Source organism: Hirsutella rhossiliensis (assembly GCF_020360975.1).
Source record: "Hirsutella rhossiliensis strain HR02 chromosome Unknown scaffold00013, whole genome shotgun sequence".
NCBI lineage: Eukaryota > Fungi > Ascomycota > Sordariomycetes > Hypocreales > Ophiocordycipitaceae > Hirsutella > Hirsutella rhossiliensis.
The window spans coordinates 1-72,089 of NW_025408679.1; the positions used below are offsets into that span (position 1 = coordinate 1).

Below are 72,089 nucleotides of genomic sequence, written 5' to 3' on the forward strand. Positions count from 1 at the left end.
AATGCCACATCATCTTGAAGGCAATCAATGATAGCCCATTTTGCTGGAATAATACTACATTTCAAGCACATATTAAGCTCGGCAACCCATATTCTGGATATATAATATAATAATTATACCGCTGTACAGCCCCAGCAAGCTGATTCGAAAACGCGTTCAGATCCTCAACATCTCAATACTGCGCGAACAATTGAAGTGACACGAATCGAGTCAGCTCGCGATTTGGAGGCTGTTAGGGACTTATCTACCCTCGAGCCCAATATGACTGCTACTTGTTTGTCCATACAAATTAGCCGATCAGGAAGTACCCGAAAAATCTGCATGATAAGGATATATTGTGCCAACTAGCCGCGTTCAGACGCGTTATTTCCGCTCAGTTGACCACCTGTTAATTCTACTGCTGTCGGAAGACAGGGTCGTCAGCCCATCCACCTTTTGCCTGCGTGGCGCAACGGTCTTCGCGACAACTGCCACGACATTATTTTACCACGACCTCGCCTAATTCCTGCTTCGATATTCCGACAGCGGCTTCGGATCAGCCCCCGAATCAACGCCCTGACCGACGACCTATCCTACCCGTTCAACCCCGACTCCTTGACACTTTATTGTGGTTTATTTGGTGTCGTTCCGACTACCTGTGTCGCGTCCATTCTCGAGCCTTTCAGCCAAGATCAGGTAAAACTTCATTACCTCCAATCTACCCTCCTTATTTAATTACCTTACGAGTGGATAGCTAATTATAACATGATACGTAGTATGCCCCTGCTGAAACAAAAACATCCGCAGCGAATTTCTTTGCTCAAGGACCCGGCGTAAATTGCCAACGCAGAATTATGCCCGCATCGAACGTCCTCAATTCAACCTCGGAACTGCGCGCGCGCGCTGATTCTAGCGCAACTCCGGCTCCTTCCTCTCCTCTTCCAACTGGCGAAGATACAATTGTCTGCGCGCCCCGGGTCATCCTGACTGTAGTCAGATGATGACATGCCCGACGCGGATACACCAGAGCCGCCATTGAACAGTAGTCATATGACGCTCGCAGAGAAAGCCGGACTTATCAAGAAGTGGGCCGACAACAAACAAAAGCATGTTCGCAAGAAGAGAGACAAGAACAGCCACGTCTATTGGTATATGCAGAGGAAGCTATAGACAGAAGCTTTTACTCAGAGGATAAGGATGGGCCGAAGATCTTCCAAGAGTTCCGGTGGACTTGTATAGAGTGCCTTCAAAATCCCAATACTCTTCGGAAGAGATTCCAGGTCCTCGAATCGAACCGAGGGGTTACTCTGGCATGGGAGACCATTTAAAAATCCACGGTATTACGAAGGAATCTCACCACGCTCGAATTAATGGATACGGCCGCGCCATTGGTGGAGGAGATTATACAGAGGCAGACGCATGGAGCGGTCGACCTAGGCAGAGCAAGACTCACGGCAAAGGAGTCTATCCGCCGGTGGTTTGTAAAACACCGACAACCCTTCTCTGTTGTCGAGACTCCTGCTTTTCAAGAGATGTTCTTGGCTCACAACACAACATGTGTGTACAGGAGTCGTATAACGTTACGCAATCATATATATACAGACTTTGTCGAACGCAGGAGAAGCTGAAGATTGAGCTTGAGTACAATTGTGCCACCATCTCGTTCACCCTTGATATCTGGAGCACCGAATCGGGTGCCCATTTTCGCCATTATTGCGCACTGGATTACACCGGAGTTTGAGGAGAGGAGAAGTTATTGAGTTTATTGAGCTCAAAAGATCTCACACTGGCAAACAATTAGCTGAGATAGTTGAGAGGACGCTTGAGGAGCTCAGGCTCAAGCCTAAGCTTCTCGCCATTACGGGAGACAACGCCGGCAATAACGGCACGCTCTGTCAGTCTTTGTACGATTCTCTCAAGACCAAATTCGACGACAAGGTGAGCCCAATAGGGAGGCCCCGCATGCGCTTTCACGGCAGGAAGAGTTGGATCCGCTGTCTAGCTCATATTACCTCGCTCATTTGTGAGGGCGTCTTGCAAGATCTCAAAGCAGGCACAGCGAAGGAAGCCAAGAAGATGTTTGACAAGTGACGAAGAGAATAAAAGCAACAACTACACCATTCCGGGAGACTCTAGTCAGTGGATTGCCAAATCCGCCTCCTCAATCTCTGGATGTTGAGATCCGGGTCTAGGGAGCAAGACTTCAAAAGCATGCCGCGCACGCACTACCGGAAGCCAACCTACGATGTCGACACTCGCTGGAATTCGGCCTACGACATGATTGACCAATTCCTCGAGCTTGAGGCAGAGTATACTGAGTTCGTTGATACTCACCCGCAAGTCAAGTGCCTCCTGCCCTTATCAGAAGAGATTGTCGCTCTCTATCAACTGTGGAAGGTTCTGAAGCCGTTTAAAGACCACACTCTGAAAGTCTCCGAAGTTATGCCGCCGATCTCACAAAGTCTCGATATCTATTGGGATTTGGAAGCTCTCCTTGATGATGTAGTCGAAGGAGTTGGCGACTTTACAGACCTTGATATGTCCATTCGAGACGCCTCTCGAAGGGCAAAGCAAAACACGTTACTTATATAAGAAGCTTGACGATCAAATGATGCTATTCGCAGCTCACATCCTGGATCCGCGTTATAAAACTCACCAATTGGAAATGATGATACCGGATCACTCTGAGATTATGGCTAAAGTCAAGAAGTATTTCAAAACGGAGTGGCCGGAGCTAGCAGCATTGAATGCCACAAACTCAACTATGAGCCAATCCAGGCCAGCTGAGCGTCTCCTCAAGTCTCCATTGCGCAATGGAGAGCCATCCAAATGAAGAAGGCGAGGAGGCGGAGACGGGCGCGGCGATCCCTATTTCGGAGCTTGAACGGTGGCTTGCAGCTCCTCGAATAGAGTTCGACGAGTCTATTGCAAAGTCTCCAGACTTCCTACTGAAGTGGTGGAAAGAACACAAGGTCGAGTGGCCACTTTTGGCTGCGGCGGCGCGTGATCTTCTCTGTCTCTGGCTCTGAAGTTGACGTGGAACGCCTCTTCAGCGGTTGTAGAGACGAATTCGGTATCCGCCGTCACGCCTTGAAGGCAGATACGGTGCGAGTAACACGGGAGTGCTTATACTCAGGAAGATAAGATCGATCAGGCGTTGATCAAGGCGGCCATGGAGTATGACATCCTGCCCTTTGCCAATAGTATTATTTGGAGACCAGACCACATTCCGGGCAAGCTGGAAGATGGTATGTATGGATATACCTCATTATATATGTAGGTATATGCTAATCTGTGTTCAGGCGAGAATCCTCCTCAACCTCTTCCTCCCACTGAGGCCCTCACTCCCTACCCCAAACCTCCTGCATCCCAAGCCGATAAGTCTGCGATATCAACCCCTGTCTAGATACAATGGAGGCTTCGGAGGATTGGGGCTCTAAGAGTGTACGTGTACAGTGGCGGATCTGAACGCGTTGTACCGACGTATTTTGAGGATTCGGCAGAGCTTTGAAAGTGCTTATTTTCAGTCGATTTGCCTAGGACAGGCGGATCAGTATTTATGTAAGTTAATTTTTGTAGTATTCGGGATTATCGACTTCTTAGAAGGCTATAACTTAAAACTACCATGCCCCACCCCCCTTTCGGTAACACCCACCTTTCGGTAGCGCAATTGAAAAATTCTCCACCAAAAGTCTACCATTTGAACTACATGAAATATGATCAGAACTTAACATTATAAACACAAAAATTATATCATTCCGTAGAGAAATGGACGCTCTTATATGTACCGGCGCTTTTTACCATTCGCCCGGATCTGGTGGTGACTGGAAGGGCTTCTGCCACCTTGACTTCGATCACTGAAGCTGTCTCCACCTCTGAGACCGCCTCCTCCTCTGTGTCAGAATTCAGCACAACGGCTATCTCTTGGCTTTTAATTTGGGAATGGCTTCCTCAGCCACCAAAGCTTCACTGAGAGTCATGAACCGTCTGTCGGGTTCGGAATTGCTCTCCTCTTCTTGCCTCTCTGCAGCCGGGCCACTTCTTCCTCTAGCTTCGCGATTCTGTTGCTGTGCTCGGCAAGCGTCTGTTCTTGGGCTTCAAAGCCTCTAGCTATCACGGCGTATCGTCTCCGGGTGCCAGGAGTCTTGTTCTTTCCGAAATCGCGAATCTGGTGGCTGTTTCTTGGCGTATCATCAGAACCCAAAATGGCGCGGACTTTGGAGACGTCTCTACAATGTCCGCGAATTTCTGGATGCCGCAATGCCTTGGATCGTGAGATCGCCATTCCCAGTGACCCTCCAGCCGGACAATATATTCTTTGCCGTCATTCCAACCTCGCGCGCTTTAGCATATGCCCGTATAAAATTGACCTTATGAACAGGCGCAGAATCGGTCAAACAGGTCAATTTCTGAAGTTCTTTCCGGTAAGCTGCCTTGGAGGCATTGAATACACCGTTATCTAACGGCTGGAGGCCATGAGAGCAGTGGGCAGGAAGGTAACAGCAATAAACGTTGTTCAAAAAGCATGTGGCCATCCATGCATCCTGGTCCCGGTTAACGGTAATTCCTACAGAGGTGGATAAAGAAACGCACCGTTGCATGACTTCCATGTCCATCTAATATGATCAGTCTAGCATCTGAGGCATCGGCTGGTCGCGTCTGGGGCAAATAGACCCTCCTGCCACTCAATAGCGATATGGTTGTCCGTCCATCCGTTGGGCGACGTTATAATGCCAGTCGGCTATTTTGCCGAATTCCGTCAAGAACCACTGTTTCTGAAGTTCTTTGCCCTTAAAGATAATGCCAGGGTAAGGACACGGCCGTCCGCGGTGATAGCTTCAATAAATGAGGTCCAGTTGCGGGACTGTGGCCCTTTCAGAAGGGCCTTCCGTTTTGGTCTGCACCCAACCACAAGACTATCCAAACCTGGCAAAAAGAGTCTGGTTAGTAAAAGTAATGAAAGACAAGCCAAATACTCACCAAAGCCAGACATAATACCGCCTTCGTCAACATTCACGGTATTTTCTGGTTTAATCCATCCATACTCCTTTCCTGATATCGAAGAACCAGTGAACCGCACGAGGCGTAAAAGCATTAAATCGGTTAGCTTCCTGACGTCTCCCACGCTTGTTCTTGATGTCCGGATGGCGATTGATGAATTTAGAGACCCAGCGCCCCACTGTCCGCTCGTTGTTCAGTTGTTTACAAGAGCCTCCACACATGCGCGGATCTGACTGTGAGGGAGCATAGCCGAGAGACTCTTGGCGGAGGATCCAAGAAACCAAGCGAGCTTCCTGAGACTTACTCAAGAGTTGACGAGGCTGGATCTGATCAGCCAGGGCTACCTGGCCTTTGAGTCTGTCGGAAATAGACTGCTGAGGTATGTCATACTTTTGCGCGGTACTGCGACAAGCCGTTTTTGTGACATCAATTATCGCATTAGCTATAATATCCTCCGTATAAATACTCCGAGGCCGCTTTAAGGTCATTTTGGTCATGTGGTGGAGGAATAACGAGAAGAATCATCGTCAGGAGGCGGAAGGAGATTAGGGGGTTGGATGGTAATTTCGCGTGCAAGGTACGCACAGGCCACAGACCCCTGTACAAACATTCAACCATCGAAAAGTAGAATCTCAATCCTCTATCTACTCCAAGTGACGGCTTGTGAATATCTTCAAAGCTGGCTGGAATCGGTGTAAGTGAAATTGATGGGTTTTGGTGGGGATATTTCCTAATGCGCTACCGAAAGGTGGGTGTTACCGAAAGGGGGGTGGGGCATGGTATATACTACTTATTGGCGTTTTTGAGGCATCTTTGCAATCGCTCAGGTACACACCAAATTCACTTCGTTTAGGGGATCCCTTCAAACCATTCATGAATGGCCTGAATTGGCCCAAACCCAACTTGAATCGCGAAAATTGGAGCTTGAAGATTTTGAATCAAGATCCAAAAAATTCAATTCATTTGATTCATCCTTCATTCAAAATCTTCAAAATCTTCACCTTCGTCTATCACCCCTAGCGACATGCTGGACAACATTCCAAAAGAACTTGCAAACGCCAATGCAGAAGCGCGTCGGAACGTCGGACGACATTGCTCAAATAGATGCGTGGTTGGCAAGTGAAGAGAGTCGTTGGGTTACAGGGCAGGTCGTATCAGCAAGCGGCGGATTTGCAATGTACTGAATTAACCTCGATTGCGGACGACGATCTGGAGGTTTGAAAATCCCGGTCACATGCATAAGACACATTCTCCGCCACCGCCTTATCCTCGGCCTCGGTGCAACGCAACCCCAGTGCGCACTTTACACATGAAATCACTTGGGGTTGCTGGCCGACACAGAGCGAGAGGACGCGCTCTTCCCACCCTCGAGAAGTCTCATGAGCCACTATCCCGCAAGCCGACAAGTTCTCGTCCGAGCCTTGTATTTCTGCTTCACATCTCAACTACGAATCTGGTGCATTCTCGCCGCGAAAAACGCCGAATACAGAAGACGTGCCACAAGCTCAAGGCTAAAAGTCAGCCAAGGACATCCCCAGAAGAGTGTTGATTGCCCTCACTTGCCGTGACAGTGCATTAGCACTTAGCTGAAAGTGGCGCGGCGCGACTCGTCGGCATCCCATCAACATGAAGACATTCCAGGGTTTTGGCCCATTCGACATCACCATACTGATAATATCACTCAGCACCGCCATTCTCTACGGCTTGCGGATTCGCACCCCGTCGGACTCCTTGCGCACGACTCTCAAGGCGACGTCAACGGCTTCGTTATCCCTGCTCTGCGCTCTAAACGGGAAGTCATGGCTGCTCGTGGCAGCTCTAGCCTTCGGCGCGGTTGGGGATGCATTCCTTGCTTGGCCCGGCGAAGCGGCCTTTCTCCGCGGCCTAGGCAGCTTTCTGATAGCCCACCTGTTCTACGTTCGACTGTTCGCAGGTTTCGGCGATGGCAAGGAGTTGGTGCTGGCTGAGGGTTGGCGACAGCTTCTCGGCGTTGTCATGCTGGCACTGGCACCAATAATGGGCTTTGTGCTGGTACCGAGAGTCGGACCTTCTCTACGTTTGCCAATTGCTGTATACTCGGCGGTCTCGCTTTGCGTGATATTTGCGGCGCTTACTATTGCCCACCAGCATACGGTCACTGGCGCCACCCTGTTTGCCCTGTCCGACTGCTTGCTCGGGGCAGAGGAGTTTCTGCTTCCTGCAGACTCGAAGCATCACGTTTGGATGCAGTATGCGGTTTGGATCTTATACTATGGCGGTCAGCTGCTCATCGTTTCCGGGCTCATGGATGGTAGCTAGCTAGTTCAAGTCCAAGACTCCTCATCGAGAGTGTCAGCCTTGTGCAGCGTTCGGTTTTGACAATTAATGACCTGTAGAGACGTCTGACGTGCCTTTGGTGTTGAGAGGCAGTTATTCTCCCCGCAGTAGAGATAACAGCGGTTGCAGTTCGTACCTCAAATTTTCGGTCAAGGTTCCATGCGAAAGAAGCCCTTGCCCTCAACTGCCCCTGCTTGTACGCACACACTGTATTCCATTATTCTCTACAAAGTGAGAATTGTCATAATTTTTTTGGTCAGTCTGAATTCTCGTCTTGAATCACGACCCTTGTACGTGCGCGGCTCGGCTCGAGGATGGTGTGTGTCTCTGAACATATTTTTTCTCCAAGAAGTTCTCCGACGCTCATCTCGGTAAGCACAGGCCAGCGCATTGGTCCACGACCACGGAATAACAAGACAAGATATCGTTGACCAGAACGAAATGTCGAAAATGAGTAATAAAAATAAGGTGCTGTATGACGGCATGCAGCGAGACGGCCGCAGTAACGGCCTTGACCGCAACCTCATGGCACAATTGGCGTTTGATGTGCGACCGTCGGTGAGCGCGAAACCTAGTGTGGCTACATTAATGTTAACCAAGCTGGCTTCGTTTTGCTGGAAGCCTGTCTGCCGCGCCCAGCACGTTGCAACGGGCTGAAAGATTACTGGCCCAACCTGGATCGGCCGACGGTAGGCGATACTTTGCCTTGAAGCGAAAACATATGTTGGTTGCCAGCTGCACCGAGTCTGAGGGCGGCCATCTCCACCTCGGTCCCGCCATCACGAATGTCGGGAGAACGCCATGTGTTGGAGCCTCATGTGTCCATGTCAGGGCAATGAAACACGAGCTGATCTCTGCATCTTCGGCCGCGCTCAGAAACTGCCTGGCATGTCCAGATCCCTTCCGCCTGCGGCCTTGAGACTTAAACAGGGGACTCGGACCAGCCAGTAGCAAGCAGCAGGTATAACTGCCCTCCGCCCCGTTCCGTCCTCGACCATCCCGCCGAATTCGGAACAAAGCGCCGCTCCTGCTTCCGCCTCCGCCCCTACAGGACTAACAGAATAAACTTTGCAATCGGGCTCCGCTGTTTCCAGAGTCCGACAGGTATGTTACGTTTGTGCAAGGTAAGCTGCAAGATGAGAGTACCACAGCGTCAGCCGGCGGGGCAAAAAACAGGGTGAGACATCCCTCGGATCTCAAGCAGCTCTGCGCGTCGATCAGGGCCCAATGTCTTGAAGAGCCATTAATGCCTCAACGTGCTCCAGATGGTCAAAGCGACTGTCCGAAAGCGACATGCATATCTAATCACCCATGCACATACATCCACTCGGTGACAACATGTGTCCCGGCCATTGGCTTTTCTCTCCCTCGCGCCGTGTAAGTGACGACATTGGTGGGCCCGTGAGTCTTCGCTCCGCCGCCGTGTGCTCCGAACGTAGTAGCAGCTCAGCTTGATGCCAGCTCGAACGCACACGTCCGTAAACTACCCGAGTACCTACCGACACGTGTACTGCTTGCCTGTGTGCCGCTCCTTGTCTAGCGGCATTTTTCACGAGCTGAAGAAGCCGGATCTCGGAAGCTTATCTTTCCCCCTCCCCCGCTCTCCTCGCCGTCTGCTTCCTCTCGTCCCTACATTGCCTCCATTCCAAATCGTCTCTTCGCTCGAAGTGACTCTTCCTCCTCCTCCGCAGAACAGCATTCGTCGCAGTCGCCATCATGCCTCAGCTAGCTCCCAAGGCCACTCGTCTCACCGACCTCCTCAGCCTCAAGGGCAAGGTCGTCGTCGTCACCGGCGCATCCGGCCCCCGCGGCATGGGCATTGAAGCTGCCCGTGGGTGCGCCGAGATGGGAGCTGCCGTTGCCATTACCTACGCGTCACGCAAGGAGGGCGCCGAGAAGAATGTTCAGGAGCTCGTCAAGGAATACGGCGTCAAGGCTAAGGCCTACAAGTGCAATGTCGCCGACTTTAACGACGTCGAGCGTTTCGTCAACGAGGTCATCAAGGAATTTGGCCAGATTGACGCCTTCATCGCCAAGTACGTTGTTCATCTAGCCCCGTGCGCAGGCTTCACATTGGAAGACCCTAGATTGCTGACAACCTCTCCAGTGCTGGTGCAACGGCCGATGCAGGCGTCATTGACGGGTCCCACGAGGCCTGGGACAAGGTCATCCAGGTGGACTTGAACTCGGTGGCCTACAGCGCCAAGGTCGTCGGCGCCCACTTCAAGAAGCGTGGCACCGGCTCCTTCATCATCACCGCCTCCATGTCGGGCCATATCGCCAACTATCCCCAAGAACAGACCTCGTACAACGTGGCCAAGGCTGGCTGCATCCACTTGGCCCGCTCGCTCGCCAACGAGTGGCGCGACTTTGCCCGTGTCAACAGCATCTCGCCGGGATACATCGACACGGGCCTATCCGACTTCATCGACCCCAAGACTCAGGAACTTTGGAGGAGCATGATCCCCATGGGTCGCAATGGGACCGCCGTTGAGCTCAAGGGAGCCTACGTTTACCTCGCCTCGGACGCCAGTACCTATACAACCGGTAATGACATAGTCATCGACGGTGGCTACACTTGTCGGTAGACTAGGGGCTCTTGGGATTTCCTCTTTGAGTCTTGGCTAAAAGAAGTAATGGAATTTGTTCAAAGTTCCGATTTGTGGCCAGTTCTCACTTTGATACCATACCATGAATGCTCCATCTTGTTGACGCTTGGCCTGAAGTATCAAGACGATACAGCGCAAATAGTACACTGGGAGCTCCGTAAGCCATCAATCGCTTTCCCTAGGGCACTGTCTCGAGTTTCCTCGAAGGAGGGGGTGGAGAGGGGGTTGAGTTGCTCATCTCGACTCGGTCTGTTGCAACCGGCATGCGTCTCCAGGAGGCACGCGTCTCCCACCATGTGTATAGCAACGCACTCTGTTTTATAGCCCCAGAGTGTGGAGCCACGCCGTCATTTCAACCCATTGTATGGTTACTCTCGGGTAGTTTGAACAGGCCCGTGACGAGCTTGCGGATTACGACGTCCTTGGGGGCGTTGCTGTCTGCGCTGGACATGACAAGGGAGAAGTCGACGGGCTGCTCAACTATACCATGCTCGAGACGAGTTCTATGCTTTGTTGTTCACGGCGTTCACTCGCCGAGCAAAGCACAGGATGCTCTAGATTTTGTCCACGTCTCAACTCTCAAGCCGATGGTGAGGAATGATTGCCCGGCACGTGATCGCATAATAAAGCCTCTTAACTGCATCCAGCATCCAAGGCGGGGTCGTCTATGACATAATTGCGGTCCTCATATATTACCCCACTCTGAACCCCTCCAAACGCTGTCTGCCATCAAACTTTGCACAATACGCGTCACAATTCCAGTCCACCAGCAAACCCTCTGATCTCGAATCCCTCGGCCGAATACACAAGGCTCATCATGGGTGTCTCCAAGACTGTCATCAAGGAGGGCAACGGCCCCGTGCCGACCGTCGGCCAGAACGTCACCATCGAGTACACTGGCTGGCTGAAGGACGAGTCCAAGCCCGACAAGAAGGGATCACAGTACGCCGCCATCATCAGGACGTTGCAGATCTGTCGCTGACCTGCTCGCTCTCCCTCTCTCTTCAGGTTTGACTCCTCAGTCGGACGCGGCGACTTTGTCGTCCCGATTGGCACAGGCAAGGTCATCAAGGGTACAGTTCAGCACCAGCCATTACTCGACCAATTGCTGACATCGATTGTAATTCCAGGCTGGGACGAGGGCGTCACGCAGATGAAGCTCGGCGAAAAGGCGACTCTCGACATCACCGCCGACTATGGCTATGGCGCTCGGTGCGTGCTGGCGACCCCTGATAAGAGCGGCGCATCATGGCTGACAAGCTGTACCACAGAGGCTTCCCTGGAGCTATCCCGCCCAACTCGAGCTTGATCTTGTAAGCTGTTATTTTTCCCCGTTGACCATCAACACTTGCTGATTTCTTTGCCTGCAACAGCGACGTCGAGCTGAAGAAGATTGGTTGATCTCCAATGTAAAGTGGAGGATCCCAAGGGTCTCTAGTGTACTACGGTAAAACACACTTTCAAAGCCTTTCCACCACCTAGAGTCTATAAGCATATAAATTACGACCTCTTTGCATAAAGCCCGGCGAAATCCGCCATTGGTAGTCGACGCGTGAGAAGCAACAGCTAAACGGCGACAAGAGGTCTTAAGGTACTATGACTGAAGGCGTTTACGAGATTTGAGTCTCAGAGTCCACTTTTTTCGCATTCGAGTCTGTCTCCAGTTAGACGGTGGCTTTATAATATTTGTCTGTTCTCGCGTAAGCCTTGCCTCCTGATCCATCGCTCCATCCCCATCCATCCATAATACTTTATCCTGTCATCTACACTTGCGCCATGGTACCGAGAAATAAACGCCATCGACCCTTCGAGCCTTATCACCGATATACACGCGAAATGCTGGCATTCGTACCTGTGGCTTGTTGGGATACCAAGGGTCTCGGTTGGTCCATTGACTTGGCTCTTTGTATAGTTGATCGTTCATTATTGCGGGCCAGAGCGGAAAAGCGCAATCTACCCTTGTTACCTCGCCGTGCCATGGCTTGTTAGCGATTCGACTTGATATCCAAGCATGTCCCTACGAACGATCCAAAATAGACGTATTCTAAATGGGGTTTTGACAGTAAGCGCCTAGAGTCCCGCCCTGGGTTCAATCGACCTGTTTCGGAGCCGCTCGTCATCGAACAGGTATCGTGCACTGTCCCTAGCTTCACCTTACGTATCCTCGGCCCCGTACTCCAGACAACGGGCCTTGTCATGGGGAGAGTGGACTGCTCTCGTATCATCGCCCCGTATCCCCGGCACAGCTCTACATAGGCTTGGCACCAAGCGCATGGCACATTCAACAGACGAACTCAAGAGTTGTTAGAATGATCGATTGTCCGAAGAGTCAAAATCAACGCTTGCTAGCGTTCATAATGCTAGCGGACTTGAATTAGGACTTGGACTGGGATCAAGTTTGTATCAGTTTGTATCTTGTCTACTTAAGAACCCTCTGAGATGGATTCCTGACGATACCGGAAGAGTGTCGGGCCATTTTTCAGATACACTTTTCGCTCAACCGTTCGACGTTATCCCCTTTGATCCCTTGATATAACCGAGCCTGAACCGATTATAACGAGGCCTGTCAACTTCAGTATTGAGCAACCAACGCACAACTCAATGATATCAAACCATGTCTGTTGGGTATTGGGCCAGGCTTGGGCTTTTTATGTATAGTAGCCGCCACCAACGCACCTCCGCTTTCCGCTGCTGCCTCGCGTTTCGGGGTGACTCCCGAACCTACTTCGAAAACTTCGTAGGAGTGTCAAATCGCTCTTTACAGTATGCAGGCGTCCAATTCTTACCAGACACTTTTATTAAATCATTGCCAGTCGAGCGGCAGGCAAATGGAAGGGAGAGCGGTCCACGGTGGCCGCACGTTGCACACTTGCCAACTCTAGTACTCTCCGTCATCACTATAACCTCCAACACCGGTTTCCACTGCCATTGTGGTCGTCGGTCTTTGGCCGTCACAGCAGTTATGTTCAGATTCCGGGACTGCGCTATTGCGGAGTGCCCAAGCGCCACTGCGATCGACATTGGTGACTGTGAGCGCTGCCAGTCGATATACTGTTCAGCACACGTCCGATCACTTTTACATACCTGTGATGTATGAAGCCAATTCTTTGTACCATCAATCGCGGACCCCGAAACTATCTATAGGTGGAGCCCAGACGGCAGACTTGATCGCCTTAGGTGAGAAGATCGACCACGGTGCCCTTGTATAGTGCGTAAGTGGGTTAGCTGGTGGCAAAACATGTCGACTGCATGACCGGGGTCTGCTAGGACGCTGTCGAATTGAATCCTGAGAAGTCTGGAATCGTTGGATGCGCTATAAAAGGGGGATAATATAGCGATGTTAAATACACGGCGAGAATATATATATAAAGCGGCTATGCCTTATTTTTAAAATATATATATAAAACTTAATTATTCTTTAATATAACTAACTATATAGCGGTATAACTTAAAAAACATTATTATATCTTTTTAGCTAACTTTTCGAAACTAAGCCTAAAATATAAAAAAAGTATATGCTTAGAACCCTCGCGAATAGTATATTACTATCACGGAGTAGGTAGAGGCGTAGGCTTAGGTACGGTCCGTTAAAAGAAGGTTAATAATCTACGAGGGGGAAAAGGAAGAGAAGTATAGGCCTAGCCTATATAGGCATAGAGGCCGCTTATATATAGACTTAGCCTAGACCTTAGTTTAGGCCTATATAAGGTAAAAGCTCTTATAATTACGCCCTCCTAAGTATAGCCTTATATAGCTACTAGTAGGTATATAATATACTACTAAAGATTATAAATAAAGTAAGGTTTTCTTTTATATAGGTAGAAATCTTTTCCTTGCCCTTACTAACTAAAGCTATACGCCCCTTACTAATAGAACCTAGCCCGGACCTAGGACCCCGGCCTAGGCCTAAGGCGGACCCCTTTAACCCCCCCCCCCTCTTAACTTAAGGGCTAAAATAAGTACCTTAGAGGCTAGGGCCCGCTTAAAAGAAGCTTTAAAAGGCTAACGCCCTTTAAAGACCTTAGAAGAAAGGCCTAAGGCCTAAGACTAAGACTAAGAAGATACTAAGATAAAAGATAATACTAAGCTTATTATATTAAAGACTAGCCTCTTTAGGCTTAGCCTAGCCCTACCTTAAGCTAGCTACTTTTAGCCTAACTAGCTTTTAAAGTAAAGGGTAAAAGAGAGCTACTCTTAGTAGCCCTATTAGCTTTACGCCTATCTAACTTATACTTTAATACTTATAGTAGTAGTAGACTTAGACCTAGCCTTAGTACCCCTTTCTTAAAGATCGGGCCTAGGGCTTCCTTTAATAGGCCTTCTAGGCTCTTAAGGAAGCCTAAAAAATTAAACCCGTTTATAAGACCCTTATAAAAGGTCTTAAGAAGGCAGCTATAGGGACCTCGGACCGCTAATAGCTCTTATAATAGCCCCTATAATAGCCTAAGGCCGCTTAGTAGCTTAAAGCTACTTAGGGAAATCTTAAAGCTAGCTTATAAGCTAAGGTTACTATAAAGAAGGCGCCTAAGGCCCCGGCTAAGGCCTTAGCTAAGCCCCTAGCTAAGAGAAATATAAAAGAAGACTTCTAGCTTATCTTAAAGCTAAAGAAAGAATTATTAATCCTAATTATTAGCCCTATTGCTCTTTATAATAATCTTAATAAGGCTATAAGGGAACTAGCTATATTAGCCCTATTAATTTTAAATAAGGGTAATATAGTTATAATAATAAAGGCCTCTTATATAATAAAGAAGCTTTTAAAGTAGCGTAATAACTAGTCCTTATACTTTAAGGGGTTACCTATTAAATCGGCTAACCTCCTTACTAGCTAAACTAAGCTAGTAGCCTAAAGCGTCCCTAACCTCCTTAAGATCCTTATCCTCGATATCTTTATTATAAAGGCTAAGACCTTTAATAAGATTAATATCTTAGGGCAGCTTAGGTAGCTAGGTATAAGGGCTTTTACCTTATATAAGCCTAGACTAAGGTCTAGGCTAAGTCTATATATAAGCGGCCTCTATACTTATATAGGCTAAGCTTATACTTTTCTTTTTTTTTCTCCTTATAGATTATTAACCTTCTTTTAACGGACTATACCTAAGCCTATACTTATACCTACTTTATAATAGTATAATCTACCTTTTATTTTACCCTCTTTATATCCCTATATATAAAATAACTATTTTTAGCTACCTTTAAAGCTAACGTTTAATTACCTAGTTTAGTTAAACCGCCCGCGCTAGTATATATATATATAAAATATCTATATTTATATAGTTATAAAATTAAAGCGAATATAATACTTAGTTCGCCTAGGTAATTAAGAGCCTCTTATAATAATAGGGCTCTATATAACTAAGAGCGGTACTATTATTCTTTAGTAAGTTTAATAGCTCCTTTATAGAGCTCGAGCTATAGCTACTTTATATAAAAGCGAAGTTCTATACTAATAGCGCTATAATAAGGGATATCTACGCTTAATTTAACTATCTTTATATAAGCCTATCCCTATACCTATAAAGGTATCTCTTACTATTTATATATACTAGTATAAATAGACTAGCCGACCTCTTTAATAAGTTCTATATTAATTATAGCGAAGTTAATATAGCTAACTTAATAGGCTAAGAGCTTATAATACTCTATTAAAAGTAAAGTAAAGCTATTTCGGCCTACCTTATATAGTTTAAAGAGGTACTTTATTAAGTAAACGTATATAGCTAGCCTAATATAATAAAGTAAAATTACCTTATTATAAGCTTAAATATAGATTAGTATACTTATTTAAGTAAAAGATCTATATTACTAGATATATATACTAATCTTATCCGCTTTCTTTATAAGCTTAATAGTAATAAGGTTTTTTTTATCTTCTTTTATAATATAAAAAGAAGATAATATAAATAATACTATAAATATCTCTATCTTTACCTTAAGGACTAAGGATAAGAAGAAGTAGTAATAGGAGGGTCGCTATATAAGCTATAGTAGTAAATCCTATTAGTTTTTAAAGTACCTACGCTAAGAAGCGCGGGTAAATATACTTTAAGTAGTAAAAGGGTGTAAGAAGGTATAAGTAATAAGCGCAGAATCGGGTAATCGATAACGTAAGCGGAAAGATCGGTCGAAGGAGTATAGGGTAGGATTTCGTCCGGAATTTATAACGAGCATATGAATAATATATTGAAAGAATAGCGTTGCAAAAGATGCTTGCTAACTTGCTTGTTCTATCTACTACTCCTAGGGAAATCCTTCGTCTTTTATAGACCATTGCTCGCCCACTAGTAGACCAATTAGTCAGCTTTCTCGCACATTCTATAGTGCTTAAAAAGCTCTATCTATAGTATATCTTCCTAACTTAGTAGGTGGTCTGATTGTGGCGTGATGGTTGACGTAAGACTATGGGTTCTGGTATAAGTAGTGGATTTAACCAGAATGTTCTATGCCCCACCTATTCTCGTATCGCGGATATCTTCGGAACCGCTAGGCCAAAATAGGCAATAGGGTATCCGTTCTGCTCGTAATTGACTTATGCATTTTATGCATATTTTGTTTGTAAGGATAGGCTTATCTGACCCGCCTTTCCTAGAGGAAGGTATAGTTATCTAGTAGACCCTTAGACTGTATTATAGAGCCTCTTTTTACTAGCTTATTCTATAAAGCCTCCCTATGCCTATTATTTCTTTATAATAGTAAAATAGGAATATAAGGGTATATTCTTATAAAGGGTATATATACTAAGATAGAAAAGAAGTTAGGTTTAATAATAGTAACTTTAGTAATATATAATCTTGGTAATACCTTTATAGGCTTTATCGGCGTTCCTTTATATATAGTAGTAGCTACTATATAAATAGGATATATACCTATAGCGACTAAGAAAGCAGCTAAGATATAAAAAGGCCGCTAATATAATATAACTATAGTAAAAGAAAGTACCTATATAGCCTTATATAAAAGGGAGTAGATATTATAACTACGGTCTAGTAAATAGCGGGGACTAGTATATATTATAAGGATATATAATCTAGGGAGCAAGGAATATTAAATAAACTAATAGGCTAATTAAGTTTAGAGCGATAGGTTACTTTAGTACTCTAACGCTCTAAGGCTAGGATTATAGGATCGCTCTAGCGCTCTAGCGCTCCTAGGCGATAGGATTACTTAGTGCTCTTAGCGATCTAAGGAAGCTCTTAAGATATATAAAGAAGGAACGGAATACTCCTTTAAATAAATAGCTTAATAGCTTTTAATATATTATAATTATTACGATCTTTATTATAATCTTATCTTTAATTTTAATTACTTAATTACTTAGTTATAGTCTATAGTCTATAACTTTTAACTTATTACTAATTTTAAGAAGGTATAAGTAATAAGTATAGGATCGGGTAATTAATAATAAAAGCCGAAAGATTAGTCGAAGAAGTATAGGGTAGGATTTCGTCCGGAATTTATAACGAGTATATAAGGGGCTAAATAATATATTAAAAGAATAGCGTTATAAAAGATACTTTTAAACTTACTTATTTTATCTACTACTCCTAAGGAAATTCTTTATCTTTTATAGACTATTGCTCGCTTACTAATAGACTAATTAGTTAGCTTTCTAGTATATTCTATAGTACCTAAAAAGCTTTATCTATAGTATATCCTCCTAACTTAGTAGGTAGTCTAATTATAATATAATAGTTAATATAAGACTATAGGTTCTAGTATAAGTAGTAGATTTAACTAGAATGTTCTATGCCCTACCTATTCTCGTATCGCGGATATCTTTAGAACCGCTAGGCTAAAATAGGTAATAGGGTATCCGTTCTACTTATAATTAACTTATATATTTTATATATATTTTATTTTATTAAGATAGGCTTATCTTAACCTACTTTTCTTAAAAGAAGGTATAAATATCTAGTAAAGGTCTTTATCTTTAAAGGTTATTCCCTTAGATTATATTATAGAGCCTCTTTTTACTAGCTTATTTTATAGAGCCTCCTTATACTTATTATTTCTTTATAATAGTAAAATTACTAATATAATATACTTATTATTACTTAGACTATACCTTATTATATCTACTAATATAAACCCCTTAATAGGTTTATCCCTTTAAAATAATACTAGTCGTTATATATTAATAGCTCTTATTTAGTATAATACTATATTACTCTAAGTAGTATTATAACTATTAATATACCTATATAAATAATATAAGTTAGCTTTAACCTTTACCCTAGGCCTATATTATAAGGTAGGTAGAGGGTTATACTATAGGTGCTTTTTATTATATTATAATAATAAGCTATATAAGATCTAACTATACGCCGCGCTTACTACTACTAAATACGTATTTATATATATAGCTTACCCTACCCTATAACGCTATCGGCTAAGGTTTAGGCTAATACCTAGACCTATACTAAAGGTAAGTACCCTTATATAAGGTCCCTACCCCTCTCTCTATAAGCGGTCCCTTATAACGTTAATCCTATACCTTAGCGCGTAGCTAGGAGGTAAATAACCTACTAGCGCGCCCTTATTACTCTTTCCTCTTAACTATATTATTATTATTAGTATTAATAATAGTAGCTATAATTATAACTATAAGTCTCCTAGCGCTTAGCTATATACTACCGCCTATATATAAGCTAACCTATACCCTTACTAGTTATTTAAATAATTTAATATATCCTCCCTTACCTTATCTTACTTCTTTACTAAGATTAATAACTTTATTAATCGCGCCCTCGCCTCGCTTACTACCCTACCTACTGCCCCCGCCGCCTTAGTCGCGCCTACCGCCGCTCCGCGCTACCTACTACCTAGCTTCTCGGCCGTTAACTTTACTACCCGCGCTACCGCCGCCCCCGCTACGCTCTCCGCTACCGGCCGCCGCGATAATAACGACGATAATAATAACGATAATAACGATAATAATAAGTATAAGTCCTCGCCGCCCTCTTTTATAAGCCCCTTTACCTTTATTCTTATAAGTATTACTAACTCCTTATACTAGTATAAGCGCGCTATAGCTTAGGGCGCTACCTAAGGTTCCTCTTATATATAGTATACTTTATAGCCCCTCCCTTACGCCGACTAGGCCGGCCGCTCTTAAGGTAGCTACTTTTTATATACCTAGGCTAGCCGCGCCTATAAGGTTACGCCGCCCGTCCTTACCTATACTACTATAGCTTAAAGTATTATAGAGCTAGGTAAGGACTAGAATAAGGCTAAGCGCGCCTTAACTACTACCGCCGCCGCCTACTATAATTTATAGTTCCTTAAGCGCGCCGCTCTTATACCTAAGTATATAAGCTCCTTTTCCTATACTCCCTATAGCGCTAACTCTCTCTCTCTTAAGGGCACTATCGCCGCCGCCCTAGCCGCTCCTACTACCTTTGCCGCCGCCGCCACCGCCGCTTCTACTACTACTAGCACCGCCGCCGCCGTCGCCGGTTAGCTAGGTAGCTGTGAAAGGCTGGCCCGGAGTTTATTCAACAAGCAGGTGCCTAGGTGTTGTCTATCTAGAGCTAAGGAGGAAAAGAAGCTGAACTCGAGGCGTAGCCTCGAGTGCGAGCTTATATTACCCTTCTCGGAATGTTCTCGCAGCTTCTGGGTCCGCGGAGCGCCGGTGTTGCCACCGAGCACGACCCACCGGACCCGGTACAACCGGGTTCACCAGCCGGGCACAGCCCGTGACATTACCCCCTTGTCCCCTCCGACCAGGTCGGCGTCTGCGGGGTTCTTGCGTTCCTGCCAGCGTCTCGTACCTCTCCCTAGGGCCATCATTGGTCTTGATTGGCCCGTACTTGTCCTCGAATGCCTTCATCGCAATTGTTCCTGCAACCACTCAACTGGCTCCCAAGTCGGCTCTGCGTAGCCCGTCCATCGCACTAGTGCTTGCCTGAATTCCCTCGTCCCGCTTCTTCCATCTCGCGCAGAGAATCTCGTCGACATCCCACAGATTCGTGCCGGACTCATCTTGTACCGGTGGTGGCTGTGCGTCATCTACCTTGGCCAGGAGCCGGATCTTGATGCGCCCGCCGCAAAGGTCAACATGAAATCGCGGGTAAATTGAGCCACGAACATCGAGCTCAACAACGTGCGAACTAATTACCTTCGTGACTGTGTACTTGTGATGCAGCCAGTCGAGCTTCTTGCACGGTCGTGGCGATCTGTAGTTTGCCATCGAGAGCCACACCTTGTCACCAACTTCAAATCGCTCCGCAGGCTGTCGCTTTGCGTTGGCAGCCTCTTCTTGTTGTTGCTGTGAGGAGGCCATCACTGCTTGCATGTACTCATTGACCTCCTGCAGGCGACTGAGTAGGCTATCAGCTCTGCTTTCCTCTCTATGCCTCGGTGGCTCTTCCGATTCCTCGACGCTGATGGGATCGACGTGGTAACCATGCTCAGCGAAAAGGGGCTGATCTTGGTCGCTGCGGATTCACGATTGTTGAGTGCCAGCTGCGCGGCAGGGAGCAGTTCTCCCAGTCGTCCTGCACGTACGACACGTAGGCTCTCAGGTAGGCCTCGATCTCCTGGTTCATTCTCTCTGGCCCTCCGTCCGTCTGAGGATGATAGGCCGTGCTCAATTTCTGCGTGACACCTGCAAGACGGCAGAACCTCTTCCAGAACCTACTTAGCCAGTTGCTCCCGCGGTCGCTGACGATGGACCGTGGCATTCCGTGAAATCGGTAATGACACTGGAGAAAACGGTTTGCACACTGCTCAGCTTCCATGTTGTCCATCACCTCGAGGGTCACAGCCTTTGTCAGTCTGTCCACAATCACCCACAGGTACCTTGCCTTGCTCGGTCCAGTAGGCGGCAGATCTGTGATGAAGTCCATGGACAAATGGCTTCGGGGTCGATCTGGAATCGGCAGAGGCTTGAGAAATCCCTTCGACTGGCGCCAGATGTGTTCTCTGCCGCAGGTGTCGCAATTGGCTACGTACCGGCGAACCAGCTGGGACTGCCCAGGCCAGTAGAATCGCCGAGCCACAATAGCCAGCGTACCTTCCTGCCGGGATGACCGGTCGCAACAGAGTCATGCGACTGCTGCACAATGCGGGTTCTCAACTGGTCTTTCTCAGCTTCCTCCTGGTTACCTCCTCCGGATCCACCCGGCACCCAAATACGGTCTCTGAATGTCAGCCTTTTGCCTGCGTCGATCGCACATTCTGAAATCTGGATCTTCAGGCCCAGCGAGGGCGGGAAGGCACGCTCGCGATCGCGGACTGCCTTATAGGCTGCCCGAATATCGAGTCCTTCGCCACCGTTTCGTCCCAGAGTTGCTGCAGGTCCGCTACCTCGAAGACCTTCATCTTCGGCAGGGTGGATGCCTCTGAACAGTCAGAACTCATCGCGTTGATACATGCTCTTGTCGATGATGGAATGGCACTATCCGGTATCAACTGTATCATTCTTCCTTGTTCCCGCTCGTCGTCAATGCCCTGTGGCTTGTCTTGTTCACGGCGGGACAACGCATCAGGCACGACAGCCTCGCTTCCCGGTCGATACTCGAGCTTGAAGTCGAACTGGGACAATTCGGCTGCCCAACGGCTCTGCCGTTCCGTGAGCTTCTGGCGTGTCATGAAATACTCCAGGTTGCGGTGATCGGTAAGGATTGTAAATGGGCCGCAGCTCCTAAGTTCGGCGTTCCAGTTGTCGAGACATCTCATGATGGCAAGCATCTCCTTGTCGTGAATGGGATAGTTGTACTCCGCTGGCGAAAGTCGCTTCGAGAAGAAGGCGCATGCGTGTCGACGTCCATCTGGGCCTTCCTGCGACAGGACGCCTCCCAATGCGTAGCCTGAGCAATCCGTCTCCAAAAGGTCGGGAGGCTCGGGTCCCACTGCTTGAGCACCGGTGACTCGCAAAATCGTCGCTTCAGCTCCTGAAACGCCTCGTTCTCCGCTCGTCCCCAATGAAAGGCAGTTCCTTCTTAAGCAGGGCATCCAGAGACTGCGTGATCTTGGCATAGTCGGGGATGAAGATCCGGTAATAGTTGGCGAAGCCCAGAAAGCTTCTGACACCCTTCACCGTGGTCGGGCCTCCCATTCGCGGATGGCGCGCTGCTTTTCGGGGTCGCAGGCGATTCCTTTCCCTGCGTTGACGATGAACCCAAGGTATTTGACCTCTTGTACCGAAAACTCGCACTTCGCTGGGTCTAGGTGCAGCCCAGCGTCGGCGAGTGCTTGGAGAACTCGTCGCACCTTAGCCTCATGATCCGCCTTCGAACCGCTCGAGTAGATCAGTACATCATCCAGGTACGCTGTGACAAAGTCGTCCAGCCATTCGCGCAATACACTGTTCATGTATCGTTGGAATGATGCCGGGGCGCCGCTCAGGCCGAAAGGGCACACGAGCCACTCGTAGAGCCCAAACCTCGTGCGAAATGCAGTCTTTCCCATGTCCCGGAGCCATGCGGATCTTATGGAAAGCGGCCACCACGTCCAACTTGTGAACCACTTAGCCTTGGCCAGATTCTGCAGGGTCTCCGCGATGAGGGCAGTGGGTATCGGTCGCGCTTGGTGATTGCATTCAGCGCTCGGTAGTCGCAACAAAATCGCAGCCCTCCATTCGGCTTCCGCACGAACAGCACCGGCGCGGCAGCCGCTGAGCTACTCGCTCGGATGAATCCTCTGTCCAGCAGGTCTTTCAGGGTCTTTCGCAAGACCAACAGCTCTTCTCGTGACATGTTGTAGAGTGGGCCCCACGGAAGGGTGGCTCGTTGCCGTTCTTGTCAGGCTGCAGGTTGACTTCATGATCCACACCCGGTCGATGTGGCGGCAGCTTCATTGCCTCTCCTGGTGAGAATAGGTCGCGGAATTCTTTCAGCACTTCTGCCGGGACCTTCTCGCTCGGATCGACTGGCGGCTTCGGCTGAAGCGCCTCTATATCCGACAAACTGATTGCATGAATCGAGATCGCGTTGCACTTCTTGCGTCTCTTTGCGCGTCGACATTCCGCCGTGAATACGGCTGCCGACACGAGTCTTGCGCTTCGAATCGCGCGTATCTTGGCGGGCTCTTCCTGCCCAATGAGGCGTATCGTCACACCTGCCCTCCCATGGTACATCTGCTGCTTGGCAGCATCGTACACGACGTGATTTCTCTCCATCCAAGGCCGGCCGAGGAACATGTCCTGGCCCAGGCTTGGGATCACGTATGCAAAGACACGTTCGTCAAATCCAGCTGTCTCGACCACAACAGCCACGACCCTGGGGATATGACACTCTTCGCTGACTCTGAGAATCCCCCAATTTCTCGTGGTTTCGAGTCGACGAAGGGTATCCGCAGCTTCCGAACAAGGGCTTCGTCGATCACGGCATAGCAGTCACATCCACAGTCGACAAGGGCGCGTATTCGATAGCCTCGGTTTACCCGCGCGTTGACTAATACAGTCCGACTATTCATTCGTGGCTTGAACGCTTCCCAGTCCCGGATGTCTGCCTTTGCAGGCCCCGGCGCCCGCTTTCGCCCCGGGGCTAGTCTTTTCCGCCGACTCGTCCTCACTGGATGCTGCGGTTGATTCCGAATCATCTGCGGCATCGGGCTTCTTCATGCGCGCAGCTTTAGGTCGCTGTTGCTTCCCTTCGCCAGGAAAGACCACCTGGGCTGGGCAGTCCACGATAAGATGATCCGTCCGACCACAGCGATAGCAGCGGCGCTCATCCTTCGGCTTCTTATCGACATGTCGACGACCCTTCGACTCGTGGCCAATACGGTTGATGTCCGTCATCTTAACATCTCCGTCGGGGTCCTCCGGTTCCTCCTTGGGTCGTTGCCTTGGTAGCTGTTGAGGCGTCCGCTCAGTCGACGTCGGCTGCCTACCGGGTTTCAGTCTCTCCAATCTGCCCGCAATTTCCTGAACTCTCGCAAGCCATCCCTGGTAGTCGTCGGGTAGGACGGCTGTGACCAAACTCTCTTGGAGGCGTGCATTTATTGCGTTCTCTAGAAATACGATCTTTGCACTGTCCGGCCAGTCTGCTCCCCCGGCTTCAGCTAATGCCTGTTCGAATCGGGGAAGGAAGGACGCGAGAGGTTGGTCTTCGCGCTGCCGCATAGTTCTCAGCGTGGCAGCAGCGCGGGATTGGATGTTGCTGTCCTGGTAGGTTCGGTCGAGGTATCGCATGAACTCTTGGGGTCGTAGCTACCCCAGGGCCTCCCGCGGCGTAAAAGGTAGCGACCACTTGCTGTGGTCGCTCGTCCAAACATGAGTTGATGAGGTACCAAAGTTCGCGATTTCCACTGTAGTAGTGTGCATCAAGGTCCAGCTTGTCTCGCATCTGCCTGGCCCAGGCGGAGTAGCTCTTCCGTGAGCCGTCATACTTGGGTGGGTTGGGCAACGGTTTCCGCATTCCAGTACCGCAGGTTTTGGGGAGGGGCGTGCCCAAGCCAGGCGTGCTCTCGCCCAATCCTCGTGCCACTGGCGGCGATTGCAAGTCGGCGCTCTGCGGCTGCGCTCGCCCGAGTTGCTCCATCAGCAAGGAAAGTTGGTCCTGTAGAGGGCTGAGAGTCGCATTGACCGCTTCTTGAATGCGTTGGTCAATCCATTGCTGCTGGAGACTTGGGCTCACTCTGCTGGTCCATCCTGACGAGCAGTCTGCAGCTTGCGGTATTTAGAAGGAGCTCTAGATATGTGAAAGGCTGGCCCGGAGTTTATTCAACAAGCAGGTGCCTAGGTGTTGTCTATCTAGAGCTAAGGAGGAAAGAAGCTGAACTCGAGGCGTAGCCTCGAGTGCGAGCTTATATTACCCTTCTCGGAATGTTCTCGCAGCTTCTGGGTCCGCGGAGCGGGGCCGGTGTTGCCACCGGAGCACGACCCACCGGACCCGGTACAACCGGGTCCACCAGCCGGGCACAGCCCGTGACAGTAGCCTAGAGGGCCGGATCCGCGCCCTCGAGGCTAGGGCCGCGCCTTATACTAAGGAAGAGGATAAGGAGGAGGATAAGTAAGAGGATAAGGATAACCGTTTATTAGTTAAGACCCCGCTAAAGAAAAAGGCCTACTAAGCTTAGTCTATATACCTTTAAGCGCGCCTATAAGGGCTAATATAATTTATTTATACTACCGCCGACCTAAGTACGCCCTACCGATTATCTATAGTTATAGTATCTATAATATATACTTATAGCTTATACTAACGTAGCGACCGCCGCGAGCTTAGTACCCCGCTACTTTCTTAAGAGTAAGTTATAGTCTCCCCTACGTCTTAAGGTACTAGCGGCTTTACTACTAAGGGGGTAGCTTTTCTTAACTAGCTATTATTTTACTTTACTAGCCTATAAAAGGCCTTAAACTTATTTAGAGCTACCGCGCCCTTAAACTTAGAAGCTAGCTCTTATATTAGGTCCTAGTAGCCGCGCTACTTAATAAGGACTTCGCGCTTCTTACCGCGGCCTATATTTTTTTAATAGGCTACCTATAACTCCTTTACTAAGAACTCCTCCTCCCCTTTAATAAAGATAGTAGCTAGTTAGGGATCCGCTATATCTTAGCCTAGTAAGGGGTTTATAGCAGCGTAATAAAAGAGGTTAATATTAATCGTACTGTAGATATTAAAGGGTAGCCCCTCTAGCTTTATAGTCTATAAACTTAGTACCTTCTTTACTATATACTTAGCGTATAGTTAGTTAAGCTTCTTTATTAGCCTTATTAACCTATAGTTATAGAGGTTTAGCTAAACCTTATCCCTTACCGCGAACCTATTTATAGGATCCCTTAACTTATTTAGACGCTATTAAGAATTAATAGAACTCTATAACTTATTATAGCTTCTATATAAAAGTAGACGCCCTGCCTCTTAGGGAGCTAGCTAGGTAGCGCTTTATACCTATATCTATAGTAATAGGCTATACTAACGGCGGTTTAAACTTATATAGCGCGAGGAAGAAGGATATACTAATAAAGGAGTTTAACTTACTATTAAGCGCTATCTAAGCTATAGGAAGCTACTTATTTTAGTCTGCTTAGTTATAGGCTATTACCTTTTAAAGGTAAGCTTATACTTTTTAGTTAAGGCGTTTAGGCCCCTTATTAGTTTATAAGTAGTAGGCTATACTTAGTAACTAAGTAACTTAAAGTAGCTTATAAAGGTACTACTAAAAGTAGCTAGTTTAATTAATACCCTTATTACTAGTAATTAAGGCTAGCTATTAATAAAAGTAAGCGTAATACTAAAGGAAGCGCTTAATATAAGCCTTTACTTTTATAAATAATATTAGCTTTAGTACTACCTCTTTACTTAGATAGTCCTTAATTACTTAGAGATAATAGTTACCGCTTACTATAAGAGAGAGGTCTATAATAAAGTCTATCTATATATATATATAAAACTAGTTAAGGACTAGTAGTAACTTTAATAGCCCCCTCTTAAGCGCTAATTAGATCTTTAAGCGGCTATAGATATTATAGTTATAGAGGAAATAGCGGATATATAGTACTATAAATAGCTAGTAGAAGTCCTAGCTAATCGCTACTAGCGTGCCCTTACGGCTAAGATAGCCGATTACGCTTAAGTTATAGATTATCTATATAAACCGCCCTCTTAACCTATCCCGCTCCTTAACTTTTAAAGGGGCCGCCCTAGCTATAGCCTTTATTATCGCCGGCGCGCCTAGGACCTATAGCTTGCCCTTATAGCGAAGGTAGCTATAAGGGTCGATATAGTAGTCGCTTACTTAGACTTTTAACCTAAGGCCGTAGTTAAGGGAGCGCGCCCTTACCTCTATAGCGCGGCGTACGCTTATATACGTACTATCCTATACTACTAGCTAGTCCTATAGGCGTTAAAGCTCCTCGTCTTAAAAGATATACTAAGGGATATTAGGCGTACTTTAATAGGTAAGATCGTACCCTTATAAATATTAGCCCGTTAAAAGGATAAGACCCTTAGTACTCCCTATCTAACTTACTTCTAAGTATACTTAAAGGCTTTATAAAGACCTTAATTATCTAAGGACGTACTTTCTTTAATTATAGTTAATTTAAATTTTTATTTTTCCCTTTTAAAGTAAAGGCCGTTAGTTAAGCGACTTTAATAGAGATAAAGAGGTATAAAGTAAAGAAATCTCTAAGACTTATATTTATAACCTAAGACCCTTAGGGCTATATATAGGATTAACGTTTAGATAATTATATAGTTAATTACTTTACTAATCCTTAGCTATATACTACGCGTACTTTAAGTATATACCTTTATCCTTATTAAAACTAGTCTTTAAGGCGTAAACTTATTATTCTATTTTATTTATATAGTAATAAGTAGCTTTATAAAGTTAAGAATATTTAAAGGATAGCGGTATTTTTTAGAAAAAATAAAATCTAGGGATTTAATAATTAAAGTAGTAACTACCTTAATAGCTAGAGTTAGAGACTTAATAAGGCGATAAACTTACTAGGAAATAAATAATTAGATAATGCCTTTACTAATAGTAAAGGAAAAGTAATAAGGTAATACTAAAAAACCCTAAGCTCTTATTATTAGCCTTATAACCCTTAATACTAGCGACTTAGTTAAGAAACTATAATCCTTATATAATACTTTAAAAGATATAAATAACGATAATAGCGTAATCTAAACTATTTTAAAACCCTACTAAGATATCTTACTTATATATATACTAATAATACTAATATAAGTACTAATAAGGGATACCTTAATAACCTTAACCTTAGCTCTCCTCTATATAGTAGCTTATAGAGAACGCTTACTTCTTACTAATAAATAAGAAAGTAAGTAATAAGATAGTTATAATAAGATATCTTTTAACTCTAAAAACTCTAACTTTAAATTTTATAACCTTATAATCTATAGGTATACTATATCTAGAAACGCTAGCTATTAAGAGGGATTATCTAATCTTACTACTAGTAATATAAAGAAAATTAAGGTATATATTAATAAGATTACTAATAGACTTAGAGATATACTTACTAAAAGCTAAGATAACTTTATAGGAAGACTCTATTAATTATAACTCTTACTTATTAGTAAATTTAATAGTAAAAATATAACTAAATTCCTTAAGAAGTTTAAACGGAAGATATATATTAACTATATTTATATAAGGATAAAATAAACTAGCTTAAAGTCTATATCTCCTTTATATAAGCCCTTACTATTAAAATTCTTATAAATAAACTTACTTAAAAAGAAGTAAAAAAGAAACTCTTTTAATACTACTATATATATAATATTAAATAACTAAAAACTACTAATAACTACTTAGACTATTATAATACTAAAAAGCCTAAGACTATTATAGAAGTTATTATCGCGAAGCGTGGCCTGATTTCGCAGTTCTCGGAGATATCCCTTAGCACGAGGGACCTAGGAAGCTAAAAAACAGGTTTTAAGGAAGGAGCTAAAAAGAGGTATAGAAAGGAGGGTGGGGGCATAAGGGGAAGCAGAAGTGGCGATGGCTTCCTATAGAGGTAGTAAGAGATAAGACGGATGTGCCGGCAACGGCTAGAAAGGAAGGGAAAAACCGGCAAAAAGCTCGGTAGTTAAAAGGACATTAGTAGCTTCTTTAAGCAGGATCTTCTTTGTTAATTAAGATGCTAGACGGGTATAAAGAGGGGCGTTAGATAGAGGAAAGAAGGACAATCAAGGCAATATAAATATCTCTGCCCTACCTGTCTAACCCCTTACTTCTACTTTTACCTTCGTGCATTTTATATGCACTTCTCGTATCTCTCTACGCGAGAGTTATAAGCCCGGGAGGAATAGTATTCCTATACCTTCCGGCTGCTATAAAAGGCACCTTTCTTGCATCCCTCGTAGCTTCCTTTTACCCCTCTTATTAGAAAAGCCGATTTATACCTAACTTTTCTGCCCCCCCTCTTCCGCAACGATAACGAAAACCGACTCCTCTACCGTCCCTACGGTCCATAGGACGATTCTTATAGAGCCCTAAGATTAGGATAAGTAGGTAAAGGAGCTACGGGCTCGTATAGACAGAACTATCTATAATTTAGTCTTCTCTAATAAGCAGGACCCTCTCGAGCCCCCTCTTCGTCCTAGGGCAACGGAATTTATAGAGGGAGCTTCCCTCTTCTCCGAGCTAACCTCTATACAACAGAGAGCTTTTTCTGCTGCCTTAGGTAACTACGAGAGTCACCGTAAGGAATACCTTTACGAGACGAAGTTGCTAACTACTATACGCACGGCGATAACGGAATCCGTTAGTGCTGTAAAGCTAATTACTCTTCGAGAAGAAGAGACTCCTAGGCAGTGGCTTTTAAAGCTCGAGACCTCGACAGCTCCCTTAAGGGGCTATATAACTAACCGTATTAGGAAGACCTATACGGCCTACCTAGGAGCCTTTTCTGCTAGGAACCTACTAGCTTCTTCGTGGCTAGCTAAGTAGGAAGAAATCCTTAAGGAAGCTAACTAATACTTCCTTATAGAAGCTCTTTCCGGCTAGTAGCTACGGGATATATCTCTACTAATAAAGCCTATTAGTAACGGTTACTCGACTATCTTTTAAGAGGCTAGCCGGGAACTAGACGAAGAGGCTACTAGAGTATAATAGTAAGTAGTCTTATTCCTTTGTGGCTAGCACTCGACCTAGACGGCTCGACCTACTGCCCCTGCAGCTGCTGCAGCCCCTGTTGCTGCGGCTCCCGCTGCTGCTGCTGCGGCTATTGCTCCTTCGGCTCCTCCTCCCTCGAGAGCATTAACACCGTTATTAACGGCTGCCCTAGGCCCGGCCCCGGCTCCGACTCTTGCTCCGGGCCCGGCCCCGGTCCCGTTAGTTAGACCGGCCTGACTAGTCCCCTAATAGACCTTTTAGTCCGTTAGTCGAAAAATCAGGGAACTAGTCGAAATCGAACCTCGTTAACATTAGTAATAAGGGGTAAAAAGGGGGGGTTTTTAAGCAGACCTTCCGGATCGGGACGAGGATTCCTCGAAGAAATAGAAGACTAGACAACGAAACGGCTGCCTAGCATATAAATCCCTAGGCCATCGATTATCACAATGCTAGCAGGTCTTCGAGGAAAACCGACCCGAAGGATTCAACCCTTTAAAGAGGCTATAAGAAACGATATAACAGTCTCTTAAGGAGGACCCCTCGTTGTAGAAGAAGATAGACGAGATTCGGGTTGCTAAGAAATAGTAACTAACGCCGCTGCCCTTATTCGAGCCGCAAATTCGAGGAAAAATCGTTAGTATAGCAAATCCGGCATTCGTCTTCCCTACGAATTAGCAAGACTAACCGTTAGGACCCTCCGATTATCCCCTACGAAAATCAGCTATCCTTAACTCTAGTGCTTCCCTCGATATCTATAATACACTCTCACGATTCCGGTCCTTTAAGAAGGCATAGAGGGAATACCTTATTGCCGGGGAATTAACCGTACGGATAGAGGGGTACGGAAGGGTGAATTTCACGATAAAATTACCTAATAGGTCTATACGAATTCTTCGACGAAAAAGGGTAGCTTTTTGCCCTCGATTTTTAACGAGCCTAATTTCCTTCCGCCTTCTTTAAGAGGAAGGAATCTTCTAGGATACGACGTCTAAGCCTACGAGGCTAGTCTAGAAGAATCAGACTATCGGGCCTATCGAGGAAAAATTCGGTTAATTTATTCTCGAATTCCGACCTATCCCTAGGAAGGAACCTCTCGAGAAGTTAGCTTTCCCTACTAGGAGGAATAGGTCTACTATAAAGGACCCTCTTCTAGCAGCCTAAGGAGACGGCATTCTTTAGCACGCACGACTTAGTCACCCGGGCCCCCTAGCTTTGCATAAGCTAGGCTAATAATAAGGCGTACGAATAAGGGGCCTAAAGACCGTCGAATGCGAACACTACGGCTAAGGAAAGACTAGGAGACGAATTTCTAGACGAACGCCTTTACGGCCGGACCAGCTATATAAGGAAATTTAGGTCGACTAGACCGACGTCTCTAGGGATCAGGAAAGCTTCGTTAGGGTAATGTTTTTTATAGACGCTTTTTTAGGGATGGTTTTCCCCTATTTCTTACGGACCTACCTAAGCAAGCATAACTAGTCTGCCCTCTAGGACTTCGTTAACTAGATAAAATCCTACTTTAGCTACGAGGTAAAGAAGATACGGTCTAACGGAGAGCTATTTACGAAGGATATCTTAAATTAGCTTTAAAAAAGGGGCATTTTACCCCTCCCGTTAGCACCGAATACCTAGGCCTAGAACGGAGGGGCAGAAAGATCAGGGGGTGCTATGATAGAAAGGGCCCGTACGATGAGACTTACTGCAAGGCTTCCACACGACCTTTAGAGGGAAGTCGTTGAGACCGCCTATTACCTACGGAACCGGACCCCGAGAGACCTAAAGGACCCTAGGGGACTAAACTAAGGAATAGACTAGAAATCCCCCCTCGAGCTCTTTACGAAGAAGAGGGCCTCGCTAGCCTACCTTCGTGCCTACGGTTGTAAGGCATATGTAATAACTGCCGATGTATAGCTAAAAAGGAAGAAGAAAAGAAAGCTTAATCCTAGAGCCTTTATTGGTTACCTCGTTAGTTATAATTCTACGAATATCTTCCGGATCTAGATCCCTCTTCTACGGAAGGTTATTTTAACTAGGGATATGATTTTCGACGAATTTAGCTTCTTTAACGGAAAGAGGGATCAATAGCCCTTTTTACTCTCTTAACGTTAGCTAATTTAGAAGATTTAAATCCCCCCTTCCTAATAGTCTTAAGAAGAAGTCCTAGACAAGGAAACGGAAGAAGAAACCGACGTCGAGAGCAGTCGAGGATAACGCCGACTTCGAAGAGGAAGCTATTAGATTAGATAATCTAGACGAAGAAGGAGACTATAGGAAAGCGGTAGAGCTAGAATACGCCTACCTACCTACGCCTCCTCCTACGTAAGAAGAAGATCTAGAAGCAGCTTTTTTAGTTAGTCTTCCCGTCTCGACCCCTAAGGGGGTAGGAAAGGTACCTCTCTTAAAGGATTACCCGGCTGCCTTTTTATCCCTGCTTCGAGAAGCAAAGGAAGGTATAGGGCCCGATACGGATACTAAAGAAGACTAACCTCTCCCCTATTTCGATCGTTTTTCCGACTTCTACCTAACGCTAATAAGACGGTTCCCACGACGTTTATAGCAGGCCGGCTTTTTAAGCCAGTATTAGCAAGGAAGGTATATAAAAGAGACCTCCCGGACCTACTAGCAAACCAGAAGCAGCTAGAAAGACACCCCTTTAGAGACTAGTTTTTCTAGGCCTAGAAAGACCACCTAGCCTTATACGAAGAGATAGGGTCTTTCGAAGAGGTCCTTAAGGAAAAAGCAAGAGGAAAACAGGTCCTTAGCTATAAGTAGGTCTTTATCTATAAGACTAATAAACACGGCTTCCTTTAAAAGTGTAAGGCCCGGCTAGTTATTTATAGGAATTAATAGGAAAAAGGGGATTTACCTACTAGGGCAACCACCCTAGCTAGGATGTCTTTTCGGACCCTTATAGCTATAGTAGTAGAATTCGACCTCGAGCTCGATTAGATAGATGCAGTTAACGCCTTTATTAACTGCCTACTCGAGGAAGAAGAAGTTATCTATATGCGCCTTCTACTAAGCTTCTAATAGCTAGGAAAGGTTCTACGGCTTAGGAAAGCTCTATACGGACTACGAAGATCACCCCTTCTTCAGCAACAGCATTTAATAGGTTCCCTCGAAGCCCTAGGCTTTAAGAAAGTCCCTTAGGAACCGTATATAATATAGAAGGGTAAAATCACGGTCTTCTTCTACGTCGACGATATTATCTAGGCCTACCTAAAAGGGGAAGAGGCTACTACTAGGGAGGCTATACGAGGCCTATAATAAAGGTATAAGATAACTAGGCTAGGGGAGCTAAAGTAGTTCCTAGGGATACGAATCCTTAGGAATAGGTCCTAACGGACTATCTAGCTTACCTAAGACGCCTATATCGATAAGGTCGCTTATAAATTCCTCCTTAATTCCCTCGATAAGAAGCTTCCCTCTACGCCTATATTAGACGAAGAGCTTTTGCCTGATCCGTCCTTTTAAGCTAGGGAGCAAGAGAAACACTAATATTAATAGAAGGTAGGCTCCCTGCTTTTTTTAGCTATTTCTACTAGACCGGATATCTCTTTTACGGTCTCCCGGCTAGCTAGGCATAACTAGAATCCTAGCCCTAGGCATTAAGAAGCAGTAGATAGAGCTATCCTTTATCTCTATTTAACGAGATTATATAGTCTGCGCCTAGGAGGGCAGAAAAGAAAGAAATTAGCTGCCGAAATCTTCCTTTATTCGAGCGATTCGTCCTTTGCGGACAATTCCTTAGATAGAAAGAGCTTATAAGGGTATATTATATCCCTTTTTAGAGGAACTATTGCTTATAGAGCTTCGAAGCAGGCTACCGTTATAACTTCTAGTACGGAGGCAGAGCTACTAGCTCTTTTAGAAGCGTTAAAAGAAGCGATTTTCCTTAGCCGGCTACTAATATCGTTACGACTGCAAATTCCGTCCCCGTTAGCTATAGAATGCGATAACACGCAGACTATACGAATTCTTACGGAGGAAAATAGCAAGCTGTCGACCCGGCTACGGCATATCGATATCCACTAGCATTGGTTACGCTAAGAGGTCTAAAGGGGACTTATTTCCGTCCGTTAGGTTCTAACGGCATCAATAAAAGCCGACGGTCTTACGAAGCCCCTACCGAAGTAGAAGCTAGCTATCTTTTTATAGCAAATTAGGCTAGAAGACGTTCGAGAGAAGCTATCCTTAGAAGCCCGCCTTAAGAGTCTACGAGAGGAGCTAATGGCACGTAGGAGGAAGGAGACGTCTATAGCCGAAGAGAGGAATTAGGACTTATCCTAGAGGAGGGCCCCTAGCTTAATTAGGACTTATTCTTCTTAAAGGCCCCCTTTTTAGGGACTTATTCTTAGAGAAGCCCCCTTTCTTATAGGACTTAATTTCCTCCTTAAGGCCCCTTTTCCTAAAGTAGGTCTAAAAGAGCCTAGGGCTAAAACCCGGGAAGCAGAAGTGGCGATTTCTTCCTATAGAGGTAGCGAGAGATAAGACGGATATACCGGTAACGGCTAGAAAGGAAGGGAAAAACCAGTAAAAAGCTCGGTAGTTAAAAGGATATTAGTAGCTTCTTTAAGTAGGATCTTCTTTGTTAATTGAGATGCTAGACGGGTATAAAGAGGGGCGTTAGATAGAGGAAAGAAGGACAATCAAGGCAATACAAACATCTCTGCCCTGCCTATCTAACCCCTTACTTCTACTTTTACCTTTATGCATTTTATATATACTTCTCGTATCTCTCTACGTAAGAGTTATAAAATAGCTTAATCTCTATTTATACCTATAGTATAAGGTATAACTTAATAGCTAGGAAGAATCTATAGTCTAGTTATACTTTATTTACTATATAATACTAAAGGAGCTTATTATTAATATTATAAAGAGAAATAAAAAGATATTTAAAGTTATTTTAAAACTCCTATATAAAAGCCTTATCTATATAATTAATAACTACTTAGTACCTTACTAGGTCGTTAAGCAACGAGATATAGCTTCTAAAGTCTATAATTAAAAGCTTAAGAACCTAAAGAAAGACTAGCTTTTTAGGGAAATTAATAAAGTAATAAAAGAAGCTAAATCTAATAAGGGTAAAGAAAAACTTCTTAAAGAGTTAAAGAAAATAAATAAGAAACTTAAATAGCTTATAAAGGAGATCTTAAACTTAATAAAAGCCTTTAAAGATATAAAGATTAACCTTACTTACTAGTAAGAGTAGATATTTAACTAGCTTAATAGGGAATAAAGATATATTAGTAGTAAAGGCTACTTTTTAAGTTATAAATAAAAAGGTAGCGTAAATACTATCGGATTTTACTACCTATCTAATTAATATATATAGCTTTAGGTTAATACTTTTAACTAGCTTAGGAGATACTTTTATTATAGTAAAGAATAATACTACCTTTATAAATATAAGGTATACTCTTAAGACTATAAGATTAGATTTATAATATATAAAGTAGTAAATAGGACTCTTTACTTTAAAAGAAAAGATAATAAAAGCGTAATTCCCTTAGTACTTACTAATAAGTTTTCTTAAATAGGTATATATATTTAAAGGCTTATTATATACTAGGTAGATATATAGCTAGACTCCTTTATATTACTACTTATAAAATAAGTTAATATCACGAAAAAGATATAGCCGCCTATTAGATATAAGCGACAGCGTCAATTAACGCATATAGTATACGCGACACACCCCCTTAGGGATATCGGGTTAATTCGTCCCGGGATACCTGGATATCCTAGACTATAGCGGGAATTTTTATATAGGCAGGCCCCATGCTGAAACCGCGCTCAATTGCGCTGGCGGGACTCGAACCACGGGCCTTTCGGGTAGTGCGCGCCAGGCTAGCCAGAAGAAGTGCGTGCGCAGTCACCGGGAAGTTCCCGGAGGGGTAACCCCTCCGCCCGGGCTTATAACTGTCACGAAAAAGATATGGCCGCCTGTTAGATATAAGCGACAGCGTTAATTGACGCATATAGTATACGCGACACACCCCCTTGTCGCGAAGCGTGGCCTGATTTCGCAGTTCTCGGAGATATCCCTTAGCACGAGGGACCTAGGAAGCTAAAAAACAGGTTTTAAGGAAGGAGCTGAAAGGAGGGGTAGAGAGGAGGGTGGGGGCATAAGGGGAAGCAGAAGTGGCGATAGCTTCCTATAGAGGTAGCGAGAGATAAGATGGATATGCCGGCAACGGCTAGAAAGGAGGAGAAAAACCGGCAAAAAGCTCGGTAGTTAAAGGGACATTAGTGGCTTCTTTAAGCAGGATCTTCTTTGTTAATTAAGATGCTAGAAGGGTATAAAGAGGGGCGTTGGATAGAGGAAAGAAGGATAATTAAGGCAATATAACAATCACTCCCCTACCGCAATTGCTACTCCCGCAAGAATTAAATCTCTCTGCCCTGCCTATCCGACCCCTTACTTCTAATTTTACCTTCGTGCATTTTTATGCACTTCTCGTATCTCTCTTCGCGAGAGTTATAAGCCCGGGAGGAATAGTATTCCTATACCTTCCGGCTACTATAAAAGGCACCTTTCTTATATCCCTCGTAGCTTTATTTTACCCCTCTTACTAGAAAAGCCGATTTTTAACCGACTTTTCTACCCCCCCTCTTCTTTCGTAATAATAACGAAAATCGACTCCTCTGCCGTCCCGACGGTCCGTAAGACGATTCTTATAGAGCCCTAAGATTAGGATAAGTAGGTAAAAGAGCTACGGGCTCGTATAGATAGAACTATCTATAATTTGGTCTTCTCTAATAAGCAGGACCCTCTTAAGCCCCCTCTTCGTCCTAGGGCGACGGACTTTATAGAGGGAGCTACCCTCTTCTCCGAGCTAACCTCTATATAACAGAGAGCTTTTTCTGCTACCTTAGGCGACTACGAGAGTCACCGGAAGGAATACCTCTATAAAACGAAGCTACTAACGGCTGCTCGTACGGCGATAACGGAATCCGTTAGTGCCGTAAAGCTAATCTCTCTTCGAGAAGAAGAGACTCCTAGGCAGTGGCTTTTAAAGCTCGAGACCTTAATAGCTCCCTCGAGAGGGTATATAACTAACCGTATTAGGAAGACCTATACGGCACACCTAGGAGCCTTTTCTGCTAGGAACCTGCTAGCTTCTTCGTAGCTAGTTAAGTAGGAAGAAATCCTCGAGGAAGCTAACTAATACTTTCTTATAGAAGCTCTTTCCGGCTAGTGGCTACGGGATATATCTCTACTAATAAAGCCTATTAGTAACGGTTACTTAACTATCTTTCGAGAGGCTAGCTAGGAACTAGACGAAGAAGCTGCTAGAGTATAATAGTAAGCAGTCTTATTCCTTCGTGGCTAGCACTCGACCTAGACGGCTCGACCTACTGCCCCTATAGCTGCTATAGCCCCTATTGCTATGGCTCCCGCTGCTGCTGCTGCGGCTGTTGCTCCTTCGCCTCCTCCTCCCTTGAGAGCCTCAACGCCGTCGTCAACTGCAGCTGCGGCCCCGGCCCCGGCTACGTATCTTGCTCCGGGCCCGGCCCCGGTCCCGTTAGTTAGACCGGCCAGACTAGTCCCCTAATAGACCTTTTAGTCCGTTAGTCGAAAAATCAGGGAACTAGTCGAAATCGAACCTCGTTAAAATCAGCAATAAGGGGTAAAAAGGGGGGGTTTTTAAGCAGACCTTCCGGACTAAGACGAGGATTCCTCGAAGAAACAACGTATAAGGAGGAATCGACCTACCTACTAAGCGTGCAAAAAGCCCTATCGGCTAGAGGACTGCTAGCAGGTCTTCGAGGAAAACCGACCTAAAGGAATTAACCCTTTAAAGAGGCTACGAGAAACAGTATAATAGTCTCTTAAGGAGGACCCCTCGTTATAGAAGAAGATAGACGAGATTCGGGTTGCTAAGAAATAGCAACTAATAACGCCGCTACTATAAATTCGAGGAAAAATCGTTGGTATAGTAAATCCGGCCTTCGTCTTCCCTACGGATTAATAAGGCTAAGACTAACCGTTAGAACCCTCCGACTATCCCCTACGAAAATCAGCTATCCTTAACTCTAGTGCTTCCCTCGATATATATAATATACTCTTACGATTCCGGTCCTTTAAGAAGGCACGAAGGGAATATCTTATTGCCGGGGAATTAACCGTACGGATAGAGGGATACGGAAGGGTGAATTTCACGATAAAATTACCTAACGGATCTATACGAATTCTTCGAAGAAAAAGGGTAGCTTTTTGCCCTCGATTTTCAACGAGCCTAATTTCCTTCTGCCTTCTTCGAGAGGAAGGAATCTTCTAGGATACGACGTCTAAGCCTACGAGGCTAGTCTAGAAGAATTAGACTATCGGGCTTATCGAGGAAAAATTCGGTTAATTTATTCTCGAATTCCGACCTATCTCTAGGAAGGAACCTCTTAAGAAGTTAGCTTTCCCTACTAGGAGGAATAGGTCTACTATAAAGGACCCTCTTCTAGCAGCCTAAGGAGACGGTATTCTTTAGCACGCACGACTAGGTTACCTAGGCCCCTTAGCTTTATATAAGCTAGGACAATAATAGGGCGTACGAATAAGGGGACTAAAGACCGTTAAATGCGAATACTACGGCTAAGGGAAGACTAAGAGACGAATTTCTAGACGGACCCTAATACGGCCGGACCAGCCGTATAAGGAAATTTAGGTCGACTAGACCGACGTCTCTAGGGATTAGGAAAGCTTCGTTAGGGTAATGTTTTTTATAGACGCCTTTTTAGGGATGGTTTTCCCCTATTTCTTACGGACCTACCTAAGTAAGTATAACTAGTCTGCCCTTAGGGACTTCGTTAACTAGATAAAATCCTACTTCGGCTACGAGGTAAAGAAGATACGGTCTAACGGAGAGCTATTTATAAAGGATATCTTAAATTAGCTTCGAAAAAGGGGCATTTTACCCCTCCCGTTAGCACCGAATACCTAGGCCTAGAACGGAGGGGCAGAAAGATTAGGGGGTGCTATAATAGAAAGGGCCCGTATAATAAGACTTACTACGAGGCTTCCCTACGACCTTTAGAGGGAAGTCGTTGAGACCGCTTATTACCTTCGGAACCGGACCCTAAGGACCTAAGGAATAGACTAGAAATCCCCCCTTAAGCTCTTTACAAAGAAGAGGGCCTCGCTAGCCTACCTTCGTGCCTATAGCTATAAGGCATACGCTATAACTACCGATGTATAGCTAAAAAGGAAGAAGAAAAGAAAGCTTAATCTTAGAGCCTTTATTAGTTACCTCGTTAGTTATAATTCTATAAATATCTTCCGGATCTAGATTCCTCTTTTACGGAAGGTTATTTCGACTAGGGATATGATTTTCGACGAATCTAGCTTCTTCGACGGAAAGAGGGATTAATAGCCCCTCTTACTCTCTTAACGTTAGCTAATTTAGAAGATTTAAATCCCCCCTTCCTAACAGTCTTAAGAAGAGGTCCTAGATAAGGAAACGGAAGAAGAAACCGACGTCGAAGCAGTCGAGGATAACGCCGACTTTAAAGAGGAAGCTGCTAGATTAAATAATCTAGACGAAGAAGGAGACTATAGGAAAGCAGTAGAGCTAGAATACGCCTACCTCCCTACGCCTCCTCTTACGGAATAAGAAGAAGATCTAGAAGCAGCTTTTTTAGTTAGTCTTCCGTCTCGAACCCTAAGGGGTGGAAAGGCACCTCTCTCGAAGGATTACCCGGCTGCCTTTTTATCCCTGCTTCGAGAAGCAAAGGAAGGTATAGGGCCCGATACGAAAGAAGACTAGTTTCTCCCCTATTTCGATCGTTTTTCCGACTTCTACCTAACGCTAATAGAAGACGGTTCCCACGGAGCGTTTATAGCAGGCCGGCTCTTTAAGCTATAGCTATTAGCAAGGAAGGTATATAAAAGAGACCTCACGGACCTACTAGCAAACTAGAAGCAGCTAGAAAAACACCCCTTTAGAGACTAGTTTTTCTAGGCCTAGAAAGACTACCTAGCCTTATACGAAGAGATAGGGTCTTTTAAAGAGGTCCTTAAGGAAAAGGCAAGAGGAAAACAGGTCCTTAGCTATAAGTAGGTCTTTATCTATAAGACTAATAAACACGGCTTCCTTTAAAAGTATAAAGCCCGGCTAGTTGTCTATAGGAATTAATAGGAAAAAGGGGATCTTCCTACTAGGGCAACTACCCTAGTAGGGATATCTTTTCGGACCCTTATAGCTATAGTAGCAGAATTCGACCTCGAGCTCGATTAGATAGATATAGTTAACGCCTTTATTAACTGCCTACTCGAGGAAGAAGAAGTTATCTATATACGCCTTCTACTAGGCTTCTAATAGCTAGGAAAGGTTCTACGGCTTAGGAAAGCTCTATACGGACTACGAAGATCACTACTTCTTTAGCAATAGCATTTAATAGGTTCCCTCGAAGCCCTAGGCTTTACGAAAGTCCCTTAGGAACCGTGTATAATATAGAAGGGTAAAATCACGGTCTTCTTCTACGTCGACGATATTATCTAAGCGTACCTAAAAGAGGAAGAAGCTGCTGCTAAGGAGGCTATACGAGGCCTATAATAAAGGTATAAGATAATAAGGCTAGGGGAGCTAAAGTGGTTCCTAGGGATACGAATCCTTCGGAATAGGTCCTAACGGACTATCTAGCTTACCTAGGACGCCTATATCGATAAGGTCGCTTATAAATTCCTCCCTAAATCCCTCGATAAGAAGCTTCCCTCTACGCCTATATTAGACGAAGAGCTTTTGCCTAATCCGTCCTTTTAAGCTAGGGAGTAAGAGAAATACTAATATTAATAGAAGGTAGGCTCCCTGCTTTTTTCAGCTATTTCTACTAGACCGGATATCTCTTTTACGGTCTCCCGGCTAGCTAGGCATAACTAGAATCCTAGCCCTAGGCATTAAGAAGCAGCAGACAGAGCTATCCTTTATCTCTATTTAACGAGATTATATAGTCTACGCCTAGGAGGGCAGGGAAGGAAACAAGCTACCGAAATCTTCCTTTATTCGAGCGATTCGTCCTTTACGGACAATTCCTTAGACAGAAAGAGCTTATAAGGGTATATTATGTCCCTTTTTAGAGGAACTATTGCTTAGAGAGCTTCGAAGCAGGCTACCGTTACGACTTCTAGTATAGAGGCAGAGCTACTAGCTCTTTTAGAAGCGTTAAAAGAAGCGATTTTCCTTAGCCGGCTGCTAATAGCGTTATAACTGCAAATTCCGACCCTATTAGCTATAGAATGCGATAATACGTAGACTATACGAATTCTTACGGAAAACAGTAAGTTATCGACCCGGCTATAGCATATCGATATCTACTAGCATTAGTTACGCTAAGAGGTCTAAAGGGGACTTATTTCCGTCCGTTAGGTTCTAACGGCATCGATGAAAGCCGACGGTCTTACGAAGCCCCTGCCGAAGCAGAAGCTAGCTATCTTCTTATAGCAAATTAAGCTAGAAGACGTTCGAGAGAAGCTATCCTTAGAGGCCCGCCTTAAGAGTCTACGAGAGGAGCTAATGGCCCGTACGAGAAGGTGACGTCTATAGCCGAAGAAAAGGAAGAGGTTTTTCCCTTTAGAGGGCCCCCTATTTTAATTGGGTTTTCCCCCCTTTCTTATAGGACTTTCCCCTCTTTAGGCCCCTTTTCCTTAAGTAGGTCTAAAAGAGCCTAGGGACCCGAAAGGGCCCCTACTTTCCTCGAGTAAAGGGAGAAGTATAGAGCTAAGAACCTCCTCTATACGCTTACTAGCCCGAAGCCGTATTAGCTATGCCCTTAAGGGGCAGGCTATAGCTAAGGGGGTGTGTCGCGAAGCGTGGCCTAATTTCGTAGTTCTCGGAGATATCCCTTAGTACGAGGGACCTAGGAAGCTAAAAAACAGGTTTTAAGGAAGGAGCTAAAAGGAGGTGCAGAGAGGAGGGTAGGGGCATAAGGGGAAGCAGAAGTACCGATAGCTTCCTATAGAGGTAGCGAGAGATAAGACGGATATGCCGGCAACGGCTAGAAAGGAGGAGAAAAACCGGCAAAAAGCTCGGTAGTTAAAGGTACATTAGTAGCTTCTTTAAGCAGGATCTTCTTTGTTAATTAAGATGCTAGAAGGGTATAAAGAGGGGCGTTAGATAGAGGAAAGAAGGATAATTAAGGCAATATAACAATTACTCCCTTGCCGCAATTGCTGCTCCCGTAAGAATTAAATCTCTCTGCCCTGCCTATCCGACCCCTTACTTCTAATTTCACCTTCGTGCATTTTTATACACTTCTCGCATCTCTCTTTATAAGAGTTAAAGCTATAATTATACTATCTTACTTAAATTAAGCTATTAGTAAAAGAGAATTTAGTTTCCTAGACTAATTTTAGAGATATAAAAGCCTATATAAGTAAAAGCTAAGGAATCTAAACGTAAGTAATATAAGAAAAGAAGTAGGAAGGATATTAGTTATTATAATTATAGATAATATATAATAAAGCAATATATATAATTAGATAATCTATATAATTATAATAAGGATTAATACTTATAAAGGAAAAAGATAAAGAGTTAAAGAGGATATAAAAGAAATCGAGATAATAAAAATAGTAAAAACTAGCTTAAAGATTATCCTTATATACTATAGATATAAAGTAGATCTAGATAAGTAGTTTAATAGACTTATAGATAAAATCGTCGAAGAAATTATATATAAAAGAATCTTAATCCCTTTAAATTACTTAATTAACTTTATTCCCTAACTAAGTAAGAAACTTAGTATAAGATGTATATATATAGCCTAAGGTATAGAAAATACTAAATTCTAGACCTTAAAGAACGTAAAGAGTAATATAAGACCTTATAAAGCTACGATAATAGTTATAAAAGTAGCTAAAGATAATATAAAGAGTAGTTTACTCCTTCTTAAATATCTATAAGGAAAACTTATAGTAGCTTTAGTATAAGTTAAAGAATAAAATAAAGAATACTAGGTCGAACCTATTAAGCTTACTTACCTTACTTATAAAGAATTAAATTATAAGTGCTTTAAAGTCTAATAAGTATTAAAGGAAGTTAGGTTTATAACTAATATAATTAGCGTAACGTAACTAGCCTAAGGACTATTTAATTAATAAACTCTAAAGGTAATAAGACTAAGGAAAAACGAATTTATTATATAGGAAGTAGTACTCTTAATAAGAAACTAAGAGATAACTTTAAAGGACCTTATAGCGATTCTTATAATATATATAAATATAGTCCTTATACCCTTCCGCTCACTTAAGTATATATAAGACCTACCCTATATTTAAGTATAGCTTAGTAGCTAGAAAGCTAAAGTTCTAAGTACTTTAATTAATACTAGGTTTAAAGGAAACCTTATTATTAAAAGATATATAACTATATATAGGCTTAAAATCCTATTAATAAGAGTATTAATAACGGCGTATACTAGGTCCCTTATAGATATAGTTAGGGAGGTAGAGACTAATCTCTATCTAAGTATAGCCTAGATATTAATCTATTTTTATATTACGCTAAATAGAGTCTTAGTCCCTTTTATCTTAGGTATACTATTTATTAGAGCCGTACGTATATTATTTAATTATTAATTAAGGAATAGCGATATATAGGTTAAATATTAAATCGGTACTATCTAAGTAGTTATATTAGCGGTAGGAGCTATTAAATAAAAGCTTTTAGATAAGGTCGATATAGTAAAATCTTTTTATACTATAACCTTAATAGTTAATAAAGATATATATAAAAGACTAAAGCTTAAGGAAACTATATACGAAATAGCTACCTAGCTCCTAAGAATTCTTTTTAGGCTTTAGTAATAGAAGTTAAAGAAGATAACCTAGGAGCTACCTAATAATTATAAAGAGAATCCCTTATAGATACCTTAATAGCCGAGACTCTCTTACTAAGAAGTAAGATCCTTAGTTATAGAGGGGGCGCTAACTAAGTCCTTAACCTAGCCTATACTAATATAAATAAGCCCTTAATAGTACTAGTATAATAGTAATTAATTATAGATAAAGGAGATAAAGCGATTCTAGTTATTAGATCTAAAATAGTAAAAGAGATTATTAAAGTTATAGTTATAAAGGCTATAAGAGAATTTAAGAAAAATATTATTAGAGCTAGAAAGAAGTTTAAAAAGATCTAAAAGGTTAAAGTTAAGATAGGGAGGAAACGACCTATTAAATTATATAATCTAAGAGTTAATACTATCTTTAAAAGAAAAGTAAATAAGATTAACCTAATTAATAATACTTTATTAAACGGCTTAATATTAAAAGGGGACCTTAACTAAAAAAGGACTAAATAAAATACTATTAAAGATAAGATATAGCCTAGACCCTACTTTAAAATACTTAATAGGAAAGTTCTTAAGTATATAAAAAGGAAAGCGGCTTTTAAGGGCTTTCTTATAAAGGTAGAAATCTAGATCTTCGATAGTATTTTATTTAATAAGGAAGTAGCGTTATCCTAGGACTTTATAAAAAGAGGTAAAGTCGACCTAGTTATAGCCCCCTTATTCTCGCAAAGAGAGATATAAGAAGTATATAAAAATGCACGAAGGTAAAATTAAAAGTAAGGGGTCGGATAGGCAAGGTAGAGAGATTTAATTCTTACGGGAGCAGCAATTGCGGTAGGGGAGTAATTATTATATTGCCTTAATTATCCTTCTTTCCTCTATCTAACGCCCCTCTTTATACCTATCTACTATCTTAATTAATAAAGAAGATCCTGCTTAAAGAAGCTACTAATATCCTTTTAACTACCGAGCTTTTTACCGGTTTTTTCCCCTCCTTTCTAGCCGTTGCCGGCATATCCGTCTTATCTCTCGCTACCTCTATAAGAAGCTATCGCTACTTCTACTTCCCCTCTTACCCCTACCCTCCTCTCTATACCTCCTTTTAGCTCCTTCCTTAAAACCTGTTTTTTAGCTTCCTAGGTCCCTTATGCTAAGGGATATCTCCGAGAACTACGAAATTAGGCCACGCTTCGCGACATACCCCCTTAGCTATAGCCTGCCCCTTAAGGGCATAGCTAATACGGCTTCGGGCTAGTAAGCGTATAGAGGAGGTTCTTAGCTCTATACTTCTCCCTTTACTCGAGGAAAGCAAGGGCCCTTTCGGGTCCCTAGGCTCTTTTAGATCTACTTAAGGAAAAGGGGCCTAAAGAGGGGAAAGTCCTATAAGAAAAGGGGGAAAAACCTAATTAAAATAAGGGGCCCTCTAAAGGGAAAAGCCTCTTCCTTTTCTTCGGCTATAGACGTTACCTTCTCGTACGTGCTATTAGCTCCTCTTATAGACTCTTAAGGCGGGCCTCTAAGGATAGCTTCTCTCGAACGTCTTCTAGCCCTATTTACTATAAAAAGACAGCTAGCTTCTACTTCGGTAAGGGCTTTATAAGACCGTTGGCTTTTATTAATACCGTTAGAACCTAACGGACGGAAATAAGTCCCCTTTAGACCTCTTAGCGTAACTAATACTAGTAAATATCGATATACTATAGCTAGGTCGATAGCTTGCTATTTTCCTCTATAAGAATCCGTATAGTCTATGTATTATTATATTCTATAGCTAACGGGGACGTAATTTATAGTCGTAACGATATTAGTAGCCGGCTAAGGAAAATCGCTTCTTTTAACGCTTTTAAAAGAGCTAGTAGCTCTGCCTCTATACTCGAAGTTATAATAGTAGCTTATTTCGAAGCTCTCTAAGTAATAGTTCCTTTAAAAAGGGATATAATATACCCCTATAAGCTCTTTCTATCTAAGGAATTATCTATAAAGGACGAATCGCTCGAATAAAGGAAGATTTCTATAGCTTGTTTCTTCCTTTCTAGCCCTCTTAGGCGTAGACTATATAATCTCGTTAAATAGAGATAAAGGATAGCTCTATCTACTACTTCTTAATGCCTAGGGCTAGGATTCTAGTTATGCCTAGCTAGCCGGGAGACTATAAAAGAGATATCCGGTCTAGTAAAAATAGCTAAAAAAATCAAGGAGCCTACCTTTTATTAATATTAGTGTTTCTCTTACTCCCTAGCTTAAAAGGACGGATTAGGTAAAAGCTCTTCGTCTAATATAGGCGTAGAGGGAAGCTTCTTATCGAGGGATTTAGGGAGGAATTTATAAGCGACCTTATCGATATAGGCGTCTTAGGTAAGCTAGATTATCTATTAGGACCTATTCCTAAGGATTCGTATCCCTAGGAACTACTTTAGCTCCCCTAGCTTAGTTATCTTATACCTTTATTATAGGCCTTATATAGCCTCCCTAGTAGTAGCTTCTTCCTCTTTTAGGTAAGCCTAGATAATATCGTCGACGTAGAAGAAGACCGTGATTTTACCCTTCTATATTATATACGGTTCCTAAGGGACTTTCTTAAAGCCTAGGGCTTTAAGGGAACCTATTAAATGCTATTACTAAAGAAGGGGTAATCTTCGTAGTCCGTATAGAGCTTTCCTAAGCCATAGAACCTTTCCTAGCTATTAAAAGCCTAGTAGAAGGCGTATATAGATAACTTCTTCTTCCTTAAGAGGGTAGTTAATAAAGGCGTTAACTATATCTATCTATTCGAGCTCGAGGTCGAATTCTGCTACTATAGCTATAAGGGTCCGAAAAGATATCCCTACTAAGGTAGTTGCCCTAGTAGGTAGATCCCCTTTTTCCTATTAATTCCTATAGATAACTAGCCGGGCTTTATACTTTTAAAGGAAGCTATATTTATTAGTCTTATAGATAAAGACCTACTTATAGCTAAGGACCTATTTTCCTCTTACCTTTCCTTAAGGACCTCTTTAAAAGACCCTATCTCTTTATATAAGGCTAGGTAGTCTTTCTAGGCCTAGAAAAACTAGTCTCTAAAGGGGTGTCTTTCTAGCTGCTTCTAGTTTACTAGTAGGTCCGGGAGGTCTCTTTTATATACCTTCCTTACTAATATTAGCTTAATAGCCGGCCTACTATAAACGCTTTATAGGAACCGTCTTCTATAAACGCTAAGATACTCGAGATCGTCGCTATTATTACTAGTATAAAGTACCTCCTTACCTATTTAAAGATATTTAAGGCCGCTACTATAGAGGAGCGCGAGGCCTCTAGTATACTAAGAACTTATAAGTTTAGAGAGACCCTTAAGCGTACCCTAGCTAAGACCGGAGGATCTAATATAGTAGACCTTATATTTAACGAGCTATTAAGGAACCTATTTACTAAACGCCTACCCGCCGCCGCCGCGGCCCTACCCTTTACTCCCTTTAAGCGGGCTAACTTATTCGCTAAGGAATAGGCCCTAATACCGGTTTAATAAAAGCTTAACCCCTTCTAGGTTCTAAGCCGCGGAAAGCCTAGACTATTCCCTATTATACCTTTTATAGTATACTATAATAACCTAGGCGATACCGACGGCTATATAGGTATTATTTACTCTAGGTTAGAAGCGCTAGTCTATAGAGCCCTAAACGCGGCCGTAATCTAGGTAAATCTATTCGCTACTATCTATAAGGAGGCTAACGCCGACCTCTCGCTTAGCTAGTACGCTGCCCTCGCCGGAGTACCTACTAGCTTTATTTATCGGTTCGCGTTCGCCGCTTACCTCTTAGACGACTCGCCTAAGCTTACTATAGCTTACTAAAGAGCCGCCCGCGTTAGCCCCCTATATACGCTAGTCGTGGCCCGCCCTTATATAGCTAATATAATAGCCTATTTTAACTTATTAGACTAAAAGTTTACTAACGCGTACTTAGGCGGATTCTAGAACCTAGGCCTAACTATATAGGTATTAGTAGTAGTAATCTATAACTAAATTCTAGCCTCTCGCGATAGACTAGCTATAATACTCTTAGTAGAACCGGCTCTAAATAACGCTTATAGCGTGCCTATCTATAAAGCCTCCGATATATAGGATGCCCCGGCTAACGTACCGGTAGGCCCTAAGGAACTAATAAAGGAGGAGGCTAAGGAGGAAATCCCCCGCCCTACCCTTACCCCTATAGCGTAAGACGGTCGGTTACTAGGTTAGCCTTATAGTATTCCTAGCCCTATTTATTTTATTACTAGCTTAGCTATAGAGCGCCCTTAGTTATAATTAGTTTTCCTTAGCTTAGCTATACTACGCCCCTAGCCCTACTTATTTATTACCTTAGTTTTGCTACTTAGCGTCCCTAGTCTTAGTAGTATTTTACTCTTAGCTTAGCCGCCTCGCGCCCTTAGTATTAGTTATACTAGGTTACGTTCTAGATAAAAGATAAGTTATTCTTTATACTAACCTTAGAAATCTATATAACTTTACTACGATTTCCTATTAACGCGACTCTTACTTAAATACTATAGGAGACTAATAAAGATATTAGTTAATTTTTTCGCCCTAGGTATTTATTATAGGATACCCTATAGTCGATAATCTAGGTACCTATAATAATATCGGCTTCCCTCCTTAAGGCTCCTCGTAAAAGAAGGACTATAGAAGCTACTAGGTAAACTCTAGGAAATTACCTAGAAATCCTAGAAATAATAACTAAGTAGATTATATAGATATTCTATAGAGATTTCCCCTAGGGATATATTATATAGGAAATATACTACGATTTCCTAAGTAATACTAGTTCCTTAAGGATTATATTAATATTTCCTTAAGAAGTTGCTATAGGGATATAGCGGGGAAATTATAAAGAAATACCTATACTTACTTAAGGAAAATATTAAGAAATACCGCTAATACGCCGTACTACCGTCGTACGATTATAAGGTTAAGATATTACTTAGTTAAAGCCCTAAGTAAGGTCCTACGCTCGCTATAGTATGTATAGAAGATAGAGAACCTACTAGATCTTAGGTAGGTAGAGAAGAATATAGATAGTTATTACTACTCTTACTTTAACTTATAAGACTAGTAGCTAGTCTATATTTAATATATATAATAATATATAGTAGCTAGTCTATATAATACGTTTAATTATATATAGTAGCTAGTCTATTTAATTACCTATTAGACCTATACCGGATCTAGGTAAACGGTAACGTTAATATACTAGCCCTATACTAAGGGACTAGTATATAATACTTTAGTTATATAATTATAAGGGCTAAATTAAAATTCTACTAGTAAGTAACTAAAGTTATTAGTTATATCTATAAAATAAATAAAAGGTACTATATAAAAGCTAAAGTTATTAAAATTAAGGAATAAATAAGATACCTTAATATAATATATATTAGAGTTTTCCTTAGTATTATACGATACTATTAAATCTAGATTAAATAGTTTACTATCTTAGTAAAACCCTTTATAGACCTATTAAAAAAAGAAGTCTATTAAGAATAAGGAGATAAATAAGAAAAAGTAATAGCTGCCTTTAAGGAAGCTATTATTAATCTAGTCTTTTTAATATCCCTTAATATTAGCTTAGAAAGAAGAGATATTATTTTAATATATAATACTAGTCTACTTAGCTAGGAGGTAGTCTTAATATAAATCGTTAATAAAAAAAGCGCCCTATAAGGTTCGAAAGTAAAACGTAGTTATTAGTAGAAACTAAGTATAATATAATAAAGAGGGAGTATAAGGATATATTAAGTACGCTTAAGAGACTAAGAATATACCTATATAGTATATATTTTATCTTAGAAACTAACGTATAAGTCTTAGTTAATTAACTAAAAGGTGCCCTTAAAGGCGTTCTTAGAACTATAGTAACTTATTAGATAAGCTATATTTTCCTCTTTAACTTTACTATATAATACGTCGAAGGTAAGAAAAATAACGTAGCTAATACGTTAAAGGTAAGAAAAATAACGTAGCTAATAGACTCTTAAGAAAGCTTAAAGGATATTTTAATATATTAAATAAGGAAAGAAAAAGCGATATTAAAGAATTTATAAACTTTTACTTAAATATAGTATAAGGGACTAAGCTATAAGGGGACTACTTAAAGGAATCGAGGATAATTATATACTTCCTTTAAACGTTAAAACGGCTAGAGGGCCTTTCTTAATAAGACTATAGGAAGCTATATCTAAAGAGTTTAAATTTCTAAGTTAAAGATTAAAAGCTTTAGCGACTTCCTAAGAAGGAAGGAAGGGGACCTATACTAGTTAAAAATAACCTAAAAAAATAGAAAAGAATTATTATAAAGTACTATACCTAAATAGGATATAAGGGCCGATAAGTTATATATATATTTATAAAGAATAAGTATTAGTAGGCTAGCCTTTAAAACGATATTTATAGTATAATCTCTTTTTATAAAGAATACTAATACTTTATAACTAAGAGACCGTAGGAAGTTATACCCGCGACTACGCTTAGCTACCTTATATATAAGATTTACTTTAATAGCTAGTATATATTGTCTAATTATAGGTATTTATACCTAATAAAAGTATAAGATAACCTTATTAAATAGGTAGAAGTAACCTTAGTTAAAGAAATTACTATAGGAGCTATAACTTAATTTATACTCTTAATTATTTATAGGTATAGCGTAATACTATACGCTATAATTAATAGAGGGCCTAAAATAAAAAAAGACTTTAAGTATATCCTAGAGGATATAAGCGTTAAAGTTATTTAAACTTTAGTATATAATCTAAAAGCGAACATAGTAGTAGAATAAGGGTACTAAAGGTTAATAATAGTACTTATAAAAATAGTAGAGAAAAAGGGTAAGTAGATTAAATACCTTAACTTATCGCGAAGTATAGCTTAATTTCGTAGTTTTTATAGATATCCCTTAGTATAAGAGACTAAGGAAGCTAAAAACACCCGGTATAAAAGAAGAAAGAAGGAGCTAAAAATAAGTATAGAAAGGAGGGTAGGGGTATAAAGGGAAGTAGAAGTAGCGATAGCCTCTTATAAAGGTAGCGAGAGATAAGATAGATATACTAGCAACGGCTAGAAAAGAAAGGAAAAACTAGTAAAAGGCTTAGTAGTTAAAAGGATATTAGTAGCTTCTTTAAGTAGGATCTTTTTTTTATTAATTAAGATACTAGATAAGTATAAAGAGAGGCGTTAAATAAAGGAAAGAAGGATAATTAAGGCAATATAATAATTACTCCCCTACCCTTATTACTACTCCTATGAGAATTAAATCTCTTTACCTTACCTATCTAACCCCTTACTTTTAATTTTACCTTTATATATTTTTATATACTTCTTATATCTCTCTATATAAGAGTTATAAGCTTAGGAGGAATAGAACTCCTATACCTTCTAGCTACTATAAAAGGCACCTTTCTTATATCCCTTATAGCTTCCTTTTACCCTTCTTACTAAAAAAGCTGATTTTTAACTAACCTTTCTACCCCCTCTCTCTATAATAATATTAAAAAAGGGACTCCTCTACCGCCCCTATAGTTTATAAGACGATTCTTATAGAGCCCTAAGATTAAGATAAGTAGGTAAAGGAGCTATAGGCTCCTATAGATAGAACTATTTATAATTTAGTCTTCTTTAATAAGTAGGACCCTCTTAAGCCCCCTCTTTATCCTAGGGTAATAGAATTTATAGAGGGAGCTTCCCTCTTCTCTAAGCTAATATCTATATAATAAAGAGCTTTTTCTACTACCTTAGGTAACTATAAGAGTTACCGTAAGGAGTACCTCTATAAGATAAAGCTACTAACTACTATATATATAGCGATAATAGAATCCGTTAATACTATAAAGCTAATCTTTCTTTAAGAGAAAGAGACTTCTAGGCAGTGGTTTTTAAAGCTCGAGACCTCGATAGCTCCCTTAAAGGGCTATATAACTAACCGTATTAAGAAGACCTATATAGTATACCTAGGAGCCTTTTCTACTAGGAACTTACTAGCTATATATAGCTAGCTAAGTAAGAAGAAATCTTTAAGGAAGCTAACTAATACTTTCTTATAAAAGCTCTTTCCGGCTAATAGCTATAGGATATATCTATACTAATAAAGCTTATTAGTAACGGTTACTTAACTATCTTTTAAGAGGCTAGCTAGGAACTAGATAAAGAGGCTACTAAAGTATAATAGTAAGTAGTCTTATTCCTTTATAGCTAGCACTTAACTTAAACGGTTTAACCTATAGCCCTTATTACTATAGCCCCTACTACTACTACTACTACTATAGCTATTGCTCCTTTAGCTCTACCTCCCTTAAGAGTATTAATACTGTCTTTAACGGCTGCCCTAGGCCCGGCCCTAGCTCCGCCTTATACTCCGGGCCCGGCCCCGGCCCCGTTAGTTAGACCAGCCTAACTAGTCCCCTAATAGACCTTTTAGTCCGTTAGTCGAAATATTAAGGAACTAGTCGAAATCGAACCTCTTTATTAAATTAGTAATAAGGGGTAAAAGGGGAGGGTTTTTAAGCGGACCTTTTAGATCGGGATAAGGATTCCTTAAAGAAATAAAAGACTAAACGAAACGGCTGCCTAGCCTATAAATCCCTAGGCTATCGATTATTATAATACTAATAGGTCTTTAAGGAAAAACGACTTAAAGGATTTAACCTTTTAAAGAGGCTATAAGAAACGATATAATAGTCTCTTAAGGAGGACCCCTTATTATAGAAGAAGATAGATAAGATTTAGGTTACTAAGAAATAGTAACTAACGCCGCTGCTTTTATTTAAGCGATAAATTTAAGGAAAAATCGTTAGTATAGTAAATCCGGCCTTTATCTTTCCTATAGATTAATAAGGCTAAAACTAACCGTTAGAGCCCTCCGATTACCCCCTACGAAAATTAGCTATCCTTAACTCCGGTGCTTCCCTCGATATCTATAATATACTCTCTTAATTCCGGTCCTTTAAGAAGGTATAAAGGGAATACCTTATTACCGGGGAATTAACTATATAGATAGAAAGATATAGAAGGGTAAATCGTACGATAAAATTACCTAATAAGACTATATAAATTCTTCGACGAAAAAGGGTAGCTTTTTACCTTTAATTTTAATAAGCTTAATTTCCTTTTACTTTCTTTAAAAGGAAGGAATCTTCTAGGATATAACGTCTAAGCCTATAAGGCTAGTCTAAAAGAGTTAGACTATTAAGCTTATTAAGGAAAAGTTCGGTTAATTTATTCTCGAATTCTAACCTATTTATAGGAAGGAACTTCTTAAGAAGTTAGCTTTCCTTACTAAGAGGAATAGGTCTATTATAAAGGACCCTCTTTTAGTAGCTTAAGGAGACGGTCTTCTTTAGCACGTATAACTTAGTTACTAAGGCCCCCTAGCTTTATATAAGCCAGGCCTATAATAGGGCGTATAAATAAGGGGCCTAAAGACTATAGAATACGAATACTATAGCTAAGGAAAGACTAAGAAATAAATTTCTAGACGGACCCTTATACGGCTAGACTAGCCGTATAAGGAAATTTAGGTCGATTAGACCGACGTCTCTACGAACTAAGAAAGCTTCGTTAGGGTAATATTTTTTATAGACGTCTTTTTAAGGATAGTTTTCCCTTATTTCTTACGAACTAACCTAAGTAAGTATAACTAGTCTACTCTCTAAGACTTTATTAACTAAATAGAATCCTACTTTAGCTATAAGGTAAAGAATATATAGGCTAATAGAGAGCTATTTATAATGGATATCTTAAATTAGCTTTAAAAAAGAGGCATTTTACCCCTCCTATTAGCACCGAATACCTAGGCCTAGAATAAAGGGGTAGAAAGATTAGGGGGTGCTATAATAGAAAGGGCCTATATAATAAGACTTACTATAGGGCTTCTATATAACCTTTAAAGGGAAGTTATTAAGACCGCCTATTACCTTTAAAACCGGACCCTAAGGGTCCCTAAGGGCCTAAGGGACTATAGGGACCTAGAGACCCTTATTAAGACCTAAGGAATAAACTAAAAATTACCCCTTAAGCACTCTATAAAGAAGAGGGCCTTACTAGCCTATCTTTATACTTATAGCTATAAGGTATACGCTATAACTACTAATATATAGCTAAAAAGGAAGAAGAAAAGAAAGCTTAATCTTAGAGCCTTTATTAGTTACCTTATTAGTTATAATTCTATAAATATCTTCTAGATCTAGATTCCTCTTTTATAAAAGGTTATTATAACTAGGGATATAATTTTTAACGAATCTAGCTTCTTTAATAGAAAGAGGGATTAATAGCCCCTCTTACTATTATAACGTTAGCTAATTTAAAAGATTTAAACCCCCCCTTCTTAATAGTCTTAAGAAGAGGTCCTAGATAAGGAAATAAAAGAAGAAATTAACGTTAAAGTAGTTAAGGATAGCGCTAACTTTAAGGAAGAAAAAAAAGAAGAAGCTACTAAATTAAATAATCTAGATAAAGAAAGAGACTATAAGAAAGCGGTAGAGCTAGAATATACCTACCTACTTTAATAGGTAAGATCGTACCCTTATAGATATTAGCCCGTTAAAGGGATAAGACCCCTAATACTCCCCTTCTAACTTACTTCTAAGTATACTTAAAGGCGTTATAAAGACCTTAATTATTTAATTAAGCACCTTCCTTAATTATAGTTAATTTAAATTTTTATTTTTCCCCTTTAACGTAAAGGCCGCTAGTTACGCGACTTTAGTAAAGATAAAGAGGTATAGAGTAAAGAAATCTCTAAGACTTATATTTATAACCTAAGGCCCTTAAAGCTATATATAAGACCGATAATTAGATAATTATATAGTTAATTACTCTACTAATCCTTAGCTATATACTACGCGTACTTTAGGTATATACCCTTATCTTTATTAAAACTAGTGTTTAAGGCGTAAACTTATTATTCTGTTTTATTTATATAGCGATAAGTAGCTTTATAAAGCTAAGAATACTTAGAGGATAATAGTATTATTTAGAAAATAAAATATAGGGATTTAATAATTAAAGTAGTAACTACTTTAATAGCTAGAGTTAGGGACCTAATAAGGTAATAGACTTACTAGGAAATAAATAATTAGATAATACCTTTACTAGTAGTAAAGGAAAAGTAATAAGCTAATACTAGAAAACCCTAAACTCTTATTATCGGCCCTATAACCCTTAATACTAGCGACTTCGTTAAGAAACTATAATCCTTATATAATACTTTAAAAAATATAAATAATAACGATAGTATAATCTAGACCGTTCTAAAACCCTACTAAGACCTCTTACTTATATATATACTAATAATATTAATATAGGTACTAATAAGGGATACCTTAATAACCTTAACCTTAGCTCTCCTCTATATAGTAGCTTATAAAGAACGCTTACCTCCCGTTAATAAATAAGAAAGTAAGTAATAAGATAGTTATAATAAGATATCCTTTAACTCCGAAAACTCTAACTTTAAATTTTATAACCTTATAATCTATAAGTATATTATATCTAGAAACGCTAGCCGTTAAAAGGGATTATATAATCCTACTACTAGCGATATAAAGAAAATTAAGGTAGATATTAATAAGATTACTAATAGACTTAAAGATATACTTACTAAAAGCTAAGATAACCTTATAAGAAGACTCTACTAACTATAACTCTTACTTATTAGTAAATTTAATAGTAAAAATATAACTAAATTCCTTAAGAAGTTTAAATAAGAGATATATATTAACTATATCTATAATAAAGTTAAAATAAACTAGCTTAAAGTCTATATCTCCTTTATATAAGCCCTTACTATTAAAACTCTTATAAATAGACTTACTTAAGAAAAAGTAAAAAAGAGACTCCTTTAATATTACTATATATATAATATTAAATAACTAGAAACTAGTAACGACCGCTTAAACTATTATAATACTAAAAAGCTTAAGACTATTATAAAAGTTATAAAATAGCTTAGTCTTTACTTATACCTATAGCGTAAGGTATAACCTAATAGCTAGGAAGAATCTATAGTTTAGTTATACTTTATTTACTATATAATACTAAAAGAGCTTATTATTAATATTATAAAGAGAAATAAAAAGATATTTAAAGTTATCTTAAAACTCTTATATAAAAGCCTTATCTATATAATTAATAACTACTTAGTACCTTACTAAGATATTAAACGATAAGATATAGTATCTAAAGTCTATAATTAAAAGCTTAAGAACCTAAAAAAAGACTAGCTTTTTAGGGAAATTAATAAAGTAATAAAGGAAGCTAAATTTAATAAAGGTAAAGAAAAACTTCTTAAAGAGTTAAAGAAAATAGAGAAGAAACCTAGATAGCCTATAAAAGAGATCTTAGACTTAATAAAAGCCTTTAAAGATATAAAGATTAACCTTACTTACTAGTAAGAGTAGATATTTAACTAGCTTAATAAGGAATAAAAACGTATTAGTAGTAAAGGCTACTTTTTAAGTTATAGATAAGGAGGTAGTATAAATATTATTAGATTTTATAACCTATTTAATTAATATATATAGTTTTAAGTTAATACTTTTAACTAGCTTAAGAGATACTTTTATTATAGTAAAGAAAGATACTACCTTAATAAGTATAAGGTATACTTTTAAGACTATAAGATCGGATTTATAATATATAAAGTAGTAAATAGGACTCTTTACCTTAAAAGAAAAGATAATAAAAGCGTAATTCCCTTAGTACTTACTAATAGGTTTTCTTAAATAAGTATATATATTTAAAGGCTTATTATATACTAGGTAGATATATAGCTAGGCTCCTTTATATTACTACTTATAAAATAAGTTAAAGCTATAGTTATACTATCTTACTTAAATTAAGCTATTAGTAAAAGATAATCTAGTTTCTTAAACTAGTTTTAGAAATATAGAAGCTTATATAAGTAGAAGCTAAGGAATCTAAAAGTAAGCGATATAAGAAAAGAAGTAAGAAGGATATTAGTTATTATAATTATAGATAATATATAATAAAGTAATATATATAATTAAATAATCTATATAACTATAATAAAGATTAATGCTTATAAAGGGAAAAGATAAAACGTTAAAGAGGATATAAAGGAAATCGAGATAATAAGAATAGTAAAAACTAGCTTAAAGATTATCCCTATATATTATAGATATAAAGTAGATCTAGATAAGAAGTTTAATAAACTTATAAATAAAATCGTTAAAGAAATTATATATAAAAGAACCCCGATCCCTTTAAATTACCTAATTAACTTTATTCCTTAACTAAGTAAGAGACTTAATATAAGATATATAGATATAGCTAAAGGTATAGAAAATACTAAATTCTAGACCTTAGAGAAAGTAAAAAGTAATATAAGACCTTATAAAGCTATGATAACGGTTATAAAAGTAGCTAAAGATAATATAAAGAGTAGTTTACTCCTCCTTAAATATCTATAAGGAAAGCCTATAGTAGCTTTAATATAAGTTAAAGAATAAGATAAAGAATACTAAGTTAAACTAATTAAGCTTACTTACCTTACTTATAAAGAATCGGATTATAAGCGGCTTAAAGTCTAATAAGTATTAAAGGAAGTTAGGTTTATAACTAATATAATTAGCGTAATATAACTAGCCTAAGGACTATTTAATTAATAAACTCTAAAGGTAATAAGACTAAGGAAAGACGAATTTATTATATAAGAAGTAGCACTCTTAATAAGATACTAAAAGATAACTCTAGAAGACCTTATAGCGATTCCTATAATATATATAAATATATTCCTTATACCTTTCTACTTACTTAAGTATATATAAGACCTACCTTATATTTAAGTATAGCTTAGTAGCTAGAAAGCTAAAGTTCTAAGCGCCCTAGTTAATACTAAGTTTAAAGGAAACCTTATTATTAAAAGATATATAAATATATATAAGCTTAAAATTCTATTAATAAGAGTATTAATAACGGTATATACTAGGTCCCTTATAAATATAGTTAGGGAGGTAGAGACTAATCTTTATCTAGGTATAGCCTAGATACTAAACTATCTTTATATTACGCTAAATAAAGTCTTAGTCCCTTTTATCTTAGGTATACTATTTATTAAAGCCGCTTATATATTATTTAATTATTCTTTAAGGAATAGCGATATATAGGTTAAATATTAAATCGGTACTATCTAGGTAGTTATACTAGTAGTAGGAGCTATTAAATAGGAGATTCTAAATAAGGTCGATATAATAAAATCCTTTTAAACTACGACCTTAATTATTAATAAATATATATATAAAAGACTAAAGCTTAAGGAGACTATATAAGAAATAGCTACCTAGCTCCTAAGAAATCTTTTTTAAGCTTTAGTAATAAAAGTTAAAGAAAATAACTTAAGAGCTACCTAGTAATTATAGAGAAAACCCCTTATAGATACCTTAATAGCCGAGATTCTCTTACTAAGAGGTAAGATCCTTAGTTATAAAAGGGGCGCTAACTAAGTCCTTAACCTAGCTTACGCTAGCGTAAACGAGCTCTTAATAGTACTAGTATAATAGTAATTAATTATAGATAAAGGAGATAAGGCGATTCTAGTTATTAGATCTAAAATAGTAAAAGAGATTATTAAAGTTATAGTTATAAAGGCTATAAGAGAATTTAAGAAAAATATTATTTAAGCTAGAAAGAAGTTTAAAAAGATCTAAAAGGTTAAAGTTAAGATAGGGAGGAAACGACCTATTAAATTATATAATCTAAGAGTTAATACTATCTTTAAAAGAAAAGTAAATAAGATTAACCTAATTAATAATACTTTATTAAACGGCTTAATATTAAAAGGGGACCTTAACTAAAAAGGACTAAATAAAATACTATTAAAGATAAGATATAGCCTAGACCCTACTTTAGAATACTTAATAGGAAAGTTCTTAAGTATATAAAATAGAAAGCGGCTTTTAAGGGCTTTCTTATAAAGGTAGAAATCTAGATCTTTAATAGTATTTTATTTAATAAGGAAGTAGCGTTATCCTAGGAATTTATAAAAAGAGGTAAAGTCGACCTAGCTATAGCCCCCTTATAGGTTATTACGATAATAGAATATAAGGTATAGTAAGTAGCTTTAATCCTAATCCTAAAAGTAATAGAGTAGAAAGTTATTAATATCCTTAAAATTAAACTAGAAATAAGAGTCCTTAAAAAAGGGTATAGGCCTTATAAGAACCCCTTTTTCCTAGTAGTAAAGAAAGATAAAGGACTAAACTTAATTAATTCTACTATATATATAAATACTATAATAATAAGAGATATAAACCTACTACTAAATATAAATAGGTTTAGCGACTACTTCTAAATATATAAGATCCTTTCCTTCCTAGACCTTTTTTAAGCTATAATTAGATCCCTCTTAATATTAAAAGCTATAACTTAATAATATTTACGATACTTATTAGCCTATTATATATATATATACTCCCTTAAGGGGCTATAAACTTAGTCGGCTAATTTATAAGGATAATATAAAGATTCCTATAAGACCTTATACTAAATATCTATAGGAGTTTCCTTAATAATATAGGTATTAAGGGGCCTAATATAATATATAATAATAAAGAGGTAGCGCTAAGAGTAAGGAGATTTATCTTTAAATACCTTATTAACCTTAATAAAGTCTTAGTTAATATTAAACTCTTTAGGTATATAATTATAAGGGCTAAATCGAAATTCTACTAGTAAGTAATAAAAGTTATTAGTTATATCTATAAAATAAATAAAAGGTACCCTATAAAAGCTAAAGTTACTAAAGTTAAGGAATAAATAATATACCTTAATATAACGTATATTAAAGCTTTCCTTAGTATTATAGGATATTATTAAATCTAGATTAAATAGTTCGCTATCTTAGTAAAACCCTTTATAGACTTATTAAAGAAAGAAGTCTATTAAGAATAAGGAGGTAAATAAGTAAAAGCGATAGCTACTCTTAAGGAAGCTATTACTAATCTAGTCTTTTTAGTATCCCTTAACGTTAGCTTAGGAAGAGGAGATATTATTTTAATATATAATAATAGTTTGCTTAGCTAGGGGGTAGTCTTAATATAAATCGTTAATAGAAAGAGGCACCCTATAAGGCTCGAAAGTAAAATATAGTTATTAGTAGAAGCTAAATATAATATAATAAAGAGGGAGTATAGGGCTATATTAAGTATACTTAGGAGACTAAGAATATACTTATATAGCGAATATTCTATCTTAGAAACTAACGTATAGGTCTTAGTTAATTAATTAAAAGGTGCCCTTAAAGATATCCTTAAAGCTATAGTAACTCGCTAGATAAACTATATTTTCCTCTTTAACTTTACTATATAATACGTTAAAAGTAAGAAAAATAGTATAGCTAATAAACTCTTAAGAAAGCTTAAAGGACCTTTTAATATATTAGATAGGGAAATAAAAGGCAATATTAAAGGATTTATAGACTTTTACTTAAACGTAGTAAAAGGGACTAAGCTATAAAGGGACTACTTAAAGGAATCGAGGATAATTATAGACTTCCTTTAAACGTTAAAACTATTATAAAAAAGATATAGCCGCCTATTAGATATAAGCGATAGCGTTAATTAACGTATATAGTATACGCGATATACCCCTTTAGGGATATTAGGTTAATTCGTCCTAGGATACCTAGATATCCTAGACTATAGCGGGAATTTTTATATAGGCAGGCCCTATACTAAAACCGCGCTTAATTACGCTAGCGGGACTTAAACTACGGGCCTTTAAGTAATACGCGCTAGGCTAGCTAAAAGTACGTACGTAGTTACTAGGAAGTTCCTAGAGGGGTAACCCCTCCGCCCGGGCTTATAACTCTCGCGTAGGGAGATACGAGAAGTATATAAAAATATATAAAGGTAAAATTAAAAGTAAGGGGTCGGATAGGTAGGGCAGAGAGATTTAATTCTTACTAGGGCAGTAATAAAGGTAAGGGAGTAATTATTATATTACCTTAATTTTCTTCTTTCCTCTATCTAACGCCCCTCTTTATACCCGTCTAGTATCTTAATTAATAAAGAAGATCCTACTTAAAGAAGCTACTAATATCCTTTTAACTACCGAGCTTTTTACCGGTTTTTTCCCTTCCTTTCTAGCCGTTGCCGGTATATCTATCTTATCTCTCGCTACCTCTATAGGAAGCTATTGCTTCTTCTGCTTCCCCTTATACCCCTACCCTCCTCTCTATACCTCTTTTTAGCTTTTTCTTTAAAACCTGTTTTTTAGCTTCCTAGGTCCCTCGTACTAAGAGATATCTCTAAGAACTATAAAACTAGGCCACGCTTCGCGATATACCCCCTTAGCTATAGCCTGCCCCTTAAAGGCATAGCTAATATAGCTTCGGGCTAGTAAGCGTATAGAGGAGGTCCTTAGCTTTATACTTCTCTCTTTACTTAAGGAAAGCAAGGGCCCTTTTAGGTCCCTAGGCTCTTTTAGACCTACTTAAGGAAAAGGGGCCTAAAGAAGGGAAAGTCTTATAAGAAAGGGGGCCTTCTTTTAAAGGGAAAAACCTAATTAAAATAGGGGGCCCTTTAAAGGGAAAAACCTCTTCCTTTTCTTCGGCTATAGACGTTACCTTCTTATACGTACTATTAGCTCCTCTCGTAGACTCTTAAGGCAGGCCTTTAAAGACAGCTATTCTTAAACGTCTTTTAGCCTAATTTACTATATAAAGACAGCTAGCTTCTACTTTAGTAAGGGCTTTATAAGACCGTTAGCTTTTATTAATACTATTAGAACTTAACGGATAGAAATAAGTCCCCTTTAGACCTCTTAGCGTAACTAATACTAATAGATATTAATATACTATAGCTATATTAATAGCTTCCTATTTTCCTCTATAAGAATTCGTATAGTCTATATATTATCGTATTCTATAGCTAATAGGGTTAGAATTTATAGTTATAGAGAAATAGGTAGCCGGATAAGGAAAATCGCTTCCTTTAACGCTTTTAAAAGAGCTAGTAGCTCTGCCTCTATACTAGAAGTCGTAACGGTAGCTTACTTCGAAGCTCTCTAAGTAATAGATCCTCTAAAAAGGGATATAATATACCCCTATAAGCTTTTTCTATCTAATAAATTATCTATAAAGGACGAATCGCTTAAATAAAGGAAGATTTTAATAGCTTATTTCCTTCCCTACCCTCTTAGGCATAGACTATATAATCTCGTTAAATAGAGATAAAGGATAGCTTTATCTACTACTTTTTAATACCTAGGGCTAGGATTCTAGTTATGCCTAGCTAGCTAAGAGACTATAAAAGAGATATCTAGTTTAGTAAAAATAGCTAAAAAAAGCAAGGAGCCTACCTTCTATTAATATTAGTGTTTTACTTACTCCCTAGCTTAAAAGGACGGATTAGGTAAAAGCTCTTTATCTAATATAAGTATAGAGGGAAGCTTCTTATCGAGGGAATTAAGGAGGAATTTATAAGCGACCTTATCGATATAGGCGTCCTAGGTAAGCTAGATAGTCTATTAGGACCTATTCCTAAGGATTTATATCCCTAAGAACTACTTTAGCTCCCTTAGCTTAGTTATCTTATACCTTTATTATAGGCCTTATATAGCCTCCTTAGTAGTAGCTTCTTCCTCTTTTAAGTAGGCCTAGATAATATCGTTAATATAAAAGAAGACCGTGATTTTACCCTTCTATATTATACACGGTTCCTAAGGGACTTTCTTAAAGCCTAGGGCTTCGATAGAACCTATTAAATACTATTACTAAAGAAGGGGTAATCTTCGTAGCCTATATAGAGCTTTCCTAAGCTATAGAACCTTTCCTAGCTATTAGAAGCTTAGTTAAAGGCGTATATAGATAACCTTTTCTTCTTTCTTAAGTAGGCAGTTAATAAAGGCGTTAACTATATCTATCTATTCGAGCTCGAGGTCGAATTCTACTACTATAGCTATAAGGGTCCGAAAAGACATCCCTACTAAGGTGGTTGCCTTAGTAGGTAGATCCCCTTTTCCCTATTAATTCCTATAGATAACTAGCCGGGCTTTATACTTTTAAAGGAAGCTATGTTTATTAGTCTTATAGATAAAGACCTACTTATAGCTAAGGACCTATTTTCCTCTTACCTTTTTCTTAAGGACCTCTTTAAAAGACCCTATCTCTTTATATAAGGCTAGGTAGTCTTTCTAGGCCTAGAAAAACTAGTCTTTAAAAGGATATCTCTCTAGCTGCTTCTAGTTTACTAGTAGGTCTAGGAGGTCTCTTTTATATACCTTCCTTACTAATAGTAGCTTAAAAAGCCGGCCTACTATAAACGCTCTATAGGAACCGTCTTTTATTAGCGTTAAGTAAAAGTCGGAAAAACGATCGAAATAAGGGAGAGGTTAGTCTTCTTTTATATCGGGCCCTATACCTTCCTTTACTTCTTAAAGTAAGGATAAAAAGGCAGCTATATAATCCTTCGAGAGAGGTGCCTTTCCTACCCCCTTAGGGGTCGAGATAGGAAGACTAACTAAAAAAGCTACTTTTAGATCTTCTTCTTATTCTATAAGAGGAAGCGTAGGTAGGTAGGCGTATTCTAGCTCTACTACTTTCCTATAGTCTCCTTCTTTATCTAGATTATCTAATCTAGTAGCTTCCTCTTCTTTAAAGTCGGCGTTATCCTCGACTACTTTAACGTCGGTTTCTTTTTTTATTTCCTCGTCTAGGACTTCTTCTTAAGACTATTAAGAAGGGGGGATTTAGATCTTCTAAATTAGCTAACGTTAAAAGAGTAAGAGGGGCTATTAATCCCTCTTTCCGTCGAAAAAGCTAGATTCGTCGAAAATTATATCCCTAGTTAAAATAACCTTCTATAAAAAAGGAATCTAGATCTAGAAGATATTTATAGAATTATAACTAACGAGGTAACTAATAAAGGCCTCGGATTGCTTTCTTTTCTTCTTCCTTTTTAGCTATATATCGGTAGTTATTGCGTATGCCTTATAGCTATAGGCACGAAGGTAGGCTAGCGAGGCCCTCTTCTTCGTAAAGAGCTTAAGGGGGGATTTTTAGTCTATTCCTTTAGTCCTTAGGGTCCGGTTCTAAAGGTAATAGGCGGTCTTAATAACTTCCCTTTAAAGGTCGTAGGGAAGCTTTATAGTAAGTCTTATTATATAGGCCCTTTCTATTATAGCACCCCTTAATCTTTCTACCCCTCCGTTCTAGGCCTAGGTATTTAGTGCTAATAGGAGGGGTAAAATGCCCTTTTTTTAAAGCTACTTTAAGATATCTTTTATAAATAGCTCTCTATTAGACCGTATCTTCTTTACCTTATAGCTAAAGTAGGATTTTATTTAGTTAACGAAGTCCTAGAGGGCAAACTAGTTATACTTACTTAAGTAGGTCCGTAAGAAATAAGGGAAAACCATCCCTAAAAAGGCGTCTATAAAAAACATTACCCTAATAAAGCTTTCTTAATCCCTAGAGACGTCGGTCTAGTCGACCTAAATTTCCTTATATAGCTAGTCCGGCCGTAAAGGGGTTCGTCTAGAAATTCGTCTCCTAGTCTTTCCTTAGCTATAGTATTTATATTCGACGGTCTTTAGGCCCCTTATTCGTACGCCTTATTATAGGCCTAGCTTATATAAAGCTAGGGGGCCTAGGTAACTAAGTCGTGCGTACTAAAGAAGGCCGTCTCCTTAGGCTGCCGGAAGAGGGTCCTTTATAGTAGACCTATTCCTCCTAGTAGGGAAAGCTAACTTCTTAAGAGGTTCCTTCCTAAGAATAGGTCGGAATTCGAGAATAAATTAAGCGAATTTTTCCTTAATAAGCCTAATCGTCTAATTCTTCTAGACTAGCCTTATAGGCTTAGACGTTATATCCTAAAAGATTCCTTCCTCTTAAAGAAAGCGGAAGGAAATTAGGCTCGTTAAAAATCGAGGGTAAAATGCTACCCTTTTTCGCTATAGAATTCGTATAGACCCGTTAGGTAATTTCATCGTAAAATTCACCCTTCCGTATCCCTCTATCTATATAGTTAATTCCCCGGCAATAAGATATTCCCTTTATACCTTCTTAAAGGACTAGAATCGTAAGAGTATATTATAGATATTAAGGGAAGTACTAGAGTCGAGGATAGCTGATTTTTATAGGGGATAATCGGAGGGCTCTAACGGGTGGTCTTACTAATCTATAGGGAAGACGAATACTAGATTTACTATACTAACGATTTTCCCTTAAATGTACGGCTTAAATAAGGGCAGCGGTATTAGTTACTATTTCTTAGTAACCCGAATCTCTTATATTTTCTTCTATAACGAGGGGTCCTCCTTAAGAGACTATTATACTATTTCTTATAGCCTCTTTAAAGGGTTAACTCCTTTAAGTCGGTTTTCCTCGAAGACCTACTAGCAGTCTTCTAGCCGATAGGACTTTTTATATACTTAGTAGGTAGGTCGATTCCTCCTTATACGTTGTCTCTTCGAGGAATCCTTATCTTAGTCCGGAAGGTCTACTTAAAAAACCCCCCTTTTTACCCCTTATTGCTAATTTTAATAAAGAGGTTCGATTTTAACTAGTTCCTTAATTTTTCGACTAACGGACTAAAAGGTCTATTAGGGGACTAGTTAGGCCGGTCTAACTAATAGGACCGGGCCCGGAGTAAAAGGCAGAGCCGGGGCCGGGACTAGGGCAGCCGTTAAAGACAGGGTTAAGGCTCTCGAGGGAGGAGGAGCTAAAGGAGCAATAGCCGCAGCAGTAGCAGCGGGGGCCGTAGCAATAAGGGCTATAGCAGCTATAGGTCGAGCTATCTAGGTCGAGTGCTAGCAACGAAGGAATAAGACTACTTACTATTATACTCTAGCAGCCTCTTCGTTTAGTTCCTAGCTAGCCTCTTAAAAGATAGTCGAGTAACCGTTACTAATAGGCTTTATTAGTAAAGATATATCCTATAGCTACTAGCCGGAAAGAGCTTCTATTAGGAAGTATTAGTTAGCTTCCTCGAGGATTTCTTCTTACTTAGCTAGCTATAAAGAAGCTAGTAGGTTCCTAGTAGAAAAGGCTCTAAGGTATACTATATAGGTCTTCCTAATACGGTTAGTTATATAGCCCCTTAAGGGAGCTATTAAGGTCTCGAGCTTTAAAAGCTACTACTTAGGAGTCTCTTCCTCTTAAAGAGAGATTAGCTTTATAGCACTAACGGATTCCGTTATCGCTATATAAGTAGTAGTTAATAGATTCGTCTTATAAAGGTATTCCTTTCGATAACTTTCGTAGTTACCTAAGGTAGTAGAAAAAGCTCTTTACTATATAGAGGTTAGCTTAGAGAAGAGGGTAGCTCCCTTTATAAAGTCCGTTGCCCTAGGACGAAGAGGGGGCTTAAGAGGGTCCTACTTATTAGTAAAGACTAGATTATAGATAGTTCTATCTATACGAGCCTATAGATCCTTTACCTACTTATCTTAATCTTAGGGCTCTACTAGAATCGTCCTATAGACTATAAGGATAGTAGAGTCGGATTTCGTTATTATTATAGGGAAGGGTAAAAAAGTTAGGTAAAAATCGGCTTTTTTAGTAAGAGGGGTAAAAGGAAGCTATAAGGGATATAAGAAAGGTGCCTTTTATAGTAGCTAGAAGGTATAGCAATTCTATTCCTCCCGGGCTTATAACTATTATAAAAAAGATATAGCCGCCTATTAAATATAAGCGATAGCGTTAATTAACGTATATAGTATACGCGATAAAAACAGCTAGAGGGCCTTTTTAAATAAGACTATAAGAAGCTATATTTAAAGAGTTTAAATTTCTATATTAAAGATTAAAAGCTTTAGCGACTCCCTAAGAAAGAAGAAAGGGGACTTTAATAGTAGCTATAGTATATACCTAAAGATATACCTATACTAATAGTAATAGTAGCAGCTAGATACTAAAGGATAAGGGGGTCTAAGGGGAGTAAAGGAAATAAGAAAGTACTAAGTAAGGTAAGGTAAAGGTAAAGAGGGCTAAAAAGGTATATTAATAAAAAAGGATATAAAAGAAGATAATAATATAAAGGTAATAAAAGAAGAATATAATAATACTAATAATAAAAGAAGAAGATAATAATACTAATACTATTTACTAGCTAAGAAGGAAAAGAGACCTCTTTTATAAACTAAATTTTCCCTCTTTCTTCCTTAAATAAATAAGGGCTAAGGGATTATTTAATTAAGAAGAGAGCTAAGTAAAGACTTTACTAAGGATCTATTATAAAGTAGGTAGAGGCGTATATATAAGTGCCGTTTATAAGATAATATTAATAAGCTATATAGAGCTCTTCTATATATAGCTAGCCCGCCCTTATACTTATAGGATCTAGCCCTCTATATATAACTATACGGCTTAGGCCGCGGCCTAAGCCTATTACCTATAATAGTTAAAGACTCTTATATAATGCCCTCCCTTAAGCGTAGCGTAGCGCTGCCCTATTAACGGCTCCTATATAATTAAGCCTATACTACGGGCTCTTCCCTACCCTTTCCGTTAATAGGGCCGGCCCTACTAGCCCTATTATCCCCGCGCCTATTAGCCTAGGTAGCCGGGACCTAGCTCTATACTTATTAGCCGGCTAGCCGTTTAAATAAGGGTATAACCTATTATATACGCCCCTAGGTAGCCGGCGGCTAGTCCGGACCTACGTAAGCTTTAGGCTGCCCGTCCCTTTTACCTTAGGTAGTATCCTCTACTAAGGGGTATATAAGGCGGCATCCCTCCTTTCCCCCTTCCCTTCCTTCTCTCCCTTCTTTAACTATAGTAGTAGTATTAATAAGTAAGTTCCGCTTTACTTAAGGTATTAGTCTATTCCTAGCTATATAGGCCGCTCTATTAATATATACTTATAGTAGTAGTAGTAGTAGTAATAATAGCCCTAATAATAATAATAACTCTAACTAATAGGTTCCGCGCCTTATAAAGCGGGAGGCTATATTCTATCGTACTAACTTCCGCGATAGGTATATCCGCCTCTCCCTCTCCTACCTCTTCCTTCTTAGAGCGTATAGACTCGTTTATTAACGCTATGCTAGCCGCGGCCGACGATAACTCCGCCGCTGCCGCCGCTCCTACCCGCGCCGCTGCTACCGCTCCTACCGCCGCCGCCGCCGCCTCTACTACGCTATTCGCTCTTACGTCGCCCCTTAAGGTAACGACGCTATCCCTACCGCTACCTATAATGCCCGGCCCCTCGGCCCCCGCCTTTATCTCCGCTACCCTTATAAGTCTATAGTTAGGTAAGCGTAATAAATATTATCCGCTAACCTCCTATAGTATAAGCGCTAAGTATAGGCCGGCGCCGCCCGCTTAGCCCCCTATATACGTTATACGTTATAGGAGCTCGACTACTCCGACTAGGCTAGGCGCCGCTATAGCGGTAGCTACTACTAGTACGCGCGAGCCGGCCGCGCTTATAAGGCGGCGCCTCCTATCCTACTCGCTACGGCGTCGGCTTAGAAAGCCGGCTTATATAGGTAGGCGCGGGGGGCTACTAAGAAGCGCCTTACTACCGCCGCCGCCGCCTACTATAACCTCCGCGCCCTTAAGCGATAGGGCCTTATACCTAAGTAGGTCTTACTCTTTTACTCCTTTATTTCTGCCTTTAACGCACCTAGCGCTAAGGATACTACCTCCGTTGCCCTATCGGCGGTCCCCTTAGCCGTGCCTACTTCCGCTACCGCTGCTACCCCTACTACCGCCGCTAGCCGCCGCCCTTTTACCCCTAGAGCCGCCGCCGCCGCCGACTAGCTTATAGGCTTAGAGGGCCGCCTTAGCGCCTTAGAGACCGCCGCCGCCGCTAATAAGAAGGAGGAGGCTAATAAGAATAACGATAATAAGGATAATAATAATAATAATAATAAGGAATAGGCCTAGGTAGTCTAAGGGCTCTACCTTATAATAAACGCTATTTTTATCTCTACTTATACTATTACGCTTATATTACCTATATTACTATAACTACCTCCTCCGCTATACTTACTTTATAGTCCTAGCCTAAGCTACTATTAGTAGTCCGTTAGTCTATCGTTTTCGTTTACCGTTTTAAATAAGGCTTCGAACTTATTAAGGGCTATAGTTCCTATAACCTTATATATAGGTTCCTATATAAGGTCGAGATACCTGCGCTACTTAACGAGGACCTCCTAGCGTTTCCCCCTACTAACCTTTTTCTAGCGCGCGGCCTATATCTCTTTAACCTTAAACTTATCCTCTCCCTTTACCTTAATTATAAGCGGTTAAGCGTCTACTACTTCTTATCCGGGCAGCGGGTTAAAGGAGGCTCTATAAAGAAGGTTTACGTTAATCTTATTATAGACCCCTATTAGGAGACTATTAAGCTCTATAACCTATAGGCTAATAACCCTCTATACTATAAACTTCACGTATAGCTAGTTAAGCTTCTTTTTTAGCTATACTAACCTATAGTTATAGAGGTTTAGCTATACCTTATCTCTTACTATAAACCTATTTACTAGGGCCCTAGTCTTATTAGCGTGCCGCTCTTAATCTTATACCGCGGCGGCTATCGCGGATTAGTAATAATCTATAGTCTCCTATAGCTTTCGTATAAATATAAAGGCGCGGCCCTTTAATAATAAATTACTATACTACTTTACTACTATATCTATAATAAAGGGGACTAGTAAGGGTAGTTTAAAGCTATATATTATAAAGAAAGGGGCTATCTTAATAAAGGTATATAATTTACTATTTAACGTAAGTTAGGCCGCGGGGAGCTAATAGTCTTAGTCTACTTAGTTATAGGCTACGACGGCCTATAGGTAAGCTTACGCCTCTTAGTTAACCCTCTTAGGCCCTCCGTTAGTTTATAGGTAATATACCGTACTAAGTAGCTATATAATCTAAAGTAGCTAGTATAGGTACTACTAAAAGCGGCTAGTTTAATTCGATCCTTTATCGCTTATAATAAAGGCTAGCTAGCTATATAAGCGGGCCTAGTACTATAAGAAGCGCTCTATATAAGACTCTATATTTATAAACGGTATTAGCTCTAATACTATAGACTTACTAAGTCGGTCCTTAATTACCTATATATAGCGGTTGCCGCCCTCTATAAGTAGGAGGTCCGTTATAAAGTCTATCTATATATATATATAGAACCGGTCGGGTACTAAAAGCTACTTAAGTGGCCCCTTAAGCTACGCCCTCTAAATCTTAGTACGGCTATAGATATCGTAGTTATAAAGGAAGTAGCGAACGTAGTACTATAGGAGGGGCTAGTAGAAATCCCTCGCAAGGCCTACTACTATGCCCTGCCTACCTAGGTAGCCTATAATACTAGAGTTATAAATAAGCTAGACTAGCTTCCTTTAGAGCTTATTCCGTTTATCTAGCTCCGGCGGTCTATCCTTCTCCCTAGCTTCTATAGTATATAGCGCGCCCGGTACCTATAGTCTTCCCCGCTAACGTAGGTGCCCCTATAGGTCGATATAATAGTCGGCTACTTATACCTTTAGCTTTAGCTTTAGATCGAGGCGTCGAGCGCCGGACTTAACGGCGTAGCGCACGCTCTTATAGGTACGGTCTAGAGATAATATCCTATCCTATAAGCGCTATAAGACCTTATCTTAGAATACCCGCGCCGTACGCGCCCCTAAGCCGGTCTATCCCTCCTTACTAGGCCGAGGTAAAGGTATAAGGGAAGGCTTATTTATTAGCGCCGCGCCTTCCTTTACTAAGGAAGCTCCTATATAAGTCTATAGCGCTTCTTATAAGATAAGCTATAGATCCTAGGCCTCGATATCCGCTCCTATTAGCCGGTTTTAATCCCTTTAAGAAAGCGTATCTAGGACTATAAAGTCCCGCCTTAGCCGGTACTTAATCGAAAAGTTAAAGCGTAAGAGATACTCCGCCTAGCGGGCTTACCGCTCTAAGAGGTACTAGCGAGTTATAAAGTACTCGAGGTTCCTATAGTCTATAAGAACCTTAAAGCTCTTATAGCTCTAGAGCTCCGCTTACTATTACTTAAGGTAGCTAATAATCGCTAGTATCTCCTTATTATAAATAGCGTAATTCCGCTCTACTAAGGTTAGCTTATAGGAGTAGAACGCTACTAGTTACTTCTGCCTATTTACTTCCTAAGAGAGCGTTCCTTTAAGTGCCTAGCCGCTATAGTCCGCTTTAACTAATATAGACCGGTTAAAGTCCTACTAAGGTAGTACTAAGGCTTAAGATAATAGGTCCTTAAGCGTATAGAACGCTCCTTCCTATATAGGCCCTTAGTAAAAGGCGGTCCGCTTCCTAGTAATCTCGTTTAAAGGCATTATAATATAAGAGAAGCCCTTAATAAATATCCTATAATAGTTCGCGAACCTAAGGAAGCTCTATATACCTATCTATATAGTTAGGGCAGCCTAGTCCTAAATCGCTTAGATCTTTATAAGATCCGCCTATATACCTATACCGGTATAGATAATAAAGCCTAGGTACTTAACCCTCTTAACCTTAAATTCGCACTTATCTAGGTTAAGGTAGAGCCTATAAAGTTAAAGGCGCTCTAGGACCCTCTATACTTTCTATATATAGTCCTTATAGGAGCCGCTTATATAGATAAGGATATTATCTATATATATAGAGGCGAACTTATTAAGGAAGTCCTAAAGCACGTTATTAATATAACGCTAGAAGGTAGCGGGCGCTCTTAAGAGGCTAAATAGCGTTATAAGCTACTCGAATAAGCTATAGTATATATAGAACGCCGTCTTCTACTTATTACCTTCTAAGATCTATACCTTATAGAACGCCTATTTTATATCTAGCTTTATAAACTACTTTACCTTTAAAAGGTTATAGAGCGTATCTAAGATTAAGGGTAAGGGGTAGTAGTCCGGCCTCGTAATTACATTTAGAGCCCTATAGTCGTAATAGAACTATATCCCGCCCTTTAGTTTATATATAAATAGGACCGGCGCTCTTACTTTAAAGCTACTTACTTAAATAAAACCCTTATCTAAGAGGTCCCTTAGCGTCTTCTTTAGTACTAGTAGCTCCGCGTATAATATACTATATAGCGGTCTAAATAGTATAGGCAGTTCCTACCCCTTCTTATCGGTACGGAGTATAATCTTATAGTCTACGCCTAGCTTATATAGGTTAAGCTTATCTGCTTCCTAGGACTTAAATAGTAGTAGGAGGTCGTAAAAGCGCTCTAGTATTTACTACTATAGCTTAGAAGGCGACTTTAGCTTCTTTGCTTAGAGGGCCTTTTCGATATCCGCTAAGCTAACTATATAGACCGCTACGTTAGCTACTACCTAGCCTTCCTCCCGCTTTAACTATCGTATAGTTCCTATAAAGATAGAGGCAAGGACTTCTTATACTAAGTATAAAGCTCGTATACTTAGTCCTACGCCTATAGAACTATTATTATAGTAGACCTACTATTATATAGGCCTAAACTATAGCTTCTTTTAGTATAGAACTAAGTATAACTCTATATATAATAACTAGGGTTTCCTAAGGATTAAGGGAAACTCTAGTTAAGGGATTATATAAGCTACGATAAGCTTATAGTAACTATCGACCTTTATAGCTAGCTATATAATGCCCTTAATTACTATACCTTCTATCGCGCTTAAGGCGCCCTTTACTCGCCTTAAGGCGATCTTTTCTACTAGTACTTATATCTCTTATATAAGCGCCTCGTTAACTACGGCGTAGCACTAATAGCCCTCGTCTATAAGGGCAGCGACGGGTAAGGAGTTATTAACTATAACTAATATTAAAGTAGGCTCCTCTTTTATACGGGCGGATAATTCCTCCTCCTCCTTTACTAGTACTAGTAATTAGGGCTCTAGAGTCCGTCTTTACTCTAGAGCTACTCTTTTTCCTTTAGGCTTAA

General features: G+C 40.4%; 6 protein-coding genes across 6 annotated transcripts; 3 read left to right on the forward strand and 3 right to left on the reverse strand.

Moving 5' to 3' along the window:
- Window positions 1-3,955: 3,955 nt before the first annotated feature.
- Window positions 3,956-4,514, reverse strand: HRG_09533 (DDE superfamily endonuclease domain-containing protein; the record flags this gene model as incomplete). The annotated part of the gene is made up of 2 exons (XM_044868004.1): window positions 3,956-4,160; window positions 4,213-4,514. The coding sequence occupies 2 exons, from the start codon at window positions 4,512-4,514 to the stop codon at window positions 3,956-3,958; spliced, it is 507 nt and encodes a 168-aa protein (XP_044716585.1).
- Window positions 4,515-6,606: 2,092 nt separating this feature from the next.
- Window positions 6,607-7,278, forward strand: HRG_09534 (yhhN family domain-containing protein; the record flags this gene model as incomplete). The annotated part of the gene is made up of 1 exon (XM_044868005.1): window positions 6,607-7,278. One exon carries the CDS (start codon window positions 6,607-6,609, stop codon window positions 7,276-7,278), a length of 672 nt encoding a protein of 223 aa, XP_044716586.1.
- A 1,734-nt stretch (window positions 7,279-9,012) lies between these two features.
- HRG_09535 (enoyl-(Acyl carrier protein) reductase domain-containing protein) lies at window positions 9,013-9,884 on the forward strand (the record flags this gene model as incomplete). The annotated part of the gene is made up of 2 exons (XM_044868006.1): window positions 9,013-9,332; window positions 9,404-9,884. 2 exons carry the CDS (start codon window positions 9,013-9,015, stop codon window positions 9,882-9,884), a joined length of 801 nt encoding a protein of 266 aa, XP_044716587.1.
- Window positions 9,885-10,722: 838 nt separating this feature from the next.
- On the forward strand, window positions 10,723-11,306 carry HRG_09536 (FKBP-type peptidyl-prolyl cis-trans isomerase domain-containing protein; the record flags this gene model as incomplete). Its single annotated transcript, XM_044868007.1, has 5 exons — window positions 10,723-10,847; window positions 10,914-10,978; window positions 11,036-11,117; window positions 11,177-11,218; window positions 11,279-11,306. The coding sequence occupies 5 exons, from the start codon at window positions 10,723-10,725 to the stop codon at window positions 11,304-11,306; spliced, it is 342 nt and encodes a 113-aa protein (XP_044716588.1).
- A 9,008-nt stretch (window positions 11,307-20,314) lies between these two features.
- HRG_09537 (integrase core domain-containing protein) lies at window positions 20,315-21,227 on the reverse strand (the record flags this gene model as incomplete). The annotated part of the gene is made up of 3 exons (XM_044868008.1): window positions 20,315-20,875; window positions 20,920-21,144; window positions 21,213-21,227. The coding sequence occupies 3 exons, from the start codon at window positions 21,225-21,227 to the stop codon at window positions 20,315-20,317; spliced, it is 801 nt and encodes a 266-aa protein (XP_044716589.1).
- A 565-nt stretch (window positions 21,228-21,792) lies between these two features.
- On the reverse strand, window positions 21,793-23,046 carry HRG_09538 (reverse transcriptase (RNA-dependent DNA polymerase) domain-containing protein; the record flags this gene model as incomplete). Its single annotated transcript, XM_044868009.1, has 6 exons — window positions 21,793-21,928; window positions 22,027-22,177; window positions 22,364-22,391; window positions 22,445-22,545; window positions 22,623-22,886; window positions 22,965-23,046. 6 exons carry the CDS (start codon window positions 23,044-23,046, stop codon window positions 21,793-21,795), a joined length of 762 nt encoding a protein of 253 aa, XP_044716590.1.
- Between the last annotated feature and the right edge of the window lie 49,043 nt (window positions 23,047-72,089).